This window comes from Schistocerca cancellata, chromosome 11 (assembly GCF_023864275.1).
Source record: "Schistocerca cancellata isolate TAMUIC-IGC-003103 chromosome 11, iqSchCanc2.1, whole genome shotgun sequence".
NCBI lineage: Eukaryota > Metazoa > Arthropoda > Insecta > Orthoptera > Acrididae > Schistocerca > Schistocerca cancellata.
Genome location: NC_064636.1, coordinates 103,105,810 through 103,177,898, shown reverse-complemented (window position 1 = coordinate 103,177,898; position 72,089 = coordinate 103,105,810). Strand labels below are relative to the sequence as shown.

Here is a 72,089-nt window from a genome sequence, read left to right as displayed (position 1 = left end):
GCTCAACACAACCTACCGATCACATCCCCCAATACAAAACTTAAAAACCAACACTTCCCTTACACCTACATACATCTACAACAGCTCCCGATCACATAAATTACGATCGAACACTTCCATTGACCTATATAGCTCAACAGAACCTACCGATCACATCCCCCAACACCAACCTAAAAAACCAACACTTCCCTTACACCTACATACATCTACAACAGCTTGCGATCACATAAATTACGATCGAACAATTCCGTTGACCTGACCATAAACGACACAAAGGTTTCACAAGAACAATCTGCTGACATTGATAGCAAACAAAGATAATAATAAACAAGTGGTACTCGAGGCCAGGCAGGGGGGGGCTGCGCCCCCCCCCCTGCCCCCCCCCCCCCCCCCCCGCCAAAAAAAAAAAAAAACTCCCAACCTAACCTCGTATTCAGTGCTACGCTACAGATCAATGTGTAGGTCCCTAACGTCACGGGTCAAAGCCGACGCGTGAGATCAGATATTTCTGTTGACACAAAACATACATCAAAAACAAAAAAAACGGAACTTACCTCAAAAAAGTTCCAGCCCCAGAAACTAGATTGGCCACCACAATCACACACAAATGCACCCTAACTAAACACTTTCGGCCTATACATTTTACCCACAGCCCTTAAAAACACTATTAAGGCGGTCTTTCATATCCATTCCTAAACAAAAAACCACAACCAAATACACTCAATAACAAACTCACCCGACGTACAGCAATGAGCATTAAATTAAAACAAACGAAAACCATGAACACACCACCAGAGAGCACCACAAACAAAAACAAGACATCTACAAACACGCCACAATCGCAAAACAAACTCCGCGCCGTAATGACGTCACACACCACAACACGCTTACGTCACGGGTCAAAGCCGACGAGTAAGATCGAAGGTTTCTGTTGACCCGAGTATAAATCGTCATTGACATCCAGTACAAAGATATACAGGGTGGTCCATTGATAGTGACTGGGCCAAATATCTCACGAAATAAGCATCAAACGAAAAAACTACAAGGAACGAAAGTTGTCTAGCTTGAAGGGGGAAACCAGATGGCGCTATGGTTGGCCCGCTAGATGGCGCTGCCATAGGTCAAACAGATATCAACTGCGTTTATTTAAATAGTTAACCACATTTTTATTACATATTCGTGTAGTACGTGAAGAAGTATGAATGTTTTAGTTGGACCACTGTTTTCGCTCTGTGATAGATGTCGTTGTAATAATCACAAACGTATAAGTACGTGGTATCACGTATTATTCCGCGAGTGTGGACGGTATTTGGTTCGTGATACATTATCCGTGTTAAAATGGATCGTTTACCAATTGCGGTAAAGGTCGATATCGTGTTGATGTATGGCTATTGTGATCAAAATGCCCAACGGGCGTGTGCTATGTATGCTGCTCGGTATCCTGGACGACATCATCCAAGTGTCCGGACCGTTCGCCGGATAGTTACGTTATTTAAGGAAACAGGAAATGTTAGCCACATGTGAAACGTCAACCAAGACCTGCAACAAATGATGATGCCCAAGTAGGTGATTTAGCTGCTGTCGCGGCTAATCCGCACATTAGTAGCAGACAAATTGAAAGAATCGGGAATCTCAAAAAACGTCGGTGTTGAGAATGCTGCATCAACATCGATTGGACCCATACCATATTTCTATGCACCAGGAATTGCGTGGCGACGACTTTGAACGTCGCGTACAGTTCTGCCACTGGGCACTAGAGAAATTACGGGACGATGACAGATTTTTTTGCACGCGTTCTATTTAGCGACGAAGAGTCATTCACCAACAGTGGTACCTTATACCGGCATAATATGCACTAATGGGCAACGGAAAATCCAAGATGGCTGCGACAAGTGGAATATCAGCGACTTTGGCGGGTTAATGTATGGTGCAGCATTATGGGAGGAAGGATAATTGGCCCCCATTTTAGATGGCAGTCTAAATGGTGCAATGTATGCTGATTACCTACGTAATGTTCTACCGACGTTACTACGAGATGTTTCACTGCACGGCAGAATGACGATGTACTTCGGACATGATGGATGTCCGGCACATAGCTCGCGTGCGGTTGAAGCAGTATTGAACAGCATATTTCATGACAGGTGGGTTGGTCGTCGAAGCACGTTCACCGGATCTGACGTCCCCGGATTTCTTTCTGTGGGGAAAGTTGAAGGATATTTACCATCGTGATCCACCGACAACGCTCGACAACATGTGTCAGCGTATTGTCAATGCATGTGTGAACATTACGGAAGGCGAGCTACTCGCTGTTGAGAGGAATGTCGTTACACGTAGTGCCAAATGCATTGAGGTTACGGACATCATTTTGAGCATTTATTGCATTAATGTGGTATTAACATGTAATCAGTCTTGCGTTCTCAGAAATAATGAGTTCACAAAGGTAGATGCATCACACTGGAACAACCGATATAAAATGTTCAAACGTACCTACGTTCTGTATTTTAATTTAAAAAACCTACCAGTTACCAACTGTTCGTCTAAAATTGTGAGCCATATATTTGTGACTATTACAGCGCCATCTATCACAAAGCGAAAAAAGTGGCCCAACTAAAACATTCATATTTCTTTACGTACTACACAAATACGTAATAAAAAATGGGGGTTCCTGTTTTAAAAAACGCAGTCGATATCCGTTTGACCTATAGCAGCGCCATCTAGCGGGCCAACCACAGCGACATCTGGTTTCCCCCTTCAAGCTAGACAAGTTTAGTTGTTTGTAGTTTCTTCGTTTGACACTTATTTCGTGAGATATTTGGTTCCGTCACTATCAATGGACCACCCTGTATAATGATGAATAATTCTCAATCTCGGAGTCGGATACTTTCAGATCATTCGCCTACACTAACACTTCAGACCTCTACCCTCCACCAATGCTAACTTCTCACATTTGACATCCATCACTGCTGGCTGTTCACCTCCAACTGCCCAACAGTACTTCCCTCACTGCTGGCGACTAACTTCCGACAGCCCAACACAACTGGCGATTAACTTCCAACAACGAGTCCAACCAGCCATAGAGTAAATATCTCTGGAGTGAGCATTGCGTTCTGCGCATGTTGTCAGCATTACACCGGGATTGTCACGTGTTTTCGGGACTTTGCGATGCGTTTGTGCTTTCCGCAGAGTTTTAAGTTTATAATATCAAGAGTTTTTGTTGTGTTTTCACCGTTTGTTGATAGTGTAATAGCTATGGTGAATTACTCTTGTTGCTACGGATGCAAAGAAAAATATGTGAAAGGAGCGATAGTAACTTTTCATGGGTACTATGTTTAAAAATTTCGAGACGTATTATAATTAAGGCTTCATTCTGTAGACCTATTTTTCTACGATTTTATGATTATATAATAGATATTACGGCTTGTACAAAAGCTTAGAAACAATCGCTTCCTCTCGTAAATTTGCTAGTGGAAAGTGGTTAGTTGTTTCAGCAAATACTATCCTCCATGCATTTATCAGTGACTTGTCGATTATGTAGATAGCTTTGAAAGACGGGAGACAGATAAATTCAATAGAGTGGGAGTCTGTAATTGTCTTCGTATAATACGTGTGTCCAAACCTTTTTGTTTACAATAAATTTTCAGTAGGAGACCATGTTAAGTGTGTCTAGGAGATGGAGAATGATTATGTGTGATTTATATTTTAGCTTCCCGAAGGATGAACAACGAGTAAAGATGTGGCTTCAGAACATAAGGAGGAATAATTTTGTCCCCACAAAATATTCCAAAGTGTATTCAAAACACTTTGAAGAGGAATGTTTAGACAGAGAAAAATTTGGACGTGTGTGGCTGAAGGTAGATGCTATACCAACTATTTTTAATTTTCCACAGCACCTACTACCAATTTCTGCATTCAGCTTAAATACATTTTCTGCACAAATCAAATAAAAAACACGATAGTGTAGCTAATCAAAGTACGCATCCATCTTCTTTGGTGTATTTTGCCTTCAATTTATTTTCTTCACCATTTGATTAAGAAACGCAAAATATTAGTAAACATGTCCTCAAACTCTTTCATTTGTGTCACTTACCACTTCCCTTAATGGTGTTATGTGGGTTGACTGTTACATGACCAACTGTACTTGCTTTACAGTACATTTATTCTCCGCTCGCCTTTTTCCCCCTTCTTACTCAGTCTACTATTTATTTAATAAACTAGGAGCAAGTACGTAAAATGTGTTAAATAAACACTTCAAAGTGTCACCAGGAAGAAAAATTGTGCTTTAGGTCGCAAAAACGAGAAAATAAATATGCAGAAATATCAGAAAAAAAGGACGAATTAGCACATCGCTAATGTGTGGCAAATTCTGTGTTTTTTGGACACTTGCGAAAGTACTAGCGTACTGTCAAGTCGTTTTGCAAGACTATCACTGCAAAAATGTACGTCACGCTGTGTAATACTATAAAGTGCCGTATCATACCGAAAACTACCAAAAATCGAGTGCATCTGAACTGTGACACCTATCGCAAAGAAGCAGGATGTAATATCACTTGGCTTTAAAAGTTACGTAGCTGGTTTATTCCCGGTATCAAATGGATATTGTTAAAATGTCTGCGCAACATATATAAATAATCAACGACACGTACGAAAAGAATCCGTCTGTAGTAGAGATGTAGTGACATTCTAAATGTACAGGGCGCTATACGGACAAACACACGACATCCCGAGAACACGTGACCAGGCCGGCAATGTATGTTGACAACACAAAGTCTGTTCTGCGCATGTAAATTAGTCTTGTGTAGTTCGCGAACGAACTACTTCGGAAGAGCACTCCCACAGGCGAACCACGCGAACTAGTTGACGGATAACCTCGCTACTTACAAGGGAACCTCCCCATCGCACCCCCCTCAGATTTAGTTATAAGTTGGCTCAGTGAATAGGCCTTGAAAAACTGAACACAGATCAATCGAGAAAACAGGAAGAAGTTGTGTGGAACTATGAAAAAAATAAGCAAAATATACAAACTGAGTAGTCCATGCGCAACATATGCAACATCAAGGAGAATATGAGACATGAGCGCCGTGGACCCGTGGTTAGCGTGAGCAGCTGTGGAACGAGAGGTCCTTGGTTCAAGTATTCCCTCGAATAAAAATTTTACTTTCTTTATTTTCGCAAAGTTACGATCTGTCCGTGCCTTCATTGACGTCTCTGTTCACTGTAATAAGTTTAGTGTCTGTTTTGCGACCGCACTGCAAAACCGTGCGATTAGTAGACGAAAGGACGTGCCTCTCCAATGGGAACTGAAAACATTTAATCGCAAGGCCATAGGTTAACCGATTCCTCCACAGGAAAACACGTCTGATATATTGTATACGACACTGGTGACGGCATGTGCGTCACATGACAGGAATATGTTGTCGACCCACCTAACTTGCACACTAGGCGAATGGGTAAAAAGATTCTTCTACCTTGCCCGATTTAGGTTTTCTTGTGGATGTGATAATCACTCCCAAAAAAGTGATGAAAACATAAGAGTTTGTCACATAAACGGCAACAAATGAATGCAAGTTTCACAGTCGCACAGTTTTCCCTGTGCTCTGTCAAAACATATGTTTTTAACGTTTTCCAATATTTTCGCGTGTAGACCGTCAAATCCTGCATATCTCCAAGCAAATCTGAACATGTCCTGGAATTTTGGAGAGCGAAGTTGATTATGTGTGAGTGCCTGAACTTTGATAATTGTCTGAAAATAAAAAATTAAACTTTTCAGTCGAGGGAAGACTTGAGCGAAGGACCTTTCGTTCCGCAGCTGCTCACGCTAACCACGGGACCACGGCGCCCATAACGCACTTTATCCTTTATGTTGCCTATGTTGCACATGGACTACTCAGTTTGTATATTTTGCTTATTTTTTTCATACTTCCACACAACTTCTTCCTGTTCTCTCGATTGATCTGTGCTCAGTTTTTCAAGGCCTATCCACTGTGCCAACTTATAACTAAATCTGAAGGGGGTGCGATGGGGATGTCCCCTTGTTAGTTCGTTCGCCTTTTTCCGAAGACCGACGGACAACAGCGAGACGGAACGAGAGCCCGGAGTAGGCTTTAAAAAAATCACGTGCTGCCCTTACTTAGCCCATTCTATAAAATTACGGTAGAAATAAGTGCCGAAAGAAATGTGACTTTGTCAAAAGTTATTGTGTTTTGTAACCTGCTCAACAGTTTTCTGCAGAAGCATGCTTCTAACAATAAAAAAATTGTCGCTGTGCAATCAGTGCTCAAGAAAGGCATGGCAGACAGTTTTAAGATTACGAGAATAACATTCTATACGTTGAGTGTACTATTCTGGACCCCCGATTTAGACAGACATGGCTGTTGATATACAGGGTTATTACAAATGATTGAAGCGATTTCACAGCTCTACAATAACTTTATTATTTGAGATATTTTCACATGCTTTGCACACACATACAAAAACTCAAAAAGTTTTTTTAGGCATTCACAAATGTTCGATATGTGCCCCTTTAGTGATTCGGCAGACATCAAGCCGATAATCGAGTTCCTCCCACACTCGGCGCAGCATGTCCCCATCAATGAGTTCGAAAGCATCGTTGATGCGAGCTCGCAGTTCTGGCACGTTGCTTGGTAGAGGAGGTTTAAACACTGAATCTTTCACATAACCCCACAGAAAGAAATCGCATGGGGTTAAGTCGGGAGAGCGTGGAGGCCATGACATGAATTGCTGATCATGATCTCCACCACGACCGATCCATCGGTTTTCCAATCTCATGTTTAAGAAATGCGGAACATCATGATGGAAGTGCAGTGGAGCACCATCCTGTTGAAAGATGAAGTCGGCGCTGTCGGTCTCCAGTTGTGGCATGAGCCAATTTTCCAGCATGTCCAGATACACGTGTTCAACCGGTTCTTCGCTCACTGCAGGCCGACCCGTTGATTTCCCCTTACAGAGGCATCCAGAAGCTTTAAACTGCGCATACAATCGCCGAATGGAGTTAGCAGTTGGTGGATTTTTGTTGAACTTCGTCCTGAAGCGTCGTTGCACTGTTATGACTGACTGATGTGAGTGCATTTCAAGCACGACATACGCTTTCTCGGCTCCTGTCGCCATTTGGTCTCACTGCGCTCTCGAGCGCTCTGGTGGCAGAAACCTGAAGTGCGGCTTCAGCCGAACAAAACTTTATGAGTTTTTCTACGTATCTGTAGTGTGTCGTGACAATATGTCAATGAATGGAGCTGCAGTAAATTTATGAAATCGCTTCAATCATTTGTAATAGCCCTGTACTTTCCGGGATGTGAGGTCGTGGTCCAAGAACTTTTCTGCTCCTTACGTTTCGTCCAGAACTGCGCTGGACTTCCTCAGAGGCGCTGCTCCGCTGAGTCTTGCCGACTCGGTCGACCGAGTCGGCAAGACTCAGCGGAGCAGCGCCTCTGAGGAAGTCCAGCGCAGTTCTGGACGAAACGTAAGGAGCAGAAAAGTTCTTGGACCACGACCTCACATCCCGGAAAGTGTATCAACAGCCTTCATATAGACAGAGATGATTTAGAAATCAAAAAGCTTGTGAAGTTGCAATACAACGCCTCAAAAATAAAGTTGGCAGAGTGCAGTTACCACAGAGAGAGAATCGAGATATTTTAGTGGCTGATCCTACTGCTAGCGACCCTTCGGCGCCTTGTTCTAGTAGCAGCAGTAATGAAAATAAAAAAGACTCCATACCGGACGAGTATGAGCAAGAAATAAGAAAAATCAGTAGGCCAGATAACTAACTTGCTGCTGGTATTCGCGAACTCGATAAATACCGCAATGAAGAGTATTTAGATCGAAAAAAAAAGATCCGCTTGCGTGGTGGTGCGAGCTTCGCCAGTTATATCCTCGTGTATATGCATGTGTGTTAAAGAGATTTTGCATAACAGCGACATCAGCGCCCTGCGAACGGGACAAATCATTAATGAACGAAGAACACTGTTATCAACGAACTAAGCTTCCAAATTAATGTTTTTACATAATAATATGTAAATTTTTGTAATACTTCACTCGAAAATTAAGCAGGCCTTGACAGATGTGAAAATTACCGAACTATCACTTTAATAAGTCACGGCTGCAAAATACTAACTCGAATTCTTTACAGACGAATGGAAAAACTGGTAGAAGCCAACCTTGGTGAAGATCAGTTTGGATTCCGTAGAAATATGGGAACACGTGAGGCAATACTGACCCTACGACTTATTTTAGAAGCTTGATTAAGAAAAGGCAAATCTACGTTTCTAGCATTTGTAGACTTAGAGAAAGCTTTTGACAATGTTGACTGGAATACCCTCTTTCAAATTCTGAAGGTGGCAGGGGTAAAATACAGGGAGCGAAAGCCTATTTACAATTTGTAGAGAAAGCAGATGGCAGTCATAAGAGTCGAAGGGCATGAAAGGGAAGCAGCGGCTGGGAAGGGAGTGAGACAGGGTTGTAGCCTCTCCCCGATGTTATTCAATCTGTATATTGAGCAACCAGTGAAGGAAACAAAAGAAAAATTCGGAGTAGTTATTAAAATCCATGGAGAATAAATAAAAACTTTGAGGTTCGCCGATGACATTGTAATTCTGTCAGAGACAGCAAGGGACTTGGAAGAGCAGCTGAACAGAATGGACAGTGTCTTGAAAGGAGGATATAAGATGAACATCAACAAAAGCAAAACGAGGATAATGGGATGTAGTCGAATTAAGTCGGGTGATGCTCAGGGAATTAGGTTAGGAAATGAGACACTTGAAGTAGTAAACGAGTTTTGCTATTTGGGGAGCAAAATAACTGATGATGGTCGAAGTGGAGAGGATATAAAATGTAGACTGGCAATGGCAAGGAAAGCGTTTCTGAAGAAGAGAAATTTGTTACCATCGAGTATAGATTTAAGTGTCAGGAAGTCGTTTCTGAAAGTATATGTATGGAGTGTAGCCATGTATGGAAGTGAAACATGGACGATAACTAGTTTGGACAAGAAGAGAAAAGAAGCTTTCGAAATGTGGTGCTACAGAAGAATGCTGAAGATTAGATGGGTAGATCACATAACTAATGAGGAGGTACTGAATAGGATTGCGGAGAAGAGGAGTTTGTGGCACAACTTGACTAGAAGAAGGGATCGGTTGGTAGGACATGTTCTGAGGCATCAAGGGATCACCAATTTAGTATTGGAGGGCAGCGTGGAGGGTAAAAGTCGCAGAGGGAGACCAAGAGATTCAGAGGGATGTAGGCTGCACTGGCAGATGAAGAAGCTTGCACAGGATAGAGTAGCGTGGAGAGCTGCATCAAACCGGTCTCAGGACTGAACACCACAACAACAACAACAAAATGCGAAGCACAAGAATTATGCTTTAGAATACGATCTCACTCAGGGGTCATAGTTATTTTTTCTATGTCTAATTGTTTGATAACAAATTACAAGTGTTAGTGTTTCTTCTGTTAATGATACAGGTATTATTGTTTGTGCCATATAGTACCTAACCTGTACCTGAAGCAGAAATATTTTCATTGGTTATTTCCAAACTTTAAAAAAGTCGATTATTTATGAAAGTGTATTTTTATTAAAAAAAATCGCATTTAGCATATTATGTAAGTAATATTCCTACAATGAACTCATAAATAAATAAATAAATATATTTTAAAATTAAAATACTACGAGTGCACTGTATGTATAGTAAAGTAGTCGACTACCCCATTTTACCCATTTGTGTAAATAACTGGTTTACTTGCCCTTTCGAAGTTTAATTACTCGACATAAAACTGTAATAATACAAGCATTGGTAAAACTGACCATTATTTAAAAGGCTAGCACAACGAATAAAAGAGCGTGTGCAGTAGTGGTAGCAAAGCGAGCGAACTGTCTTTCTGGAAATCGAGATGGGAGCTAACGAACTAAAAGAGCGACCTAGTTCGCGACGGAACCGCGAACTAAACTGAACGTTCCCAGTCGCCAACTATTATGCGCAAGGCTAATGTGAATGCTCACTCCAGAGATATTTACTCTATGCAACCAGCCCAGTAGACTGGCCTTGCTGTGCAGAAGCTATAGGGCTGTGTGGCTCCAACATAAACCGCATGACTGTTGGCAAAACGTGGCGGGATTTCAAATCAGCGGTCTGCCATCCTACGTTTGTATCGTACTTTCCCCACATTTCTCAACTGACTGCCAAACGCTTCCAACAAAAATTACTTTTTTACTTGCGAAAAATTATGCCAGAACTACATTTGACCAGGATTTGTTACAGAACCATTTATAAAATCTAACAAATACATCGAACGCCCCTCTGGTGGGCAGAGGGACGGAACTACTATAAACTGTCGATTGAAGTAAAATGTCGTTAAAATTCTTTTAAACAGTAAGAGTGGGCTCGTGTCAAAACTTTAAACATTGGATTCGCCGCGTTTTGAGCTCTAGTCACTTATAAAAGAAGATGGGATATGGGAATAATGTCAACTATAGGTGCCAAAATTGACGACTTTAGGAGCAGGTCCATTTTAGAGTATCAATTTTAGGTGCACTTGAAAGGTTCAGTTCCTACTATTTTTACAAAAGTTTAAACTATCAGTTTAAAAAAATGATATTTTAGATGAAAGGTGAGACTTTGAAGTTTCAGAAAATAATTTTGGAGCCTACATTTATTTAATAGTATTAGAGGGTAGAAAAAAATTCTCTCCATGTGTCGTCTATAGGTGTTCTTACCTTATTATAATCTCACCTCTACATACAAAAAGGCGCGTATGTGCAGATGGCTTAAAGATTTTCCGTTTCAAGGCCTGTATCCAAAGCTGCCTTAGGTTTTCATCCTTAGGGAACCTATGAGTAGGAACGAGAAACAGTTATACTTACTTCTGTAACCGAATTATCACAGATACTTTCCAAAATGTAATAAGAGTCTGACATTACAGGTATCACTTTCAACACTTTAATTTACGCGATACTCTATTTCAAGTGTAAAAGAACATGTAAAAGTCACTTCAGCAGATTTCAATAAACGCATCTGCACTATCGTAGAAACACACGTGAAATGTAATGCCATTTCCCCCGACAAAATGCTGAGTACAGCCATAAGCGCAACACGAAACAACCATGTTTTGCCAACATTCACGTGACTTTAGCCCAGAGATGTTGGAGCTACGAAAATGACGTCAGGGCCAGTCTATTACATTTACGGTCGGAGAACCAGCCACAGAGTCTCTTACAAAGAAAGCGCAGTCAGAGATCCAATGAAAGCGCTACGCAGCGCCGCCAACACAGAAGCAGCCCACTAACATAGCCCCCCCCCCCCCCCCCCTCCCTGCTCTCCACAGAAAATTTTACTAATTATTTTGGGCAGTGGCCAGGATCAATTTGTTAAAACTTTTTATATTAACAATATCAAATAGATCAAATGCACACAATTATTAATGCAGCCCAGGAGAGGCGCTGCAGGCGATGTGGTGCTGTTAGCGTCGGTCGCCAGCTGGCACAGACCATTAACGCCAAACTTTTTCCGCAGTGCCCTGACGGATACGTTCGTCGTACGCCCCACAGTGATTTCTGAGGTCATTTCACGCAGTGTTGCTTGTCTGTTAGCACCGACAATTCTTCACAAACACCTTCGCTCCCGATCGTTGAGTAAAGATATTCGACCACTGCGTTCTTTGTGTAAGACGTATATATTTCTATTGTCTATTGTCAAATCACAATTTATGAAAGATGTTTATATTTTATTAATAGGATTAAGTAGGCATAATTAACATTTGTCATGTTGGAAGTAATTGTGGTAGCAGGGAATGTCTGCACCAAAGTATTGTTGACAAGAGAGACCGCACATTGATATAATTTTAGAAAGGGCGGTAGAGATCGCGTATGGATAGAGTTTAAGAAAAGAGCGGAAAAGACCGCGCACTGTAATGGTAGCAGGGATTGTCTGCACCAGAAAGCAGGAGAGACCGCACTCCAGCGTTCGTAGGAAGTCAGTAGTAAGCGAGTCGGTAGCAGGTCTGAAGCGAGAAGTTGAGAGGAGCGGTGTGCCTGCCAGCCACCAGCTGTGATTTACAAGAGGTTATAAACGGATGTACAGAGACATCAGCTAACTATTATCATAAGAGGAACTAATATTATTCAATTAATTTTTGAGAAACTCAAGACTACTGAAGGTATGTTTGCGCATTGCTAGTTGTAAGATTATTGTAAAAAGTAAATCCCATTTGAACGTTTGTAAAATCATTTCATTACCAACAGTAAATATTTGAAGCGTTTTCAGAATATAATTAATTTTTGCCAGCAATCTTGCATTACTGATTATAATCCATCCCAAAAACCATCAACGTAAAACTTTGCAAAAATTTTATTGTTGTCAAGAAAAAGTGTAACTATGAATTACGAAACTTCAGTCAAATTAATTAAAGACTAACGTCAGCTTTGCTAATGAAGAATAACGTCAGCTTTGGTAATAAATGCAGCCACTTATTATGACAGCCCACCAGTAGTTAATAGAGTATAGTGAACCGGAGTAAGTATATTCATGTCACAGCTCGATGTAGCAGTCAGATGGAGATCCAGTAACAGTAAAAAAGGGTAAGGAACAGTTTTGGGTTATTGCAGATAACGACTGAGGGCCACGACGACGACACATTCTATGTTTCGTCGAAATAATCAGAAAATCACTTTTAATAAGCAGCAATTGAATTTGTATGCGAAGATTGAGTAAGATAATAAATTTGAAAGGGAAGATTTCATTTGTTATCATTAAGCAAGAGATAGAAATCCTAAGGGAAGGTTACATAGGTTATTGTATAAGGGAAGGTTATCATTAACAAAAGAGGTATAGAGGAGACGGGAAGGTTTCATTTGTGCTGAGAAGTGACGTCTGAAAGTTGATACTCTCGGCACATTCTTGACACTGTGGATCTGGCAATACTGAAGTCCCCAACGATTTCCGGAACGAAAAGTCCCATGCACGTAGTTCCAGCTACCATTCAAAGTACGTTAATTTCCGTCGTACGACCATGGTGACATCGCAGACTTTTAGCACGGGTCACCTGAGTACATAAGGCAGATCCACCAACGCGCTGCCGCCGTAAGCCTTGTGCACGCTACACTACCGCCACCGGAGTGTGTGCAGACCGCTGTCACATGACTTACGTCACCTCAGCGTTATGACGTTGTGTCACGTCGTCCGAGGAACCGCGCGATCGCTACCGTCGCAGGTTCGAATCCTGCCTCGGGCATGGATGTGTGTGATGTCCTTAGGTTACTTAGGTTTATGCAGTTCTAAGTTCTAGGGGACTGATGACCTTAGAAGTTAAGTCCCATAGTGCTCAGAGCCATCTGAACCATTTTTTTTTGACGTCGTCCGATCGTTGGGGGCTACAGTAATTTTTATTACAAACAACCGAGCGCTGATCAATTATGTACGTTGCGCCGGTGAGTGCGAGACGCCTGCGTCACACAGACGTGACGTACACTGTGCGACCAAAATTATGCGGACACCTGGCTGAAAATAACTTACAAGTTCGTGGCGCCCTCCGTCGGTAATGCTGGAACTCAATACGGTGTTGGCCCACCCTTAGCCTTGATGACAGCTTCCACTCTCGCAGGCAAGCGTTGAATCACGTTTCTTGGGAAATGGCAGCCCATTCTTCAGGGAGTGCTGCACTGAGGAGAGGTATCGATCTCTGTCGGTGAGGCCTGCCACGAAGTCGGTGTTACAAAACATCCCAAAGGTGTTCTATAGTATTCAGGTCAGTACTCTGTGCAGGCCAGTCCATTACGGGGATGTTATTGTCGTGCAACCACTCCGCCACAGGCCGTGCATTATGAACAGGTGCTCGATCATGTTTAAAGATGCAATCGGCATCCCAGAATTGCTCTTAAACAGTGGGAAGCAAGAAGGTGCTTAAAACGTCAGTGTAGGCCTGTGCTGTGATAGTGCCACTCAAAACAGCAAGGGGTGCAAGGCTTCTCCATGAAAAACACGACCACACTATAACACTACCGCCTCCGAATTTTACTGTTGGCACTATACACGCTGGTAGATGACGTTCACCGGGCATTCGCCATACCCACACCCTGCCATCGGATCGCCACATTGTGTACCCTGATTCGTCAGTCCACACAACATTTTTCCAGTGTTTACGCTCCTTACACCGAACGAGGCGTCGTATGGCATTTACCGGCGTGATGTGTGGCTTATGAGCAGCCGCTCGACCGTGAAATCCAAGTTTCCTCACCTCCCGCCTAACTTTCATAGTACTTGCAGCGGATCCTGATAAAGTTTGGAATTCCTGTGTGATGTTCTGGATAGGTGTCTGCCTATTACACATTACGACCGTCTTCAACTGTCGGCGGTCTCTGTCAGTCAACAGAGGAGATCGGCCTGTAAGCTTTTGTGCTGTACGTGTCCCTTCACGTTTCCACTACACTATGAGATCGAAAACAGTAGGCCTAGAGATGTTTAGGAGTGTGGAAATCTTGTGTACAGACGTTTAGAAAATTTCAGCGAAGTCCAGGAATATCTGCAGCGGATAGGCAATTGGTGCAGGGAGTGGCAACTGACACTTAACATAGACAAATGTGATGTATTGTGAATACATAGAAAGAAGAATCCTTTATTTTACGATTGTATGATAGCGGAACAAACACTGGTAACAGTTAGTTCTGTAAATTATCTGGGAGTATGCGTACGGAACGATTTGAAGTGGAATGATCATATAAAATTAATTGTTGGTAAGGCGGTTGCCAGGCTGAGATTCATAGGCAGAGTCCTTAGAAAATGTAGTCCATCAACAAAGGAGGTGGCTTACAAAACACTCGTTCGACCTATACTTGAGTATTGGTCATCAGTGAGGGATCCATACGAGGTCGAGTTGACAGAGGAGATAGAAAAGATCCAAAGAAGAGCGGCACGTTTCGTCACAGGGTTATTTGGTAAGCGTGACAGCGTTACGGAGATGTTTAGCAAACTCGAATGGCAGACTCTGCAAGAGAGGCGCTCTGCATCGCGGTGTAGCTTGCTGTCCAGGTTTCGAGAGGGTGCGTTTCTGCATGAGGTATCGAATATATTGCTTCCCCCTACTTATACCTCCTGAGGAGGTCATGTAAAATTAGAGAAATTTGAGCGCGCACGGAGGATTTCAGACAGTCGTTCTTCCCGCGAACCGTACGCGACTGGAACAGGAAACGGAGGTAATGACAGTGGCACTTAAAATGCCCTCCGCCAGTCACCGTTGGGTAGCTTGCGGAGTATAAATGTAGATGTAGATAGATGTAGATATTAGGCGGGTTTACCAGTTTGTTTGGCACTTCAGTGTGTATTCCGAGTTTTTCGTAATAAGGATAGTCCCTTATTACCTCACTTTCGCAGCAACGGGAATTTTCACGCTGACGTGTAAACGAAAGCGACGACTCGAAACAGAGTATGTTGACTACAGGAACAGAAGGCGACGGGAACAGGAAAGGGAGGTAATGAGAGTGGCAAGTATAGTGCCCTCCACCACACACTGTTGGTGGCTTGCGGAGTATGAATGTAGATGTAGATATAGATATATGTAGATATTAGGCGGGTGTACCAGTTTCTTTGGTTTTTCAGTGTGTATTTCGAGTTTTTCGTAATAAGGATAGTCCCTTATTACCTCACTTTCGCAACAACAGCAATTTTAGGGCTGGCGTGTAAACGAAAGCGACGACTCGAAACAGAGGAACAGAAGGCCAGAGCTGTAGCAGTATATGCATTTTTTTTTTCCTAGTCCACTGAGACCAGAAGTCGGTCGTGAGAAAGGGTCTTTACTGAGGATGAGGGGCCGTCTAGGAAGGCGGGAGTCCGAATGACACTCGGACTGCAGCGCACTGTCACAGGAAGTATCGAGTCGGCTGATTTCGCGGAAGCGAAGGTTGCGGCCTTCCCCGCCGGCCTCGCAACAGCGGCAGCGGCGGTCACGTGACGGCGGAGCTGCGGCGCCGCGTAGTTCTGGAACAGTTGCTATAGAGGCGCGGCAGCGTGCAGACCTGGAGCGAGGGTTGCGGCTTCCCATCTGGAATCCAGGGCAGGCGGGCGTGGCACGGCAGGTAGGAGGGTTTAACCAGCCAGCACTGCTACCACTGAACGCGCTCCAGTCTGGTGAGGTGAAACGTCTGATGAAATACGGGGGCCTGGCAGCGGAGGGGCGCCAACTGTCAGACCGTCTCGTTGCGTCCTAACTTCTCTGTGTAATTTATCTATACGGTGATTTTTTTCCACCGTCAGCAAACTCTAGGGATTGATCGATGAGAGGATACGGAACAAAAAAGGTCTAATGAACTTACACTACTGGCGATTAAAATTGCTACACCACGAAGATGACGTGCTACAGACGCGAAATTTAACCGACAGGAAGAAGATGCTGTGATATGCAAACGATTAGCTTTTCGGAGCATTCAGAGCGACACCTACAACGTGCTGACATGAGGAAAGTTTCCAACCGATTTCTCATACACAAACAGCAGTTGACCGGCGTTGCCTGGTGAAACGTTGTAGTGATGCCCCGTGTAAGGAGGAGAAATGCGTACCATCACGTTCCCGACTTTGATAAAGGTCGTATTGTAACCTATCGTGGTTGTGGTTTATCGTACCGCATCATTGCTGCTCGCGTTGCTCGAGATACAATGACTGTTAGCAGAATATGGAATGGGTGGGTTCAGGAAGGTAATACGGAATGGCATGCTGGATCCGAACGGCCTCGTACCACTAGCAGTACAGATGACAGGAATCTTATCTGCACGGCTGTAACGGATCGTGCAGCCAGGTCTCGATCACTGACTCAACAGATGGGGACGTTTGCAAGACAACAACCATCGGTACGAACAGTTCGACGATATTTGCAGCAACACGGACTATCAGCTCGGAGACCGTGGCTGCAGTTACTCTTGACGCTGCATCACAGACAAGAGCGCCTGCGATGGTGTACTCGGTGACGAACCTGGGTGCACAAATGGCAAGACGTAATTTTTTCGGATGAATCCAGGTTCTATTTACAGCATCATGATGGTCGCATCCCTGTTTGGCGTCATCACGGTGAACGCATATTGTAAGCGTGTATTCGTCATCGCCATACTGCCGTATCATCCGGCGTGATGGCATGGGGTGCCATAGGTTACACATCTCGGCCACCTCTTTTTTGCATTGAAGGCACTTTGAACAGTGGCCGTTACATTTCAGATGTGTTACAACCCGTGGCTCTACCCCTCATTCGATCCCTGCGAAACCCTGTATTTCAGCAGGATAATGCACGACCGCATGTTGCAGGTCCTGTATGGGCCTTTCGGATACGGAAGATGTTCGACTGCTGCGCTGGTCAGCACAGTCTCCAGATCTCTCACCATCTGAAAACGTCTTTTCAATGGTGGCCGAGCAACTGGCTCGTCGCAATATGGCAGTCACTACTCTTGATGAACTGTGGTATCGCGTTGAAGCTGCTTGGGCAGCTGTACCCGTAAACGCCATCCAAGCGCTGTTTGACTCAATGCCCAGGCGTATCAAGGCCGTTATTACAGCCAGAGGTGGTTGTTATGGGTACTGATTTCTCAGGATCTGTTGTTGTTGTTGTGGTCTTCGGTCCTGAGACTGGTTTGATGCAGCTCTCCATGCTACTCTATCCTGTGCAAGCTTCTTCATCTCCCAGTACCTACTGCAACCTACATCCTTCTGAATCTGCTTAGTGTATTCATCTCTTGGTCTCCCCCTACGATTTTTACCCTCCACGCTGCCCTCCAATACTAAATTGGTGATCCCTTGATGCCTCAGAACATCTCCTACCAACCGATCCCTTCTTCTAGTCAAGTTGTGCCACGAACTCGTCTTCTCCCCAATCCTATTTAATACTTCCTCATTAGTTACGTGATCTACCCATCTAATCTTCAGCATTCTTCTGTAGCACCACATTTCGAAAGCTTCTATTCTCTTCTTGTCCAAACTATTTACCGTCCAAGTGTCTCATTTCCTAATCTAATTCCCTCAGCATCACCCGACTTAATTCGACTACATTCCATTATCCTTGTTTTGCTTTTGTTGATGTTCATCATATATCCTCCTTTCAAGATACTGTCCATTCCATTCAACTGTTCTTCCAAGTCCTTTGCTGTCTCTGACAGAATTACAATGTCATCGGCGAACCTCAACGTTTTTATTTCTTCTCCATGGGTTTTAATACCTACTCCGAATTTTTCTTTTGTTTCCTTTACAGCTTGCTCAATATACAGATTGAATTATATCGGGGAGAGGCTACAATCCTGTCTTACTCTCTTCCCAACCACTGCTTCCCTTTCATGTCCCTCGACTCTTATAACTGCCATCTGGTTTCTGTACAAATTGTAAATAGGCTTTCGCTCCCTGTATTTTACCCCTGCCACCTTTAGAATTTGAAAGAGAGTATTCCAGTCAACATTGTCAAAATCTTTCTCTAAGTCTACAAATGCCAGAAACGTAGGTTTGTCTTTCCTTAATCTTTCTTCTAAGATAAGTCGTAAGGTCAGTATTGCCTCACGTGTTCCAGTATGTCTACGGAATCCAAACTGATCATCCCGAGATCGACTTCTACTAGTTTTTCCATTTGTCTGTAGAGAATTCGTGTTAGTATTTTGCAACTGTGGCTTATTATACTGATTGTTCTGTAATTTTCACATCTGTCAACACCTGCTTTCTTTGGGATTGGAATTATTATATTCTTCTTGAAGTCTGAGGGTATTTCGCCTGTTTCATACATCTTGCTCACCAGATGGTAGAGTTTTGTCAGGACTGGCTCTCCGAAGGCCGTCAGTAGTTCCAATGGAAAGTTGTCTACTCCGGGGGCCTTGTTTCGACTTAGGTCTTTCAGTGCTCTGTCAAACTCTTCACGCAGCAGTATCGTATCTCCCATTTCATCTTCATCTACATCCTCTTCCATTTCCATAATATTGTCCTCAAGTACATCGCCCATCCCTATCTTTCTATGTATTCACAGCACATTACACTTGTCTACATTGATATTCAATTGCCATTCCCTGCACCATAAATCAATTCGCTGCAGATCCTCCTACATTTCAGTACAATTTTCCATTGTTACAACCTCTCGATACACCACAGCATCATCTGCGAAAAGCCTCAGTGAACTTCCGATGTCATCCACAAGGTCATTTATGTACATTGTGAATAGCAAAGGTCCTACGACACTCCCCTGCGGCACATCTGAAATCACTCTTACTTCGGAAGACTTCTCTCCATTGAGAATAACATGCTGCGTTCTGTTACCTAGGAACTCTTCTATCCAATCACACAATTGGTCTGATAGTCCATATGCTCTTACTTTGTTCAAGACCATTGTATTTGTACAGCAAACACGGACGGAAGGGCTTCAACCTGGCGATACACACACTATTTTGTCAGTAATCATGATATAGCGTCATTATTTCTTTAAATACTGTCAATGTTTAATGTTCCGTCTTTTGAACGACAGCGATTTGTTTCGTTGCTATGGACTACACAATTGCCTCGCTTGTCCCAATAATACCAGCAGCTTCTGAAAGTGATTTGCTCTCTTCACCTTGGGAGACAACTATTTGCCTTTCCTCTGTAGTTGCTTCCTTCTCTTTGCGTCGCAATTTGCTGTTGCACACAAGGCGCAGCTTCTAGAGAGCAGCTACGAAGGCTGGTTTTCGCGCGTTCTGCGAAGAGAGAGAGAGAGAGAGAGAGAGAGAGAAAGAGAGAGAGAGAGAGAGAGAAAGAGGGAGGGAGGGAGAGAGAGGGGGGGGGGGAAGGAGACGTTACTTCGTCAGATCACGCACTGAGACACGTGACGGCGCGTTACATACACAGTGGCGTTTAAGAACTGCAGTGTTAGTACTGATAATCCTTGCGCGCACACACACTACCTTTCACATAGAATTACAACATTCCCAATCGTATAAAATATCGAGATAAATAATTTTTTCTTCATTAACTTCTATGTGGTTGAAGACGACGCAGTGAAAGTAAAACACCTGTAAAGAAAAACATAAACAACCAGGAAAAACGCTGCATGTGATAACAAGGTATATGTGCAAAACTTTGTGCTGTTTTCAGGTTTGTAAAAACTTTCTTAAAAACTCTACTTCATATACAGGGTGTTACAACAAGGTACGGCCAAACTTTCAGGAAACATTCCTCACACAGAAAGAAAGAAAATATGTTATGTGGACATGTGTCCGGAAACGCTTACTTTCCATGTTAGAGCTCATTTTATTACTTCTCTTCAAATCACATTAATCGTGGAATTGAAACACACAGCAACAGAACGCACCAGAGTGACTTCAAACACTTTGTTACAGGAAATGTTCAAAATGTCCTCCGTTAGCGAGGATACGTGCATCCACCCTCCATCGCACGGAATCCCTGATGCGCTGATGCGGCCCTGGAGAATGGCGTATTGTATCACAGCCGTCCACAATACCGGGGTTGCGTAGACGAGAGCATTACGTGGGATGAGGTTCCAGGACAACGATGACGTGAGAATGTTTTTGGGAAATTGGTTCAAACATCAAGATAAAGAGTTCTTTGCAGGCGGAATAGAAAAGCTTGAAGCCTGTGCATTAATGTTCAAGGGGATTATGATGAAAAGCAGAAAAAAGTATTGTTTTGTAAATATATACGCTTTTATCTCCAGACCAATTTGTCTCTTTCTTTATTGAATGACCCTCGTATCTGTCTGGTAAAAGAATCTTACACTCGCCATCGAGCTCTAGAGATGTTAGAGATGTTTTATATCCGTATCTTGTATTTACGCTGCTGGCGTTTATACTTTTGTATGGACGTCCTTCTTCTAACTCGCTAAGCCTTTTATGACACACTGGCGCGTTCACGTTATTGAGGTTCGTCTTCAACTGATTTCGTTACACTTTTACTATATATATACAGGGTGTTACAAAAAGGTGCGGCCAAACTTTCAGGAAACATTCCTCACACACAAAGAAAGAAAAATGTTATGTGGACATGTGTCCGGAAACGCTTACTTTCCATGTTAGAGCTCATTTTATTACTTCTCTTCAAATCACATTAATCATGGAATGGAAACACACACCAACAGAACGTACCAGCGTGACTTCAAACACGAAGAGTCTCTACATTTGGTACCGGGGTTGCGTAGATGAGAGCTTTCAAATGTCACCACAAATGAAAGTCGAGAGGGTTGAGGTCAGGAGAGCGTGGAGGCCACGGAATTGGTCCGCCTCTACCAATCCGTCGGTCACCGAATCTGTTGTTGAGAAGCGTACGAACACTTCGACTGAAATGTGCAGGAGCTCCATCGTGCACGACCACATGTTGTGTCGTACTTGTAAAGGCACGTGTTCTAGCAGCACAGGTAGAGTAGCCCGTATGAAATCGTGATAACATGCTCTATTGAGCGTAGGTGGAAGAACATGGGGCCCAATCGAGACATCACCGACAATGCCTGCCCAAACGTTCACAGAAAATCTGTGTCGGTGACGTGATTGCACAATTGTGTGCGGATTCTCGTCAGCCCACACATGTTGATTGTGAAAATTTACAATTTGAATCGAGGAAGTACAGTACGTACTGACGAAACTAAAATGAGCTCTAAGATGGAAATTAAGCGTTTCCGGACACATGTCCACATAACATCTTTTCTTTATTTGTGTGTGAGGAATGTTTCCTGAAAGTTTGGCCGTACCTTTTTGTAACACCCTGTATATAACCTATTAATGTGTGTGTCGTTGAATTGAATGAGAATGTGGGATTTTATTATTTTATTTTATCTAATTTATATTGTATTTTTATTTTTAATTTGATTTTGGTTTCACTGCAAAGATATGCGAAGGCACAGATCGTTCTTAGATTTCACTGTCACAAAAATTCGTGGGATCCTGCGTAACTATTGAAGTTAGTTAGGCTAGACTGTTCTCAAAAACAGTTAATCATTATAGGCAATAAACACACACACACACACAAAGGAATTTAACTATTTTCAATACGTGAGGACTTACGTGTGATTTAATTTCGCCTTGGCGCAGGCCAGGTCTGTATCCTATTGCACGTAATATAAATCGTCTGAATATATCACTAAGTACTTTGAAAATACCAGTTTGCTATAAATCATAAATGAAATAATATAGCCGATCTCCAGCTTCGCGTGTGGAAAGAACGATATAATAATTACGATAATTTTAAATTGTCGCTTAATGGCTGCCAATTGTCGCCATCCAGCGACGTTCAGCTTGCTGCCGGCGCGGCGTCTGAAATTCTTTTAAAAATGATTGAAAAAGCAAACGGGGTATGTTGGGCAGGTTACGGTTAAAATTAACAACAGCAATACTTTTGACTTATATTGGAGCTCACTGCTCAAATAATAAAACATGTACACACCTTATTATGTAGACTGCGCACAATGGCGTCTTATCAGAACAAGACAGTCTGGCTCTTTTTGTTTCACGCCGATGCCAAAAAGGACAAAGATAATAGTAATACTTACATTACAGATAATAGTTTTTCTTTATAATCGCATTATTCCTTGACTTTCAGTTTCTTTTACATGTGACAAATATAATTGCTTAATATCGTGGAAAAATGTTAAATAATTTATATTTCTCATAACCTGGACCATGGGACATCAACCTTCGTGGTTCGACCACGGTGTTAATAAACTCCTAGGAAGGAAAAGAATGCTTCGCAGCAAATTTAAACGTCATCGAGGCCTCAGAGAGAGACGAGAACTGAACGAAGCCTAAACTGGCGGATGGAGGGCCGTGTGTGAACCGTTCGACGAATTCGAAAGTTTTGTAGTTCTTGCAGTGAAACTGTCGTCAACGCTTCTCGCCTCGCACTTTTCAGCTCACACACGGCCTCAAATTCCGTTCCATTGCGATAAACACCCTTGTAAGTACTTCCCAAAAGTCTTCCACGGGATTCAAATCCAGGCTAGGTGCAGGCCAGGGCAAACCATCGTTATCTTTTTCTTAAAACCAACTTTTTGTCGTGCAGAAACACACACAGACGCTTTGTTTTGTTGAAATGTTAGGCTTTGGTCCCCTAGCCCCTTACACAGTCTAATCCATTCCGTCTCTAGCAAGCTGTGCGGGATATCCACGCGGTCCGAGGGGCCTTGCCACGGTTCGCGCGGCTCCCCCCCCCCCTCCCTCCCCCTCAGATGATCCAGTCGTCCCTCGGGCATTCGTGTGTTATCCTTAGCGTTAGTTTAAGTTAGGTTAAGTAGTGTGTAAGCCTAGGGACCGATGACCTCAGCAGTTTGGTCCCGTAGGAACTTGGCACAACAATGTCTCTAGCATCCTAATGTACATAGTAGAGCTCTTCGTAGTGTCGATCCACGCAATGTGTGAATTACCTTCAGTGCAGAAGGCTCGCAAATCTTCCACCGCGAACATTTCCACTCTTTTCTTACATGCTGCTTTCCTCTTATATCACTGTCCATATCTTGCGCGAATCTAACGAAGTTATAAATCTCTGCCCTTGAACTAATCAACTTCTTGGCGGTAGGTGGTTAGGGAGTCCCATTTCCTCCCTCGAACCTATTTCTGCTTTTTCATCGCGTGATAACTGTTTTCCGCGTGGCTCTGTCATATGAACTGTATGCAACTGTTCCGACCAGCAATGTTTATTTTCGTACTGTTTTCCACTGTTAGAGATGTGGATGCAGGCTACCGCTTTGTCACAGACACTGCAGTAAGTATCCTCACTGCAAGCCTGCTAGCTGTGACGAACTACACTACTGGCCAATAAAACTGCTACACCAAGAAGAAATGCCGATGATAGCCGGGTATTCATTGGACTAATATATTATACTAAAACTGACATGTGATTACATTTTCACGCAATTTCGGTGCATAGATCCTGAGAAATTACTACCCAGAACAACCACCTCTGGCCGTAATAACGGCCTCGATACGCCTGAGCAATCAGTCAAACAGAGCTCGGATGGCGTGTACAGGTACAGCTGCCCATGCATGTACAACACGATACCACAGTTCATGAACAGTAGTGACTGGTGTATTGTGACGGGCCAGTTGCTCGACCACCATTGACAAGACGTTTTCAATTGGTGAGAGATCTGGAGAATGTGCTGGCCAGGGCAGCAATCGAACATTTTCTGTATCCAGAAAGGCCCGTGCAGGACCTACACACGCTGTCGTGCATTAACGTGCTGAAATGTAGGGTTTCGCAGGGATCGAATGAAGGGTAGAGCCACGGGTCGTAAGACATATGAAATGTAACGTCCACTGTTCAAAGTGCCGTCAATGCGAACAAGAGGTGACCGAGACGTGTAACCAATGGCATCCCATACCATCACGCCAGGTGATAAGCCAGTATGGCGATGACGAATACACGCTTCCAATGTGCCTTCACCGCTATGTCGCCAAACACGGATGCGACCATCGTGATGCTGTAAACAGAACCTGGATACATCCGAAAAAAATGACGTTTTGCCATTCGTGCACCCAGGTTCGTCGCTGAGTACACGATCACAGGCGCTCCTGTCTGTGATGCAGCGTCAAGGGTAACCGCAGCCACGGTCTCCGAGCTGATAGTCCGTGCTGCTGCAAACGTCGTCGAACTGTTCGTGCAGATGGTTGTTGTCTTGCAAACGTCCCCATCTGTGGACTCAGGGATCGAGGCGTGGCTGCACGATCCGTTACAGCCGTGCTGATAAGATGCCTGTCATCTCGACTGCTAGTGATACGAGACCGTTGGGGTCCAGCACGGCGTTCCGTATTACCCTCCTGAACCCGCCGATTCCATATTCTGCTAACAGTCATTGGATCTCGACCGACGCGAGCAGCAATGTCGCGTACCGATAAACCGCAATCGCGATAGGCTCCAATCTGACCTTTATCAAAGTCGGAAACACGATGGTACGCATTTCTCCTCCTTACACGAGGCATCACAACAACGTTTCACCATGCAACGCCGGTCAACTGTGTATGAGAAATCGGTTGGAAACATTCCTCAATTGAGCACGTTGTAGGTGTGGCCACCGGCGCCAACCTTGTGTGAACGCTCTGAAAAGCTGATCATTTGCATATCACAGCATCTTCTTCCTGTCACTTAAATTCCGCGTCTGTAGCACGTCATCTACGTGGTGTAGCAATTTCAATGGCCAGTAGTGTATAAATAAGTTGAATGAGTCAGCTTCTGCCACGCACCAATTTTTGCTTTTTCATCGCGTGATGACAGTTCTCCACGTGGCTGTGTATAAGCGTGGTTTACGTACACAACGCGCACTGCCGCTAATGATGTCTGCTTCCCTTCTGCCCTACGAGTTTCACCCTGTATTCTGTACTGCTGACGTCAAATGCGATTCTGCTTGGCTGCATTTATCATTATATTGAATATCACACTATCGGATATACACTACATGGAACTATTCCGACCGACAATGTTAATTTTCGTACTGTTTTCCACTATTATACACGTAGCTGTAGGCTAGCTCTCTGTGGCAGTCTCTGCAGTAAATAGCCTCGCTGCAAGCCTGCTAGTTGTGTGGTAATATAAGAGCAGTTTGCGTGCAGGAAGCGGGCGTCGTGCAGTGGGAGATAATGCGTGACTGCAGAGCGAGGTCAGCACACGCCGCGGAGCTGACGTCATGGGTGGAGGGAGGGAGGGAGGGAGGTGACATCGACAGCAGCGCGTATTGACGCATTTGCGGAGCGCAGGATGGCCTCGGTGGGTCAAGTACCCTCCGCCACGCACCGTGCAACGGTCCGATCGTGAGCAGCGGAGATCTAGCTGGTTCTTTATTTATGTCTGCAATACTCTCCGTCACAATATTCGTTCTGCGGTACTACGTTTTAGGTCTGATTTCTATCCTTTATGACCAAGGTCAAGTATAACGAATTACGATTGTATAGATGAGAGTATACAATTATATTTATAACAGTACACTGCCATACATTTCACATCGTTTGAAAGAGGTGTTTCACACTCTTGCGGAAAGTATTGCAGCATAAGAAATAAGCTTTCACACCACATAAATTTTTCGTCTACAAGAACTATTGGGATAATCTGACATTAAAAACTGTACGTTTTTTCTTTCCGGTAATTTTAGTAAAATCTGTTTGACTACTGGAAACCTGCATCCTCTTCCTGTTATACACTTCCTGATCACGTCTCTCTCGCTATTACGTTTGCGACATATCCGTAAATACCCACCTGGTTGTGCAGTAAGTACATTTTTCATGTACAAGAGTGCTTCCTATACCTTTGACAAATGATAAACACTGAAGAGCCAAACAAACTGGTACACCTTTTTGGGACGACGTTCAGTAAAAAAAAAAATAGCAAATAGATATTGCTATACATTATGGTGACAGTACTCAATGGTTTCAAATGATTCAAATGGCTCTGTGCACTATGGGACTTAACATCTATGGTCATCAGTCCCCTAGAACTTAGAACTACTTAAACCTAACTAACCTAAGGACATCGCACAACACCCAGTTATCACGAGGCAGAGAAAATCCCTGTATTTTAATTCCACTCCTGAACCTTCCTTTTATTTCCATCATTGCTTCCTCGATGTACAGATTGAAGAATAGGGGCGAAAGGCTACAGCCTTGTCTGTTCATATTTTCCAAGTGAGTAATTTGGCTTTGATACGTCTTGTACTCACCATATTTTCTGATTGATGGTAAGACATCATGTGAGCCACTTTTTAAACTGCTTAGCCTCTTCTTTCTTGGATGAGAAGATCAGTGAATACAGTCGTGCTTCATTGATAAATATTGATGATTTTCCGTTGCCCCTTAACCCCCATAAATCTCGGGGGTTAAAAATTCTTTCACATCTCACTTTGCCATTAACTTCTACGTGTTCACGTATTTACATCGCCAGTATTTTTATACTAAAAAATTTCAGACACATCTTTGACCTTGAACCATGGACTGTTCTCATTGTCCTGGATAGTTTGCACTTCCTTGTTGTTGAATGTAAGTTGCATGTTGCTGATATCTATAACTGATTCTATTTTGTTATACGATCCGGATGGCCCAAAACCATACAGGCCGACCTCGTCTGTTGACTGACAGAGACCGCCGACGGTTGAAATCATAAGCCACACATCATGCCGGTGAATGCCAAACAATGCAACGCTTGGTGTAAGGAGCGTAAAATGGTTCAAATGGCTCTGAGCACTATGGGACTTAACATCTGAGGTCATCAGTCCCCTACAACTTAAAACTACTTAAACCTAACTAACCTAAGGACATCACACATATCCAAGCTCGAGGCAGAATTCGAACCTGCGACCGTAGCGGTCGCGCGGCTCCAGACTAGGAGCGTAAACATTGGACGACTGAATTGTGGAAAAACGTGATGTGGAGAGACGAATCACGATACACAGTGTGGCGGTCCGATTGCAGGATGTGAACGTCATCTGCCAGCGTGTATAGTGCCAACAGTAAAATTAGGAGGCGGTGGTGTTATGGTGTGGTCGTGTTTTCCATGGATGGGCTTGCACCCCTTGTTATGTTATGCGGCACTATCACAGCACAGGCCTACATTGATGTTTTAAGTACTGTCTTGCTTCCCACTGTTGAAGAGCAATTCGGGGGTGGCGATTGCATCTTTCAATGCGATCGAGCACCTGTCCGTAATGCACGGCCTGTGGCGGAGTGGTTACACGACAATAACGTCCCTGTAATGGACTGCCCTGCAGAGTCCTGACCTGAATCCTACAGAACACCTTTGGGATGTTTTGGAACGCCGACTTCGTGCCAGGCGTCACCGACCGATATCGATACCTCTCCTCAGTGCAGCACTCCCTGAAGAATTGGCTGCCATTCCCCAAGAAACCTTCCAGCACCTGACTGCGAGATTGGAAACTGTCATCAAGGCTAAGAGTGGGCCAACACCATGTTGGATTCGAACATTACCGATGCCACGAACTTGCAAGTCATTTTCAGCCAGGTGTCCAGATGCTTTTGAACACATACTCTATATATTTGTATGCAGACATCCATGAAAATTGACTTGAATAAAAAATAACAATAAAAAATTTTCCATGAACAGAATAATTGTAGTTTCAATATTTTTAATCTTATTAATATCTGCTCTAGATGAAGCAGCAATAAAGTACTTGCACAAATTTGGTTGTTTGGCTGCCCAAGAAGATCAGCTTTCTAAATTGAGTGAAGAAGCGTTCAAAGAAGCACTTACGTTATTTCGACAGATATATAATCTAGTAGCTAATGGCGAGCTGACTGACGAAACTTCGCAGTTAAAGAACTGGAATCACTCAACAGAGGAAAGTCCACTGGACTTGACGGGATACCAATTCGATTCTACACAGAGTACGCGAAAGAACTTGCCCCCCTTCTAACAGCCGTGTACCGCAAGTCTCTAGAGGAACAGAAGGTTCCAAATGATTGGAAAAGAGCGCAGGTAGTCCCAGTCTTCAAGAAGGGTCGTCGAGCAGATGCGCAAAACTATAGACCTATATCTCTGACGTCGATCTGTTGTAGAATTTTAGAACATGTGTTTTGCTCGAGTATCATGTCGTTTTTGGAAACTCAGAATCTACTATGTAGAAATCAACATGGATTCCGGAAACAGCGATCGTGTGAGACCCAACTCGCTTTATTTGTTCATGAGACCCAGAAAATATTAGATACAGGCTCCCAGGTAGATGCTATTTTTCTTGACTTCCGGAAGGCGTTCGATACAGTTCCGCACTGTCGCCTGATAAACAAAGTAAGAGCCTACGGAATATCAGACCAGCTGTGTGGCTGGATTGAAGAGTTTTTAGCAAACGGAACACAGCATGTTGTTATCAATGGAGAGACGTCTACAGACGTTAAAGTAACCTCTGGTGTGCCATAGGGGAGTGTTATGGGACCATTGCTTTTCACAATATATATAAATGATCTAGTAGATAGTGTCGGAAGTTCCATGCGGCTTTTCGCAGATGATGCTGTAGTATACAGAGAAGTTGCAGCATTAGAAAATTGTAGCGAAATGCAGGAAGATCTGCAGCGGATAGGCACTTGGTGCAGGGAGTCGCAACTGACCCTTAACATAGACAAATGTAATGTATTGCGAATACATAGAAAGAAGGATCCTTTATTGTATGATTATATGATAGCGGAACAAACACTGGTAGCAGTTACTTCTGTAAAATATCTGGGAGTATGCGTGCGGAACGATTTGAAGTGGAATGATCATATAAAATTAATTGTTGGTAAGGCGGGTACCAGGTTGAGATTCATTGGGAGAGTCCTTAGAAAATGTAGTCCATCAACAAAGGAGGTGGCTTACAAAACACTCGTTCGACCTATACTTGAGTATTGCTCATCAGTGTGGGATCCGTACCAGATCGGGTTGACAGAGGAGATAGAGAAGATCCAAAGAAGAGCGGCGCGTTTCGTCACAGGGTTATTTGGTAACCGTGATAGCGTTACGGAGATGTTTAACAAACTCAAGCGGCAGACTCTGCAAGAGAGGCGCTCTGCATCGCGGTGTAGCTTGCTCGCCAGGTTTCGAGAGGGTGCGTTTCTGGATGAGGTATCGAATATATTGCTTCCCCCTACTTATACCTCCCGAGGAGATCACGAATGTAAAATTAGAGAGATTAGAGCGCGCACAGAGGCTTTCAGACAGTCGTTCTTCCCGCGAACCATACGCGACTGGAACAGGAAAGGGAGGTAATGACAGTGGCACGTAAAGTGCCCTCCGCCACACACCGTTGGGTGGCTTGCGGAGTATAAATGTAAATGTAGTCGTAGATGTAGATGTAAAGGAGAAACCAAGATGTGGCGCGGAAGATAACGTTTTGAGCTTTACTACACACATCTACAAATGGAACATGAAGAATGTAAAATGGCATTACTGTCTCGCCACAAGAAAAATGTTGCAAGCAGCTGAAGCAGCTTTTAAAATGTGGCAGCACCACACAGAGCTTACTTTTGAGTACAGCAACCGAAATCCTGATACTGTCATTTAGAACAAGAGAGGAGCTCGCGGAAGGCAAAATTCAGTACTGCAATTCTGCCAACGAAGTTTTGACGAGAGAGGTCGCATACTGGCTCTTGCAGATTACCCTAATTTGTACAACGACCCTATTGAAAGTCATGGTGGTCAGGATGAATACTAGCACATGGAAGTGGACAATAATACGCCTTCTTGGCAAACAAACTTGATCGCTGTCTTGGTTCACGAAAATGGCCACACGCTAGGTTTTGCCCATTCCGACGTCGCTGAGTCAATGAAGTACGCGCTCTACAACAACACCGTCATGTAGCTATCTGAAGACGATACACGCGGCATTCAAAGTTTATACGCGAAACTTGCTGCTCTTGCTGATTGTGAGCCTACACAGCCGCCGACGCCAGCAGCGCCTGAAAAAGAACCAAAATCAAGCAGTTTGGAAGTTGTGTTGTTGTTGTTGTCGTCTTCAGTCCTGAGACTGGTTTGATGCAGCTCTCCATGCTACTCTATCCTGTGCAAGCTCCTTCATCTCCCAATACCTACTGCAGCCTACATCCTTCTGAATCTGTTTAGTGTATTCATCTCTTGGTCTCCCTCTAAGATTTTTACCCTCCACGCTGCCCTCCAATACTAAATTGGTGGTCCCTTGATGCCTCAGAACATGTCCTACCAACCGATCCCTTCTTCTAGTCAAGTTGTGCCACAAACTTCTCCCCAACCCTATTGAATACCTCCTCATTAGTTACGTGATCTACCCACCTAATCTTCAACATTCTTCTGTAGCACCACATTTCGAAAGCTTCTATTCTCTTCTTTTCCAAACTATTTATCGTCCATGTTTCACTTCCATACATGGCTACACTCCATACAAATACTTTCAGAAACGACTTCCTGACACTTAAATCTATATTCGATGTCAACAAATTTCTCTTCTTCACAAACGCTTTCTTTGCCATTGCCAGTCTATATTTTATATCCTCTCTACTTCGACCATCATCAGTTATTTTGCTCCCCAAATAGCAAAACTCCTTTACTACTATAAGTGTCTCATTTCCTAATCTAATTCCCTCAGCATCACCCGACTTAATTCGACTACTTTCCATTATCCTCGTTTTGCTTTTGTTGATGTTCATCTTATATCCTCGTTTCAAGACACTGTCCATTCCGTTCAACTGCTCTTCCAAGTCCTTTGCCGTCTCTTACAGAATTACATAGTTTTTATTTCTTCTCTCTCGATTTTAATACCTACTCCAAATTTTTCTTTTGTTTCCTTTACTGCTTGCTCAATATACAGATTGAATAACATCGGGGAAAGGCTACAACCCTGTCTCACTCCCTTCTCAAGTTGTGTTATTGTGGACGAATTCTTGTACATTTTCCACGGAAGAAGGATTTGGGTGAACGCTCTTATTAATAATGACGAGCAGGCTGCTACTAAACCTCTGCTACTCATAGTCTGGTTAAGATTTCTACTGCAGAATTTCAAAAATATATCAGCTGTTTATCAGAGGCCTTCAGGTCAAGTCGTGTTGATTGTTAATAGCATGACACTCGTGATTCAAGTTTAGCGCTAGAAGCTGGCTACCCTAAAAAAGTGTCTGATATAGGCCTGCGGCAAAACTCTGTCGTCTACGCAGCGTTACACAGTTATTCAGACAGAAAGTTTTTATTTTTCATTTTTTATTTTTATTTGACGATGTATACTGTGCAGAAATAGACGAATGCAGCTTTAGAGTAAAGGTCTATAGCGTTATCAGTAAATGTTTTCCTGGCATACCGTCGGCCTTAGACTATATTTAGATACATAAATGGCACGTTGTGCTTCTGCAGGCACGGCGTATTCTACGAACACAATGAATTCTCGAACATTCTAGTGAGAGCAGGTAAATCTGAACTGTCATAATTTGGTATAAATTGCCCAAAACCATTTTTTCATTCAAGACAATAATGAAGACTTTTAAAGAATACTGTCGTGTAACTAGAACCGATAAATCCATATAGAGGGTGTTCCAAAAAGGTACGGCCAAACTTTCAGGAAACATTCCTCACACACAAATAATGAAAAGATGTTATGTGGACATTTGTCCGGAAATGCTTAATTTCCATGTTAGAGTTCATTTTAGTTTCGTCAGTATGTACTGTACTTTCTCGATGACCGCCATGATTTCATACTGTGCTGCTAGAACATGTGCCTTTACAAGTACGACAAAACATGTGGTTCATGCACGATGGAGCTCCTGCACATTTCAGTCGAAGTGTTCGTACGCTTCTCAACAACAGATTCGGCGACCGACGGATTGATAGAGGCGGACCAATTCCGTGGCCTCCACGCTCTCCTGACCTCAACCCTCTCGACTTTCATTTATGGGGGCATTTGAAAGCTCTTGTCTACGCAACCCCGGTACCAAATGTAGAGACTCTTCGTGCTCGTATTGTGGACGGCTGTGATACAGTACGCCATTCTCCAGGGCCGCATCAGCGCATCAGGGATTCCGTGCGACAGAGGGTGGGTGCACGTATCCTCGCTAACGGAGGACATTTTGAACATTTCCTGTAACAAAGTGTTTGAAGTCACGCTGGTACGTTCTGTTGGTGTGTGTTTCCAGTCCATGATTAATGTGATTTGAAGAGAAGTAATAAAATGAGCTCTAACATGGAAAGTAAGCGTTTTCGGACACATGTCCACATAACATATTTTCTTTCTTTGCGTGTGAGGAATGTTTCCTGAATGTTTGGCCGTACCTTTTTGTAACACCCTGTATATATATATAGTAAAAATGGAACGAAATCAGTTGAAGACGAACCTCAATAACGTGAACGCGCCAGTGTGTCATAAGAGGCTTAGCGAGTTAGAAGAAGGACGTTCATACAAAAGTATAAACGCCAGCATCGTAAATACAAGATACGGATATAAAACATCTCTAACATCTCTAGAGCTCGATGGCGAGTGTAAGATTCTCTTACCAGACAGATACGAGGGTCATTCGAGACAAATTGGTCTGGAGATAGAAGCGTTTATATTTACAAAACAATACTTTTTTTCTGCTTTTCATCATAATCCCCTTGAACATTAATGCACTTGTTCCAACGAGCTTCAAGCTTTTTTATTCCGCCTGCAAAGAACTCTTTATCTTGATGTTTGAACCAATTTCCCAAAAACATTTTCACGTCATCGTTGTCCTGGAACCTCATCCCACGTAATGCCTCCTTCAGTGCACCAAACAAATTGCAATCACTAGCTGCCAACTCAGGAATGTAAAGGGGATGAGGCAGTACTTCCCAGCCCATTTTGTCGATTTTTTTCACGGGTTAGTTGAGCAATATGAGGACGTGCGTTGTCTTGTTGGAGAATCACACCTCTCCTCTGAGATCCACGACGTCTCTCCACCTTGTTTGAAAGCAAATCGAGATAATCACAAAAAGCTGGACCTTCAGCATCCCAAACCACCGTCAGCATTACTTTTCCTGCTGATGCTTGGTGTGCTTCCACTCCATGCTTCGTCTTTTTGATTCTGGCTCACACTAGCGAACCCAAGTTTCATCACAATAAAAACTTTGTCGAGGAAGTGCTCACCTTCTCTTTCATAACGTTCCTTTAGTTCTGTGCACACTCTCAACCTTGTTTCCTTTGGGACCCATCTTGCACATGTTTTGCAGTACTTCAGCTTGTTACAGATAATGTTATGAACTGTACCAGTACTAACTTGAACCTCATCAATTATCATTTCCACAGTCACACGGCTGTCGGCACGAATAATGTCATCAATTCGACTTTCAAGTGAGGGAGTTGAAACTGCAACTGGTCGGCCAGAACGGTGTTCGTCAGAGCCGCGACCATTTCTGAACTGCTCTACCCATTTGTAAAAATTTGCACGCTTCATACAACCTTCAAAATACCCCTTAGACATTCTACAGTATATATTCACCGGTTTCTCGCCTTCAGCAAGTAAAAAACGAATAACAGAATGTTGTTCAGCTAATGTGGACGTTTCAAGCGGACTTGCCGTCTTGAAATGCATTTTTGAGGCTGTAAACAAAACAATGTTCATACATGAGCTCATCAGGGTTCATCCCAGTTGTGCCAACTTAAAGCCAAAAAAGTACCAAATTTGCCCTACTAACAGTTTTTTCCCCAGACCAATTTCTCTCTTTAATTACTAAATGATCCTCGTGTAACAGAATGCTGAATTTATCAGCAGTAAAAATTACAGTAAACATGAAACGTAGTGAGTGCTATCCATCCGTCGAAACGACGGAAAGAGGGACACACGCGTCATACTAAATTGCAAACGCATTGCACCATCCACACGTCGTTTCGACGGAAAGAGGGACACGTTGCAATAACATTAATGTGTCGTCCACGTGTGTGCCTGCATTTTTGTGATGGGCGTGTAACGTAACCTATTAAAGGCTTTATTATAACCAAGTATGCGATACCCTCCTAATTCAACAAGTTTAACTAGCAATTATGATAATAGAAAAGTAATTGTGTATGTTAGCAATGATTGCATAACATGCCTACATAAACAGTCAATCCATTAAAATATAATTAATAACTGACCCACACAAAAGTAACATCACTTGAACACTGATACAGCAGATGTCATTATGTAAAAGCACTATATTCAACTGAAATAATTAATATGAAATACGAATAATATTTGTCAACTTACGTATTTTGGATCTCCTTAAATAAAAATTATCCAGTGAAACCTATTTATTCACTAGGACTATTTTCACTCACTATTCATGTAAACACATTTATTTTAAACGAGAACCACTGTAATTTTTAATAATTCACGTTATTTACTTATGTATGCAAATGAGAGAAGTCAATAGATGTACCTTCGAAAAACGGCCTTTTTGCAACAAAGAATTGTTCTGACAGGTTGACAAATCTGTCTGTCATTTTAATGACCTATTAAATTATGTCACTCGATGTAAATTAATAACTCTTTTGCACAACTTACGATAGCAGATGGATGCCTGACTTATAAACCACATCTCTTCTTAGTCGTTCTTTGACGAGGTTATAAATACAAGCAGCTAGAAGCCTCGTCAGCTCAGTCTTGACAGAACTTTTGTAAAGTGTGTATGTTATTATCTTATGTGGAAAAACAGTCCAAAGATGTTGTAAAAGAAGTGTTACTCTGCACTGTGACAACGTCTTTGGGTGGTCGGCGGAGTTAAGATGGCTACCATGCCAATAAATAGTTGAAGTTCACTTATTCTGTCGTTCATTATTTATCAACAAGCACATCAACAACACGGGACCTCATCTTTTTACCCCTAGACGAATACATATAGAGCCAACATGAACATCAAGATACAGCAGTGAACCAGCCAGTAGCAGCAGCAACAACTACAATACAATTTAATGGCGCCAACCCAATTCTCTACATCAACTGCTAACATGCTTCGTATATTGGAGTGATATAGTGTGAATATAGGAACATCAACGATTGGGCCACTATTATAGTCGAGACCCGCAAAATAGTGAGACGTGAGACGTAAACGTAAAACGTGAGGCGTAAACGCGCATCTTTTAAATTTTCTCCTTAAATAAAGATGTTTGCAAAGCACAATCAAACGCTTGTTAAAGAAGCAAAGAAGAACAGGAAGAAGTTCCAACAGCTGAAAAGTCAGTTCAAAGAGTGGAAGATGAAACCGACAACAGAATACGAGAAGTATAAGAAAGAAGAGCCAGTTATCCACAAACTGGATGCTTTAGGGAAAGAAGTTTTCGGTGCTGTAGCGAAAAATCGAGAGGTTGATAAACAGCTACATCCATACGAAGGGAATTATGACGATATGTTTCCTATACCGCCTACACCTAAGGAATTATTTTTTGAAAGAAGATTTGTCGGTGATGAACCGATCACGTCAGAGACGCGTAAGAGACTTGATCCTATGCTTCAGCAAATTGAGGAAGAAGAACGGGAGAAGACGAAGGCTGTTACAGACTACTCGACAACATATCTCGGACTGAAAGTATCAAAATACTTGCCGTTCTCCGTGATACAGTATTTGGCTTAAGATTTGACCATGGAAAGCAATACATAGGCGATTCGGAAGTAACGTGTTTCACAATGACACTGTTTCTGACAAAGATAACGCTTTCAATGCCAGCGATGGATTGATGAAACTGCTGACTCGGAAGAACGTATCATTCGAATACGTGCCTGATGACCTTGAAGCATACACAACTATGTTGAAAGAAACGAAGGCAGTATTTCACCACAATGGTCCAAGTCGGCTACAAAAAGTACAACAGCATCATTAACCCAATATGGCAGTCATTAAGAAGAGTACGTAGCAATTCGACGTCAAAGTCACCAGGCAGCAGCTAAGGAGAAATGGGTTTTGTAAAAAGATATAGAGCAAAACCTGTAGAGTATGTTTGGATGAATGACGTCAGAGATTTAATTGACCGGCTGATGGTGATTTGCGGTGAAGAGAATGCAGGAAATAATAGTTATCATAAAGAAAATGTAGATATCACGAAAATGCTCACAAGTAAATTTAACGACGTCATAGTGAAAAATTCGAAGGGAATTTCGTACTTGATTAGTTTTCTGAATCATCTCCGTCACACGTTCTGGGAGTCAGAAAAGCATGGTAAAGGCCTAGTCAATAAATCTTGAATAATCTACCAATGCCTTGCACCTACCAGGCATGAAATTTTGCGGGCCTTTTACTAAACTAGATGAAAGATTAGCACTTGGAGTTGTAGGAATTAATCCTTTGGATGAAGCTTGCAAGAGACATGACACTGCGTACAGAGACCATGAAGATCTGGAAAATAGGCATCAAGTAGATATAGAATTGCAGAAGGCAGCAAAAAAGAGAATTTTCAGCAATGTTGCATCGCTAGGCTAAAGATTAGCTTCTACTGCTGTTGATTAGATTAGATTAGTACTTGTTCCATATAGATCATGAATACGACACTTCGTAATGACGTGGAACGTGTCAGGTTAATAGAAGGTGTCTACACAAGATATTACATTACACAAAATATTACATGACACTTAATATTTTCTATTTCTTTTTTTCTTGTGGGGGTTGGGGAAATTACCCACTTACTATGTCCAAAAATTCATCTAATGAGTAGAAGGAGTTGCCATTGAGAAATTCTTTTAATTTCCTTTTTAATGCTATATGGCTATATGTCAGACTTTCGATGCTATTAGGTAAGTGACCAAAGCTTTTGTGGCAGCATAATTTACCCCCTTCTGAGCCAAAGTTAGATTTAACCTTGAGTAGTGAAGATCATCCTTTCTCCTAGTGTTGTAGCCATGTACACTGCTATTACTTTTGAATTCGTTCGGATTGTTAATAACAAATTTCCTAAGTGAATATATATATATATATATATATATATATATATATATATATATATATATATATATATTGTGAGGCTACAGTGAAGATACCTAGCTCTTTAAATAAGTGTCTGCAGGATGATCTTGGATGATCTCCAGCAATTATTCTGATTACACGCTTTTGTGAAATGAACACTCTTTTACTCAATGATGAGTTACCCCTGAATATGATGCCATACGAAAGCAGAGATTGAAAATAGACGTGGTAAGCTAATTTAATGAGATGTTAAAAAATGGTTCAAATGGCTCTGAGCACTATGGGACTAAACATCTATGGTCATCAGTCCCCTAGAACTTAGAACTACTTAAACCTAACTAACCTAAGGACAGCACACAACACCCAGTCATCACGAGGCAGAGAAAATCCCTAACCCCGCCGGGAATCGAACCCTGGAACCCGGGCGTGGGAAGCGAGAACGTACTGAGATGTATATCGCCAAAATTTGCAATGACCCTAATAACATAAGTAGCTGAACTCAAACGTTTCAGCAGATCCTCAGTGTGTTTTTTTTCAGTTCGACTCCTCATCAATGCATACACCTAGAAATTTTGACTATTCTACCTTAGCTACCGATTTCTGATGTGGCGACAATGTAGGAAATAGAGAATTAGACATGGGTTAGCAGACGATAATCGTTGGACATTATAATTTTTTCTCCTGTTAATAACTGAAAGAATGTAGTATTGATTTTAATGGGTCATCTAGCGGCAAGCCAAAAGCCAAAGCTATTTAAGCTAAGGCTTTCCAACGGCGAACTGAAAAGTCACGGCTTTCTTGGTAATTTTCTCACTGCAACACAGGTGAAACAGAAAGTCAAGTTAAAAAAAGGCGGAAGTTTGCTCATAACTTTATCTATTCCTGCTGTGAAAAAACTACTTGAATATCTTACAGCAAAAGAAGAAGTTAAACACTAAGGCGGATTCTTGTCACCGATTCTGGCTGCATTAGGCGGAATTGGATCGTTGGCCGTTGGTGCGCGGCAATTACGAGCGCTGTCCATAAAAAACGGAAGGAAGATGCTGAGTTCGCAGAACAGGGGAGACACAACCTAGGAATGGAGAAAAGAAAAGCAGGGTCAAGTTTGCCTATGAAATCATGCCTAAAAAAAAAAAAGGAAGTCAAAGAAATGGTGCAAAAGTATAGACATCTACTAACCAATTTTGATATAGAAAAATTAGTAAAGCAACTGAAAATTGCAAATTGTAGAGGCGTCAATGAACTACAGCAAAAATCAGCAAAAGTTGAAGCAGGAATTGTTAACCTAGACACGTCTTATCACGTAGGCACTCACTGGATTGTTACTTCAAAAATGTCAGTGAAAAATTTGTGTTTGACTCGAACGGTGGCGATATTCCACAAGCGCTAGTGAGGTCGAGATCACTTGTTTTACAACGCAGAGAGGATTCAAAATTTTGATCAGTTTACATGTGGCCACCTGTTTTCTGGTTCTGAAGCTGTTTACAGACGGCTGGTCGTTTGATAGAATTCTCGATATAAGAAACGGATATATCAGGGAACAGAATAAAGCAAGGAGAAGATGACTTGGCTAAGCAACTACAATCGACTGCTAGTAAAGCTGACTCGGGGGAATTAGCTTCAAAAATCAATCAACTTTATAAGCAGCTAAGATCGACTGCTAGTGAAGCTGACTTGGGAGATTTAACTTCAAAAATCGAAGGTGAGGCTGTACAATTTCGAAAAGATTACACATCGTTTTTAAAATAACGAAAGGTTATATTGACTTCAAAAGCAAGAGATTAGTAAATGTAAAAGACCCTATAGATGGCCATGATGTAGTTACCGAAAGATATCTAGAAAAGCAATTAAGTAATCTCGTTGCCAAACCTGAATACACAAGTATTCTCACACTACTTAATAACAATGTGAGCAAAGCTGACCTCAGCGAATACTACAAAAAAACCGACTTGAAGAAATTTTATGGTGATTATGTGAGTAAAGCTGAATATACAAGTATTCTCTCACTATTGAATAACTATGCAAGTACAGCTGGCCTTAGCGTATACTACTACAAAAACGAGTTAGAGAGAAATAAAATGAAAACAGCAGTTAATCACTTGTTAGGCAGTATTGATGGGTGCGAGAGGAAAATGCAAAGTTATTTATAAATTTGGTGTTTAAGGTGCAAAATACTTACAGCTACAGTTCACCCTCAAACAATTACGATGAAAAATGTTCGAGAAGAATGCAGATAGTCGTTGTGTTGCAAACGTCCCCATCTTTCGACTCAGGGATCGAGACGTGGCTGCACGATCCGTTACAGCCATGTGGATAAGACGCCTGTCATCCCGACTGCTAGTGACGCGAGGCCTTTGGGATCCAGCACGGCTTTCCGTATTACTCTCCTGAACCCACCGATTCCATATTCTACTAACAGTCATTGGATCTCGACCAACGCGAGCAGCAATGTCGCGATACGATAAATCGCAATCGCGATAGGCTACAATCCGACCTTTATCAAAGTCGGAGACGTGATGGTACGCATTCCTCCTCCTTACACGAGGCATCACAACAACGTTTCACCAGGCAACGCCGGTCAACAGCTGTTGAGAAATCAGTTGGAAACTTTCCTCATGTCAGCACGTTGTAGGTGTGGCCACCCGCCAACCTTGTGTGAATGCTCTGAAAAGCTAATCATTTGCACATCACAGCATCCTGTTCCTGCCGGTTAAATTTCGCGTCTGTAGCACGGCACCTTCGTGATGCAGCAATTTTAATGGCCAGTAGTGTATGTTTCGCAAAGCAAGGGCTCTGAAATAATTCGGGAAATTTGGAAAATTGTGTTGTTGATGCTTTCACCTGAGGCACCATTGTGACACTACGAGGACACATGGTGTCGTAACTGACTTGTGGTGAACAACTTTTCCTGACTGATGCTTGCCACAGATCTGCCTGTGACCCCTAAATGTACCAGGTGTGGTGTTTAAGGGCAAAGGGCTGCTCAGTTGGCGATGTCACGTTTCAGGATCATCTCCGATGGCACAAGCTCCGAAGATGGAGGACGCGGCAGCTGAGGCAGCGCGTGCGCAGACCGACTCCACAGCCAGTGTCACGGGAGGCGAGACTGCGCCTGCGCAGACCGACTCCACAGCCAGCGTCGTGGCAGCTGAGGCAGTGCCTGTGCAGACTCACTCCGTCCCCGGTCTACAAGCAGCCGAGGCCGTGCGTGCGCTGACTGGCTCCGTGCCCGGCCTCACAGACGCTGGCGCCATTAACCTCTTGAAGGGTCACTTACAGCTGATGGCTATACAGCAGACTCACCCGACACCGAGTGGTACGGGAGACCAGGCAGCGCCTGCGCAGACTCACTCCGTCCCCAGTCTCGAGGCAGCCCGGGCTGTGCGTGCGCTGACTGGCTCCTTCCCCGGTCTCACGGATGCTGGCGCTATTAACCTGTTAAAGGGTCACTTACAGCTGATGGTTATACAGCAGAGCTTGGCACTCACGGAGGACAAGGCAAGGTAAGCATGAGCTTAGGCACTCACTTGTGTTCCCCAGTTCTACACACACCAAAAAAGTTTTGCATCACTCGAGTTTCCAGAACTCCTGAAGATAGATGTTGACTGGTGATGTTGTATCTCAGACACGGTCCCTTTGAATGTTCAGAGATGTCACTAAACCCGACCAAACCGTGCACGAGCAGCGGCTATTAGACGGAGGGGGTCCAACAGCCGATCAGTTCCAGTCATTCCACCAGGAATGAGTTACACGGCTCGTGTTATCTGTTGTTCGACCGTGCCTAGACGGTCAATACCGCGGTTCGATCGCGTCCGCATTGTTACTTTGTGCCAGGAAGGGCTCTCAACAAGGGAAGTGTCCAGGTGTCTAGGAGTGAACCGAAGCGATGTTCTTCAGACACGTAGGAGATGCAGAGATATCGGAACTGTCGATGACACGCCTCGGTGACGCCGCCCGAGGGCTACTAATGCAGTGAATGACCGCTACCTACGGATTATGGGTCGGAGGAACCCTGAAAGCAACGCATCCGTGTTGAATAATGCTTTTCGTGCAGCCACAGGAGGTCGTTTTACGACTCAAGCTGTATCCAATAAGCTGCATTATGCGCAGCTTCAATCCCGACTTCCGTGGCGAGGTCCATCTTTGCTACGAAGACAACATGCAGCGCGGTACAGATGCCGAATGGACCACTCAGGATGGGCATCACGGTTTCTTCGCCGATGAGTGCCGCAGATGCCTTCAACCAGACAATCGTCAGAGACGTGTTAGGATGCTAATCGGTGAGGCTGAACGCCTTAGACACACTGCCCAGCGAGTGCTGCAAGGTGAAGGTTCGCTGCTGTTTTGGGGTGGCATTGTTTGGGGCTGACGCACGCCGCTGGTGCTCACGGAAGGCGCCGTAAAGGCTGTGCGATACGTGAATGCCGTCCTACGACCGATAGTGCAACCATATTGGCAGCATATTGGCGAGGCATTCGTGTTCATGGACGACAATTCGCGCCCCCATCGTGCACATCTTGTGGATGACTTCCGTCAGGAGAACGACATCGCTCGACTAGAGTGGCCAGCATGTTCTCCAGACATGAACCCTATTGAACATGCCTGGGATAGATTGAAAAGGGCTATTTATGGACGACGTGGTGTCGTGTCCCACCAACCACTCTGAGAGACCTACGCCGTTGAGAAGTGGGGCAATTTGGACCGACAGTGCCTTCATGAACTTGTTGATAGTATACTACGACGAATACAGGCATGCACCAATGGAGAGGACATAGTACTGGCCACTGTGCACAGCAATCTGGACCACCACCTCTGAAGGTCTCGCTGTATGGTGGTACAACATGCAAAGTGTGGTTTTCATGAGGAATAAAAAGGGCGGAAATGATGTTTATGTTGATCTCTATTCCAATTTTCTATACAGGTTCGGAAACTCTCGGAATCGAGGTGATGCAAAACTTTATTGGCTCTGAGCACTATGGGACTCAACTGCTATGGTCATAAGTCCCCTAGAACTTAGAACTACTTAAACCTAACTAACCTAAGGACAGCACACAACACCCAGCCATCACGAGACAGAGAAAATCCCTGACCCCGCCGGGAATCGAACCCGGGAACCCGGGCGTGGGAAGCGAGAACGCTACCGCACGACCACGAGATGCGGGCTCAAAACTTTATTCGATGTGTGTATACACGTATGTGTCTCACTACCTATAGTGTCTGCCACTGTGTTCCTTAGTGGTATTTTGACTTGATTGACAACTACAAAAGGCATTTGCAGGTAGCACATAATGCATTCACTAGCTTCGCATAAATGGGTCACTGTATCTCTGAACCGAACTTTATTTATTAGCAGGTAAGTTAGCTAGCAAAAGTCACGGAAGAGGCAAGTTTTTTTCAGCTTTAAAAATTTTTATGCTCTTTAAGCCATGTATCCTTACTTAGAGTGATTAATTATCTCAAATGCCATGTAGACAACCACTTTTTATCTGTGTTTTGTGATGAAGCCTCTGGACGGAGCGAACATTGGATAATTTCGTCACTGCCCAGCACAGAATCAGACACAGTGGCTGTTTGTAATCAGGCAGATTAGAGCTGAGGACTCGTTCTCCAACATGCACAGATCACTGTACACCTGTTTACACAAAATACACATTAAAGTTGTTTGTTGTCACTGCTACTGCTGACAGTGAGAAACCTTCAAAAGCCATCATGCTTGATAAAGAGAAGATGAACATAAGTATTGGGTGTGTCGCTTATAACCTGCACCAGGAACACTGCAGCACAGATCACAGAGGGCAGCAGCGTGTTTACAATTTTTCATTTCTGGTGTCTCAGGCTCCAAGTACTGGCCCGGTGAAACTTTTAGCTGTAGGGAAGAATACTGCGTAAGCCTTGAGTGCGCAAGACGACACCCTAGAGATGACTTGTTACCGTCTCCACATAGCTGCAAGCTTTCACAAACACCCCATCAGGTGCTGACTCACGAGGGCAATCTTGTAATAGTTCTATCGATCGCAGTGGAGGACATTAAACCTCAACATCTCGTAAGCATAAGGCACCAAATAGGAGCGCGAATATCAGCCTCTGTAGACGAACTCTTGCGTCCAGCACGCCCTGCCCCCACCATGTGTTTGCCAGTGTTCAGGACAGAATTACAGACCCGTGTGTTGGAGTCATCACTCGTCTGAATGATTTTGTGCGGCCCACCACGAAATTCTCTCCTGTGCCAAACCCTTCATCTCAGAATAGCACATAGAAGTTGTCCTCAATAATTTGCTGGATGTATTCTAGACTCTGTCTTCCAGTACAGGAAAGCGTTTCTGAACAACAGCAATTTGTTAACATCGAGTACAGATTTAAGTGTCAGGAAGTCCTTTCTGAAAGTATTTGGAGTGTAGCCATGTACGGAAGTGACACATGGACGATAAACAGTTTAGACAAAAAGAGAATAGGAGCTTTCTAAATGTGGTGCTACAGAAGAATGCTGAAGATTAGATGGGTATTGACATAACTAATGAGGAGGTATTTAATAGAATTGAGGATTCGAACTTGTGACCATACTGTAGGCGCGGTTCCAGACTGAAGCGTCTAGAACCGCTCGGCCACAGCCGCCAGCCACAGGTGGACAACCTTTGGAATCGTATGAGCAGCTATAGTGGAGATTTGTCCGAGGGAGGCTGAAAGTTCTTGCTGTGGGGCTCCCAGCCAATCGTGCCTTACGAATTTACTTTACATTACTGCTAGACTATGGAATGACAACATTACTCAAGGCGGATTACAAAATTTTAGAGCGCATAGTAAACAGTAGTCTAACACCAGGGGCAGTTTGAGGCCCAATGGCCGCTCGGGGCCCGAGAGGGGCGCCGAGGGAAACCAGGAGCAACATTCCAGGGGAAGCCAGCAACTGTCGGAGGGAGAAGGACTGGCGTCAAGCGACGTGTCGCTGCCGTGGAGAAATGTTCTCGAACCTCCCCTGGCTAAAAACGCAGCTGAGAAAGATTCTAGCCCCCTGCCACACACCATGGCTACAGGTAGGAGCACCTCAGAGCCGTTCACAGAATGTACAGGCACGTGTATTCTCCATGTCACGTCAGTCTGAAAATCACAGTTAGCCGTACGCCTAATGTTTATTACCAGTACAAAGTGCGTAACTGAATTAAACACAGTTTTTAATTATGTGTGTGAGCAAAATGGCATTTAACGAATGGGCATCCTCTGTTATATTCTAATGGATGAGGACACCAGAATCAATGTCTGTGGAAAACTTACACTATTATTGAGGAGTCCAAGTCAACAGGGATTTCTTCTTCCACAACATTACATGCAACTTACATGGAGACAATTCCCGAAACATTTCGAGAACTCTGGCTTCTCGACATGAAGATGGTATGTGACGAATATGCAGATGAAGTCATCTTGGTGATCAGCAAGGAGGAAGTTTAGTAGAAATCCGAAAAAGATACACTATGTGATCAAAAGTATCCGGACACCTGGCTGAAAATGACTTACAACTTCGTGGCACCCTCCACCGGTAATGCTGGAATTCAGTATGGTGTTGGCCCACCCTTAGCCTTGATGACAGCTTCCACTCTCGCAAGCGTACGTTCTATAAGGTGCTGGAAGAATTCTCGGGGAATGGCAGCCCATTCTTCACGGAATGCTGCACTGAGGAGAGGTATCGACGCCGGCGGATGACGTTGACCGGGTATTCGCCACACCCTGCCGTCGGATCGCCACATTGTGTACCGTGATTCGTCACTCCAAACAACGTTTTTCCACTGTTTAATCGTCCAATGTTTACGCTTCTTACACCAAGCAAGGCGTCGTTTGGCATTTACCGGCGTGATGTGTGGCTTATGAGCAGCCACTCCACCATGAAATCCACGTTTTCTCCCCTCGCGTCTGTCACAGTACTTGCAGTGGATCCTGATGCAGTTTGGAATTCCTGTGTGATGGTCTGGATAGATGTCTGCCTATTACACGTTACGACCTTCTTCACCTGTCAGCGGTATGTCAGTCAATAGACGAGGTCGGCCTGTACGCTTTTGTGTTGTGTATGTCCCTTCACGTTTCCACTTCACTTTCACATCGGAAACAGTGGACCTAGGGATGTTTAGGAGTGTGGAAATCTCGCGTACAGACGTATGACACAAGTGACACCCAATCACCTGACCACGTTCGAAGTCCGTGAGTTCAGCGGAGCGCCCAATTCTTTGTTGTTTTTTTTTTTTTTTTTGGTGTCCGGATACTTTTGATCACATAGTGTGTGTCAAAGTGTCAGAAGTGAACATTTCCTGTAAGAAAATCATAGTTCAGGAATAACTGGATTGTTACGACCGAGGAAAGGACGTTGTCGAGTAGAGACATGATAAAAGCCAGCCCATATCTTTTGGCAATAAGGATCCCACAGCAAATGCGCCAAGGAAATCAAATACCCTCTTGGCAGTGGTAGGCCCTGAGGATGGCGGTAACGTGCCGCCGAAACTAGTCGGGTGACACAATAGAGACATTCTCTAGATACAGCTGAGGCGTTATTTTTCTCAGAATGTTCTTGCTTTTCTTTTGTATGGGTGTTGCTGAGTTTTGCTTCTCCCCACAAGTAACACAGTTTGCAGTACATCAATATACTTTGTGTGCTAGCTTCATTGTGGTGAACCAATGAAAACAGAATTGTTTGTTTCTCAGTGCACACATCAGTAGTGTTACGTATACGGCGTATTGGAAAAGCCAAGGTTTACTTACAAGAAGTTTTGTTATTGTAACCTACATGAGACATTACTTTAGTCTGTAAGTCCACAGGTTTTGAAGTCGCCTTCAGATACATGGCAGGCACAAGAATTTACTTGCAAGTGGATTGTGTGTGTCTGTGTGTGTGTGTGTGTGTGTGTGTGTGTGTGTGTGAATGCATGTGTGTATGTGGTTGAGTGTGTTATGCAGACGTATCTGTGCATCATGTCAAACAATAAGTTCCTGTATTTGGTGTGGTTGAGTTGCGAAATTAACTATGAAGATGTCAGGGAACTGTTTTAAATACTCAGCTGTATATGTTTAGTGTCTTTGCTAGTTTCAGAAACGTTTGCTGCACACAAAGGACCAGTAATAGAGGTATTAAGAACCTGTTTCAGTGCAGGTCAGTTCTTAGATCTGAAGGTGAAAGGAAGTGAATGTCAAGTATGACTCTGAGAAAACGTGTCAACAGAATTTCTTGAGTGATTGAGAACACGGATTTTTAATGGGAAATGCGTGTGCGTTTTCATACAGGGATGCAATGATATATGTGTACTTCAAGCGACACAGAATTCTATAAGATAAAAGGCAGAATGTTTTATATTGGTAATTTAGAACTGGACAGTTGCGTTTCATGAATTCTTGTCTGTTTCGCATCTGATAGTTTTCTTGATAATGTATGTGTGTGTTTATAGTAAAGTATGAGAATGTGTCTGTTTTGTGCAGGGAGCTTTCTCAAATGAACAGCTGGATGATCAAGATGGCAGATGACGGGATAGTGGAAGAGGTGGAGAGGCTGCTGAAGTTGGGGGCGAACGTGGAGGCGAAGGAAGAGAAGTATGGCTGGACAGCCCTTCACCCTGCATCAATCGACGGATACTTGGACGTGGTGCAGTGTCTGCTGAGGTACGGAGCGGATGTGGGGGCGAGAGACAAGGAAGGGCGGACGCCACTGCACTGGGCGGCGAGGTACGGACACTTGGAGGTGGTGAAGTATCTGCTGGAGAACGGGGCGGATGTGCAGGCGAAGGACCACGAAGGCCAGACGCCAGTACACTGGGCAGCAAAGAATGGGAGTTTGGGGGCGTTGAAGGTTCTGCTGGAGAGTGTGGTAGACGCCAAGGACGAGAATGACGACACCCCTCTCCACTTGGCCGCAACCTGGGGCTACACAAAAACGGCACTGCTACTGGTGAGGTTCGGTGCTGACCTGAGTGCCATCGGTCAGGAGGGGCTGACACCGCAGGAGAGGGCCGAACGCTGGAACCACGACGTCACGGCAGCTGCACTGCAAGAAGCAGCGAAACTGTTTGAGGCCAGTGGGAACAAGGACACAGCCTCCCAGACTGGAGTCCAGCAAATGTCTGTGGAGTAGAATTCAAATAGTTTCACTACACATTTTTTCTTTTCTTCAATAAAGGATACAAAAAATTAATCCTACAGTCACTCATTTGCACCCTCTTTGCATTATATAACAACTGAAGTAAAACTGCAGCTAAAGTAAGATGAAGGTAGGTATGTCAAAGTATTATCAAGTAAACACTGTTCAGTAACAAGAGACAACCTTTCTTTCGAATGAAACACCTGAAATACATTCCTAGGAACAACATTCGAAACTTCAACGAGAACTGAAAAATACACGCTTCATCATTTGATAAGCGTAAGTAGCCAACAAGTTTTTACTTGCTGTAAAGTATTTCATACTGATTTGCTATGTGCTCTGTGCAACGAGTATAAACTGCACAGTAGCAACGTTAGAGCCATATAAGGTGTACGGTTAGAATGAATCTTCGAGTCAGATCTGTTCTAGAATTTAATTTATGTCTCTCTCTGCAGCGCAGATGATCTCATTCTTTGATTAATTACAAAATGAAATAAGTGGCAATATTCACACTACATCATGCACTTATCGTGTGAAATCTTACGATCAGTTCACTTGTAGCTCAGGAGAATCGAAGAACAATCTCCAATCGTATGTTCCCCGAATAGCTGTAACGCTGCAGTTACAGTCTGCTAAGTAACACGAGTCGTCACTCTCAAATAACAGGAGCCTACAACAGATTTTCCGGCTTTCACGACATTCCTTACCACCGCCTACAGCCAACTGATTGTGAGACCGCTCCACTCAGACGGGGACTGTACGAAGTACCCCTAATTGTTAACAGCGAAGGAGCCCGCAACCGCCATACTGCCCGGACATAAGTCCTGGTCACTTTGATTTGATTCCGAAGATGAAGGAACCACTTCGTGGCATTCGCTTCGCAACTATTCCAGAGATTCGACCGGCAGTAGACCACTCCATTCGCACCATCAACAGAGCAGGCTCTGCTAACGGTATACTACACCTTTCACATCGCTGGCAACGGGTTCTACACAACGCTGGTGACTAATTTGAAGGACAGTAACAGGTGCAAAACATGTAACTCTTTTGCATCGGTTGTGCATAAATACACTCATGGAAATGGAAAAAAGAACACATTGACACCGGTGTGTCAGACCCACCATACTTGCTCCGGACACTGCGAGAGGGCTGTACAAGCAATGATCACACGCACGGCACAGCGGACACACCAGGAACCGCGGTGTTGGCCGTCGAATGGCGCTAGCTGCGCAGCATTTGTGCACCGCCGCCGTCAGTGTCAGCCAGTTTGCCGTGGCATATGGAGCTCCATCGCAGTCTTTAACACTGGTAGCATGCCGCGACAGCGTGGACGTGAACCGTATGTGCAGTTGACGGACTTTGAGTGAGGGCGTATAGTGGGCATGCGGGAGGCCGGGTGGACGTACCGCCGAATTGCTCAACACGTGGGGCGTGAGGTCTCCACAGTACATCGATGTTGTCGCCAGTGGTCGGCGGAAGGTGCACGTGCCCGTCGACCTGGGACCGGACCGCAGCGACACACGGATGCACGCCAAGACCGTTGGATCCTACGCAGTGCCGTAGGGGACCGCACCGCCACTTCCCAGCAAATTAGGGACACTGTTGCTCCTGGGGTATCGGCGAGGACCATTCGCAACCGTCTCCATGAAGCTGGGCTACGGTCCCGCACACCGTTAGGCCGTCTTCCGCTCACGCCCCAACATCGTGCAGCCCGCCTCCAGTGGTGTCGCGACAGGCGTGAATGGAGGGACGAATGGAGACGTGTCGTCTTCAGCGATGAGAGTCGCTTCTGCCTTGGTGCCAATGATGGTCGTATGCGTGTTTGGCGCCGTGCAGGTGAGCGCCACAATCAGGACTGCATACGACCGAGGCACACAGGGCCAACAGCCGGCAGCATGGTGTGGGGAGCGATCTCCTACACTGGCCGTACACCACTGGTGATCGTCGAGGGGACACTGAATAGTGCACGGTACATCCAAACCGTCATCGAACCCATCGTTCTACCATTCCTAGACCGGCAAGGGAACTTGCTGTTCTAACAGGACAATGCACGTCCGCATGTATCCCGTGCCACCCAACGTGCTCTAGAAGGTGTAAGTCAACTACCCTGGCCAGCAAGATCTCCGGATCTGTCCCCCATTGAGCATGTTTGGGACTGGATGAAGCGTCGTCTCACGCGGTCTGCACGTCCAGCACGAACGCTGGTCCAACTGAGGCGCCAGGTGGAAATGGCATGGCAAGCCGTTCCACAGGACTACATCCAGCATCTCTACGATCATCTCCATGGGAGAATAGCAGCCTTCATTGCTGCGAAAGGTGGATATACACTGTACTAGTGCCGACATCGTGCATGCTCTGTTGCCTGTGTCTATGTGCCTGTGGTTCTGTCAGTGTGATCATGTGATGTATCTGACCCCAGGAATGTGTCAATAAAGTTTCCCCTTCCTGGGACAATGAATTCACGGTGTTCTTATTTCAATTTCCGGGAGTGTAGTTGCTACTACTTACATTCCAACCCTTGTATAAATGAAATGACTGTATTCATTTGACTGAAAGTTCTTCTGTAGCCTTTCTTAATTTCGAACCTCCTTAAGAAAAATATTGCTGCTCCTTTTTTCACGCTGACTACACTGAAGAGCCAGAGAAATTGGAACACCTGCCTAGTATCGTGTAGGGCCCGTGCGAGCACACACTACTGCCACAGTATGATGTGGCGTGGACTCAACGAATGTGTGAAGCACTGCTGGAGGGAACCGACGCTATGAGTCCTGGTGGGCTGTCCATAGATCCGTGAGAGTATGAGAGGGTGCAGACCTCTTCTGAACAAACGCTGCAAGTCATCCCAGAAATGCCCAATAGTGTTCGTCTGTCAGGGTTTAGTGGCCAGCAGAAGTGTTTAAACTCAGAAGTGTGTTCCTGGAGTCACTCTGTAGTAATTCTGGACGTGTGGGGTGTCAGATTGTCCTGCTGGAATTGGCCAAGTCAGTCGGAAAGCACAATGGACATGAATGCATGCATGAAATTAGAATTATATTAATACTGTCAGCTGCTCACGGGCGTTGCTTCGTATCGACGGGGACAGGTGAAGATGTGTGCCCCGACCGGGACTCCAACCCGGGATCTCCTGCTTACATGGCAGACGCTCCATCCATCTGAGCCACCGAGGGCACAGAAGATAGTATGACTGAAGGGAGTATCTCGCGCATGCCTCCCGCGACGCTCACATTCTCACTTTGTACATCCACACACTACGTCCGTAGTGTCCCGCCCCAACACACTCATTACTTGTCGAAGACATTCTTTCCAAGTCCCGTAAGAGTTCGGGGAATGTGTGTGCATCCGCACAGAAGAAGAAGGTCATGGCCGGTATTTCCAGAGCTATATATTTATATGGATATGGTGTCTGTTCTTTCGGACTGTAATGATAAAGGGCCCGCTTAAATCAGGCATGTTGTATACAGAAGTGGAAGAGAGAGCACCACTAAGTTCTACAATCTGTATAAATTGCATACACACAGAAATTACTGTTATAGTGTATTATTGGAACCCAATGGGTTAACTGCGTATTTTCCGGTGAGAAAGAGCACTGGCAAACAGTCTTCGCTGCATTAGGTTACTTAAACTGGTGTCACTCTGAGCTAGAATTTATGGTCGGCGACTAAGTGTAAGGTCAATGGGTCGGATGCGGGTTTTCCAACTGTGAAATTCTTTCTCACATTACAGAAGCGAATATTAAATTTGAACTAATATTGCGAAAATTTTGAACTTGTATAGCTTAGAATGAAACTCTTTCTGTTTATTGAAAAGGAAATCAATTGATTTTCTAAAACATTCTCTGTCATACACAACCTGAAACAGTTCACGTCGACCAAATCGTATGGAAGAACTGACAGTGGCGAATATCGGAAGGCAGTAAGATCCCTTGGCGTTTGGTTTGGCAGTATTCGACAGCCATTTCTAGGCGCAAGTAAATGAAGAAAGACAGCGCGTTTTTGTTATCAAGTGACGTCTTCATCAATTACTTCAGTTTTAATGTTATCTACGAGTAATTGCTGATGTTTGATATTAACATGAAAAGAATTCCGTAGACAGGGAAAGAACCTGTTCTTAGGCAACCACTTCTATAATGACCAAAAGGCATTAAATGATGTTCAAGTACATGTGTTCCAGCAGCGGTATGAAGAAAATGATAGCAATAATGACGGTAATAACCGAATTATCCGGTAACTTCACACTTCACAGTGGATTTTCTCAAACTAAGAAATTTGCTGAAACAGTGAAAATTTCAAAATGGCTTTACATCGAGGCTGTTATGCCTAGAAGAGTCTTTACATCCTTCTGACATGACAATAGCATAATCTCCGCGTCAGAAGCTTGCTCCTACTTAACCATGTAATAGACTCGCATTTTTTCCACTGTGACTAATTTTGTAAGCTAAGCATATCATCCGTTACAGCACACTCCTGGGGCTGGGAAATGTGGCCACAATGGTCTGGTGGTACGAACTATCACAGGTGCAAGTCGTGGGTTCAGGCATTTACTTTAAGAGGCACAAACAGATTTACTTTACCTCTGGCAACCTCAAGAGAAAGACATTATAATTCAGAATCCGCATTAAACATCACGTTCCTTCATTACCAACTGGGCAGAGCCAGTTTACGTTGGGAAATGACATAGGCGGAAGTAATGGTAAACAGAAATACTGTCGCCGGTAATCTTACTTACATTAGAAAATTTTATTTTATTTGATGTATCGATAGCCATTTAAAGGAACAGGGCTCTTGTTTTGCTTGTACTTGATTGAACTAAGGACTTTGAAAAATTTGGTGCTGGACTGTGATTTGAATTCGTATCTCCTCTTTCGAGGATCTGAATCTCTCGGAACAGTGTAGTTCGGTCATTTCGTTCCTTTTCTCAAGACTGCAATCTTCTCTAGGTCTCCTCCCAAGTAAGTATGTGGGTCCGAATACTGATCCAGTACAAAAATATCCATAATTTCATTTCAAGCCCTATCACGTGCACACCGGCCTGGTAGTGAAAATTAACATGCATTTTTGATGTCTGTTCATGTGTTACCAACATTCGCAATAGGTGTCATTATTTCTCCTCAAACACGCACACATATTACTGTTGGTGAGCAACCAATTGATAGTTAAGCTATATTCGTGGATGATAAAGAAGGACGGTAGGTGTGCGGTTCGATTGTCGCTCAGGCACAAAAATTTGTATCCTTATTTTAGATTCAAAAACCTAGCAGCTGGTAAGGAAAACCGATACACAACATTTGATTTTACTTAGTTAACAATCCAATTACGTGTTGGGTTCGTATCTCCGTCACAGAACTTCACATCATGCGCTTCATCTTTAAATGCATGCACACTTTGTTACTTCTGAATGGAGGTATATCAGACATCTATCGTGGTTAGTTAACAGGGACGAAAGGGTCTTGATAGGAGTACCGGTTTATTACAAAAAGCTGTCGTCTTTTATTTTCAAGTTAGGATTTCGTTACTGATACTGGCGACAACTTCGGTAATTCATGACTCTTCACGGTAGTCTGCAATATGATATGATTAGATTAGATTACATTTGATTAGATTAATACTTGTTCTATAGATCAGGAAATCAGTAAAAGAAAGGCGTTTTTCGTTGCGACAGAATCTTCTCACGAAATTCCAATCACCAGCTTTCTCCTCCGAATGTGATAATATTTTGTTGACACCGACCTACATAGGGTGGAACGATCGCCACCATAAAATAAGGGAAATCAGAGCTCGTACGGAAGGGTGTTCATTCTTACCGCGCACTATACGAGATTGGAATAATAGAGAATTGTAAAGGTGATTGGGTGAACCCTCCGCCAAGCACTTAAATGTGATTTGCAGAGTATCCATGTGGATGTAGATGTAGAAAACTAAGAAACTCATCCATGGACGTTTTCGTGCTTGGCCGATAGTCGATCACAACAAACAAATAAAAATATAAATTAATGTTTGTCTGTGTGTGTGTGTGTGTGTGTGTGTGTGTGTGTGTGAAGGGAGAGAGAGATAAAAATAAAAAATAATGAGAGAGATAGTAAAAAATGGTTGTAAAGAAATTGAATCATGGTATGTAAAGAAATCTTTCATAAAACTGACACATTCCACATCATTACGTCCCCTCCTCACAGCCTTACTTCTGCCAGTAACTCGTCTGCTGCGAGGACGGGGCGTGAGTCGTGCTTGGGTAGCTCAGTTGGTAGAGCGCTTGCCCGCGAAAGGCAAAGGTCCCGAGTTCGAGTCTCTGCCAGGAAGCTTCATATCAGCGCAGAGTGAAAATCTCATCCTGGAAACATCCCCCAGGCTGTGGCTAAGCCATGTCTCCGCAATATCCTTTGTTTCAGGAGTGCCAGTTCTGCAAGGTTCGCAGGAGAGCTCCTGCAAAGTTTGGAAGGTAGGAGACGAGGTACTGGCAGAAGTAAAGCTGTGACGACCGGGCGTGAGATGTGCTTGGGTAGTTCAGTTGGTAGAGCACTTGCCCGCGAAAGGCAGAGGTCCCGAGTTCGAGTATCGGTCTGGCACACAGTTTTAATCTGTCAGGAAGTTTCATATCAGCGCACACTCCACTGTAGAGTGAAAATCTCATTCTGGAAACTTTCAATGTAATTGTAGTTATACTTCAGGCAGAGGACAGACTGTCTCTATTCTGAACACAGATTCCTCAGTGCGGTTCACTAAACTCGACAGTTATCAGACAGAATGGTGCAGCTGAGGCAGTAATGAAAGAACAGGTAATATCAATACATTAACTTTAGGTCACAAATGAAGAAAATGAGTGTAATGAAAAGTGTGCATGTAATACGTTAATTAGAGTTACGTTATTTAATTCGCTGTTGGCAATTGCGCGGTTTCTCTGACGTTAAGCAGATCGTGAGTTGATGTATTTATCTTCCATTTTTATTGAAGGGCATGTATTCCATATCAACACAAGTACGGCAGCGTCAGTGCACCTTTTTATGCTTCAACACCTGCGCACGACCATTCCACTAACGTACTTAACGTTGTCAGTCATCAGACATACATTCAAACAATGATTTGTACATTTCATTTTAAAATCATTTCAAACTAATTTTTTAGCTAGTTGTTCATACTTTGTACGCTCAGTTTAGTTGATATGTCATTTCAACAACAAACATAACACACTCAATGGAAGTTCAGGAACACACGTGAGCAATGCACAGCAAATGTCAGACAATACTCCATACCAATACTGATTGATTACTTTCGTGATACGGCCGCAGATAAAAGATAGTCTGTATTGTCTGCGAAGTAGAATTAACAGAAGAGATCGAGAAGATACAAAAATCAGGGGCACATCTGGTAACGCGATTGGTAAGTCAGGTAGAGAGCATTATGGAGATGGTGAAAAATCTCCAGTGGCAGACATCCCGAGAGGAAAGTCACCCATCCGGAGGAGAGGTGCTGTTGACGGTCCGAGAGCGCTTTCGGAGAAGAGTCAGCAACAAAATACTTCCTCCCACAAACTTTTACAGTTCGCAAAGCGAGCGTCACCGGAAAATCAGAGAATTTAGAACTCTTACTGAAGCTTATAGACATTGTAAGGAGTGTGTCAGAACCCTTCATTGCATAAAACGATGTGACCAGCTTAACGCTATTCTCAGCATTGTGTAAGCACTCAGATATCGATAGTGACAATGTGAGGGCGAAACATGGGAGCGCCATTCTAAGCATTGTCGTGAGACGAGGTCTGTCTGCAGTGTCGGTCGGTCGAGAGCTCGCAGACAGAAGACGCGCCACGCTGCCCTCACGGCTGTGACGGCGGCTCTCACCACACTCCAGGCCTCATTTCATTTATACAGCCAGAAGAGATTTCAATGGCTTAGCTACGCTCGGAGATGGAATTCAAGGTGAAATTCGCGAGCATAGCGCAAAAGTAATTGAAGGGCTAGGCTCGTGATTCTTAATCAGAGTTTGCAATAATCCCATGTTTTGCTTGTCAGTGAAGGATACGTTCTTATCCTCCAAATAATAATAATCATTCTCCACACCTAAAAACACTACTGGCCATTAAAATTGCTACACCAAGAATAAATGTAGATGATAAACGGGTATTAGTTGGACAAACATATTATACTAGAACTGACATGTGATTATATTTTCACGCACTTTGGGTGCATAGATCCTGAAAAATCAGTACCCTGAACAACCACCTCTGGCCGTAGTAACGGCCTTGATACGCCTGGGAATTGAGTCAAACAAACCTTGTACAGAGCGTGTACAGGTACAGCTGCCCATGCAGCTGTACCTGTATCACAGTTCATCAAGAGTAGTGACTGGCGTATTGTGTCGAGCCAGTTGCTCGGCCACCATTGACCACATGTTTTCAATTGGTGAGAGACCTGGAGAATGTCTGGCCACGGCAGCAGTCGAACATTTTCTGTATCGAGAAAGGCCCGTACAGGACCTGCTGAAATGTAGGGTTTCGCAGGGATCGAATGAAGGGTAGAGCCACGGGTCGTAACACATCTGAAGTGTAACGTCCACTGTTCAAAGTTCCGTCAATGCGAATAAGGCGTGACCGAGACGTGTAACCAATGGCACTCCATACCATCACACCGGGTGATATGCCAGATGGCGATGACGAATACACGCTTCCAATGTGTGTTCACCGCGATGTCGCCAAACACGGATGCGACCATCATGATGCTGTAAACAGAACCTGGACCCATCCGAAAAAAATGATGTTTTGCCATTCGTGCACCCAGGTTCGTCGTTGAGTACACCATTGCAGGCGCTCCTGTCTGTAATGCAGCGTCAAGGGTAACCGCAGCCATGGTCTCCGAGCTGATAGTCCGTGCTGCTGCAAACGTCGTCGAACTGTTCGTGCAGATGGTTGTTGTCTTGCAAACGTCCCCATATGTTGACTCAGGGATCGAGACGTGGCTGCACGATCCGTTACAGCCGTGCGGATAAGATGCCTGTCATCTCGACTGCTAGTGATGCGAGGCCGTTGGGATCCAGCACGGCGTTCCGTGTTACCCTCCTGAACCCACCGATTCCATATTCTGCTAACAGTCATTGGATATCGACCAGCGCGAGCAGCAATGTCGCGATACGATAAACCGCAATAGCGATAGGGTACAATCCGACCTTTATCAAAGTCGGAAGCGCGATGGTACGCATTTGTCCTCCTTACACGAGGCATCACAACAACGTTTCACCCGGCAACGCCGGTCAACTGCTGTTTGTGTATGAGAAATCGGTTGACGTTGTAGGTGTGGCCACCGGCGCCAACCTTGTGTGAATGCTCTGAAAAGCTAATCATTTGCTTATCACTATCTTCTATATGTCGGTTGAATTTCGCGTCTGTAGCACATCTTCGTGGTGTAGCAATTTTAATTGCCCGTAGGGTGATATGCTGTGGTTAGTAAATGTTAATGTAGCTTTGAAATTGAAATGATTTGCTAATCTGGCACTCAGCCTTTATTGTCACATTTGTCATTTGTCATTGTCATTACTAATGCTTGTTCATGACAATTCTGAAGTTTTAAACAGACTTAATTAATGAAATCCCTTCTCAAAAGTTATTTAGTACTTAAGAGACCCAAAGAAACTCCTTTTAATTAAAATCATTCTTAGTAACAATAAACTTTAGCCGCTGCTGCTGCATGTTGCCGCTCGTAGCTGTAAACCACATGGAAAAACGAAGTCATCTAAAGAGGTGAGTTGAAAACTTAGGGCCAAAACAGAGACACTGGCACACTACAACTTGTTTTAATTCCGTTGCACAAGTCAGAGACTGTATCACTTGTAAATTCCTGTTCAAAAACGCAGTCAGATAGCTTATCCAGTCGTTAGTCTTAAGTTTTTCATGTAACGATCTGTTGAGGGCTAAAATGACAGTGAAACTGACACTCATACAACACACACACAGTGTTATGCAGGTTGGATTCAGTTTACTGATAACTCACGTTGCTTATCGAGCCGAACACAGGCAATATCGGCTGTAGCTACGTTACAGGTACTGGTTGTATATACGTTACAGCATTCGTTCTTGACGCACACCGTTGCCGGATGGAACAGAGAAGGGGAGTGTGAAGACTGCAGAGGCGCAACTCGCTAAGACTGACAGAAAGTTGTGACCAGCAACTTCATGAGAATCTTAAAAATATACAATGTGGCAAAAAGCCAAGTATATGCTTGAAAATATAATGAGGTTAAGATGTGACGTATTTATAGGGCCGTATTTCTCGAAATACAAGTTGCTACGTTAGTGTGTGTTGTTCCCTTATTTTTATTTGAGTGCCAGCATCAAATGTGAACCAAAGGGGCAACGGCTACATACATTCACCCAGGGATCCATCTCGTTATAAGCTTTTTTAATTCTGTTTTTAATAGCATTAAAAGTAAAAGTTTTATCAAACAACTGTGGGGATGTTGTCAAGCCAGGAACAGCTGAAGGTGCTATGGAGCTTGTTGAACACTAAACACTGACATTTAGCACATTAGGAGGTCACCCTTGGCTGCGGTTTGCGATAGACTTGTAGTTACACTCTAATCTGTGTGCTACCTGCGACTGAGAATGGCTACTTTGAAATTGAGTCATATCTGAAGTGGTTTTTGTGTAATATAAGAGCACTCCGTCTTCAGACCACAAGTGGCCCATCGGGACCATCCGACCGCCGTGTCATCCTCAGCTGAGGATGCAGAGAGGAGGGGCGTGTGGTCAGCACACCGCTCTCGCGGTCGTAATGATGGTTTTCTATGACCGGAGCCGCTACTATTCGGTCGAGTAGCTCCTCAATTGGCATCACGAGGCTGAGTGCACCCCGAAAAATGGCAACAGCACACGGCGGCCAGGATGGTCACCTATCCAAGTGCCGGCCACGCCCCACAGCGCTTAACTTCGGTGATCTGACGGGAACCGGCGTATCCACTGTGGCAAGGCCGTTGCCTGGTGCTTATAAAAGCGAGGAATTAAATGACAAGTTTTTACAAGTTTTTCTTTTCAGGAGAAACGTACACTTGCTCCCTTCGGATAAATGGAGATTAATGGTATCGTTTTTTACTATTCGAGACGACTATGCCACAACCCCGCAGACAGGCAGTGAGTCACGTACAAAGGACATAGCTTTCAGCCAAAAGGTGCCACAACTGCAGGGACAAGGAGTAACTGAAGTTTGTGGTGCGTCTGCCGCCGAGACCAGAGCAGAGTCTGGGGTTTGACAGTAGTGACAGTGCAGCTTACGGGTAAACTGGTGGAGCACATTTATGACTGATCGTTGTTGCAACGAAAAAAGCATGTCAAATTTAAAACAACGCAAAATCGCCAAGATTGCCAAAGTTTTACCGAAGATCGAAATATGGAGCGTACTTCAATGCGAGATGCTTTTAGTAATTTCCACAACGAAATTCTGTCTCGACATCTGGCAGAAAACCCAAAGAGATTCTGGTCATACATAAAGCACACCAGTAGCAAGACGCTATCAATACCTTCACTGCGTGATAACAACGGTGAAGCCACTGATGACAGTGCCACTGAAGCAGAGTTATTATGCACGGTTTTCCGAAACTCCTTCACAAATGAAGACGAAGTAAATATTCCTGAATTCCAATCAAGAACAATTGCCAAAATGAGAAACATAGAAGCAGATATCCTCGCAGTAACGAACCAGCTTAAATCAGTTAATAAGGCAAGGCCTCTAGTCCAGATTGTGTACCAGTCAGGTTCCTCTCAGAGTATGCTGATAAAATAGCTCCATATTTAGCAATTACATACAACCACTCGCACACAGAAAGATCCGTACCTAAAGACTGGAAAATAGCTCAACTCGCACCAATACCCAAAAAGGGAAGTAGGAGAAATCCACTGAATTACAGGCCAATATCACTAAAGTCAATTTGCAGTAGGGTTATGGAACATATACTGGATTCGAACATTATCAAGTACCTCGAAGAAAACGATTTGTTGACACACAGTCAGCACAGTTTCAGAAAATATCGTTCTTGTGAAACAACTAGTTCTTTTACTCATGAAGTAATAAGTGCTATTGGCAGGGGATGTCAAATTGATTGCATATTTTTAGACGTCCAGAAGGCTTTCGACACTGTTCCTCACAAGCGTCTTCTAACCAAACTGCGTGCCTACGGAGTATCGCCTCAGTTGTGCCACTGGATTCGTGATTTCGTGTCAGAAAGGTCACAGTTCGTAGTAATAGACGGAAAGTCATCGAGTAAAACAGAAGTAATATCCGGCTTTCCCCAAGGAAGTGTTATAGACCCTCTATCGTTCATGATCTATGTTAACGACATACGAGACAATCTGAGTAGCCGTCTTAGTTTGCAGATGATGCTGTCATTTGCCGTCTTGTAAAGTCATCAGATGACCAAAACGAATTGCAAAATGATTTAGATAAGGCATCTGTATGGTGTTAAAAGTGGCAATTGACCCTGAATAAGGGAAAGTGTGAAGTTATTGACATGAGTACTAAAAGAAATCAGCTGAATTTCCATTACGCGATAAGTCACACAAATGTGAAGGCTGTAAATTCAACTAAATACTTAGGGATTACAATTACAAATAACTTAAAATGGAACAATCACATAGATAATATTGTGGGTAGAGCAAACGAAAGACTGCGATCCGTTGGCAGAACAGTTTAGAAGGTGCAACAGGTCTACTAAAGAGACTGCTTACACCACGCTCGTCCGCCCTATTCTGGAGTATTGCTGTGCAGTGTGGGATCCACATCAGGTGGGACTGACGGATGACATCGGAAAAGTACAAATAAGGGCAGCTCGTTTTGTACTATCGCGAAATTGGGGAGATAGTGTCACAGACATGATGCGTGAACTGGAGCGGCAATCATTAAAACAAACGCGTTTTTCGTTGCGACGGGATCTTCTCACGAAATTTCAATCACCAGTTTACTCCCCCGATTGCGAAAACATTCTGTTGGCACCCACCTACATAGGGAGAAATGATCATCACGATAAAATAAGAGAAATCAGGGCTCGCACGGAAAAATTTAAGTGCTCGTTTTTCCCGCGTGCCGTTCGAGAGTGGAACGGTAGAGACACAGTATGAAGGTGGTTCATTGAACCCTCTGCCAGGCACTTTATTGTGAATAGCAGAGTAATCACGTAGATGTAGGTGACTCAGATTACTACTGACACAGTGAAGTGAACCATTTATAAGCAATTAGGGTCGCCAGCTTCATTTACTGTCTCGCTTTCTTGCCCTTACGTTAGTATAAAGATACATTTCTCGTCACCAGTAACGATATACGACAGGAATGGTCGGCGTTGTTCACAGGCCAGTTGATGACGAGCAAGCAGGGACCCACATACGGCCACCCGCTGGTTTCTTTGACTTTGGCTTATAGCATATGGTACCTGGAACACCCAATTTTTCAACCTTCATCATTGCATGCAAATGTCACGCAATGATGGAACGATGACAGTTCATGACATTTGCCAGTTCTCCAGTCCACTGATGTGGATCATTGTGGGTTAATGCGTTTAAACGAGCTTTATCAAGCCCATCCTGAATGTGGAGAGTCACTAATGTCAAAGCGACCCTTCTTAAACCGAGAAAACCATTTTACTGTCGTGCTCTGTCCCGTGACGTTATCCCCACACACGGCGAAAGTGTTTGTGGCTGCCTCGGCAGCACACGTGAGCCGGGAGCCGGCGGTCTAGGAGTGTCGGCCACGTCCGGGCTGTCCAGGGGTCCACTCGCAGCCCAGCCTGCAGGCCGGGACCGCTCCGCCTGCAGCTGGTCACTGGGTGTCCCCACCGCCCCGCCTGTCGCGCAGTCTGTGGACCCGGTCGCTGACCGCCGGCTACCTGCGACGTATCCAGCCGTTAAGTTTTGCCAGACTCAGTTAAAACTTCGTACTGACTGAGTGGCCAACTATACTGCCCAACAGAATTAAGACTACTGAGACAGTGTCGTCAACAATAATAATATCAAGGGTGTAACTTCCAGTAATGTGACTACGCACTAATGCCTGAAACCAAATTCAAAAGGAGTATTTGCTTATGGTTAGTTTTTTTCTTTTTTTTTTTTTTTGGCGAGGAGGAAATTAAAGGTTATTGATTGTTTTTCCTGGAAAACTAGTGTTTTCTCACAGGATGAAACTGGTAAAAATGAAAATGTGAGGGTAGAAATGTAGTATAATTGGCTTTTTACACTAACAGACATGCCAAAATTCTTAAAGTTCCTACAAATGTGAAGGCGTTGCGACAAAATTACAAACTCACAATACAGCCTGCAAAGAGTTTTTTTTCACCCTTCGCTGTTGTATATGGTATGGTGGATGAATCGTGAAGGGTTGCCAGAAAAAAAAGTCATCTAGATATAAGCGTTAGCAGTAATCTTTGCAAATTAGATAGAGATGTACAGTGAGAGTTGCTTTCGACAGTTCCAGTTCAGTAGGTCACGCACAGTGAGGAACCGCTGGTTTCACACTCGCTGATTGCGAATTGGTGATGGTGGTAAGTTCATATGGGACCAAATTGCTCAGGTCATCGGTCCGTAGGCTTACACTACTTAATCTTTCTTTTTTTTTTTTTTGTCATCAGTCTACTGACTGGTTTGATGCGGCCCGCCACGAAATCCTTTCCTGTGCTAACCTCTTCATCTCAGAGTAGCACTTGCAACCTACGTCCTCAATTATTTGCTTGACGTATTCCAACCTCTGTCTTCCTCTACAGTTTTTGCCCTCTGCAGCTCCCTCTAGTACCGTGGAAGTCATTCCCTCATGTCTTAACACATGTCCTATCATCCCGTCCCTTCTCCTTATCAGTGTTTTCCACATATTCCTTTCCTCTCCGATTCTGCGTACAACCTCCTCATTCCTTACCTTATCAGTCCACCTAATTTTCGTCTATAGCACCAAATCTCAAATGTTTCGATTCTCTTCTATTCCGGTTTTTCCACAGTCCGTGTTTCACTACCATACAATGCTGTACTCCAGACGTACATCCTCAAAAATTTCTTCCTCAAATTAAGGCCGGTATTTGATATTAGTAGACTTCTTTTGGCCAGAAATGCCTTTTTTGCCATAGCGAGTCTGCTTTTGATGTCCTCCTTGCTCCGTCCGTCATTGGTTATTTTACTACCTAGGTAGCAGAATTCCTTAACTTCATTGTCTTCGTGACCATCAATCCTGATGTTAAGTTTCTCGCTGTTCTCATTTCTACTACTTCTCATTACCTTCGTCTTTCTCCGAATTACTCTCAAATCATACTGTGTATTCATTACACTGTTCATTCCGTTCAGCAGATCATTTGATTCTTCTTCACTTTGACTCAGGATAGGAATGTCATCAGCGAATCGTATCATTGATATCCTTTCACCTTGTATTTTAATTCCACCCCTGAACCTTTCTTTTATTTCCATCATTGCTTCCTTGATGTACAGATTGAAGAATAGGGGCGAAAGGCTACAGCCTTGTCTTACACCCTTCTTAATACGAGCACTTCGTTCTTGATCGTCCACTCTTTATTATTCCCTCTTGGTTGTTGTACATATTGTATATGACCCGTCTCTCCCTATAGCTTACCCCTACTTTTTTCAGAATTTCGAACAGCTTGCACTTAATCTATGTTAAACTAACTTACGCTAAGAACAACACACACACCTCTGAAGGGGGAGCCGCTGCGAATTGGAGGTAAAAGGTTTTGCAGTCACTTACCCTCTATAAGCAAACAGGCCACAACGCCGTACATAGAGGCTCTCGCAAGGGAATGGTCAGACTTGTCATGCCGAAACATGTATTGCTTTTTTTAGCACTGTTATTTAACTGTGCAAAAGGTCCGTATGCAAAATCACGAACATGGCTGTGTTTCCTGCATGGCGCTTGCAGTGACGGCTGGCGACCCCTGGAAATGGCGAGTCGCGAGCGTTGTGCGCGTGGTCGGCAAGTGCGGCCGTCTTATCGCGGCGTTCACTACAGAGGAGTATCGCTGCACCGTTTTGGTAGAAAGGGGAAACGAATATTCGTTTCTGTGGCATGCACGTCCTTTTAATTTCTGGTACGTATTGCGAAACATACCGTCCTGAAACTGGTTACAGATGTGAAAGAGGTTCTGTACATGTTCATCTATACTCCGCAAGCCACTTTACGGTGAACATTCAATCTCCCCTCACAGGTGATGGCGAACCCTGTAAATGTTTTGCTGCTTGCCATGGGGATATACCACAGACGCCAAACGAAGCAATCGACAGAAAACACGTGTGAAGACTGTGTGTTGTGCGACATGGTTGTTAAACTTCTAGACGAGCATGTAAATGGCGCAGACATGTGGCTAGAAACAACTGAAACGCTCGATGTTGCAGATTGTGAATCTACAGACGGCGAAGACACCGACGAAAGTTGCACTCGTGAAGAGTCTTCGAGTGATTGTGCCGCGTACCATCATCAGTTATCCCCGAAAGTAACACCAGCAACTACAATTACCTTATCAGACGAAGAAAAAGCGGTGACGTATTGATCGAACGAAAGTGGTAAGAAACGCCTACGTGTCAGTGCTGTTCAAAATAATTGTCGCTTTGTCCGTTCTGAACGTGAATTGTATAGATGGAAAAAGCAAGTCGCTGGACGACGTAAGAGTCGACTGGGAATTGCGACGGAGACAAATGCGCGACTTTTTGAGCTATTTACCGATGCCAGACAACAGTCATTTAGTGTCAGCGATACAAATTTGCGTGATTGGGCGTTAGAGATTGCCAAAGCGATAGGCGCTAAAGAATTTACAGTTTCTCAAAGTTGGATTAGTCGCTCTAGAAGATCACAAAAAATTGTGGCAAGAAAAATAACAAAATTTGTATCGAGAAACAGGTCGGAAAATGAAGTGACACAAATCGAAATGATAGAAGCTTTTCTAGCGAAAGCAAAAAATAAGATCGCTAGTTTTAGTGAATCGTAGGTGTACAGTGCAGATCTGTCAGGTTTTCAAAAAGAAATGCGTGCGAAAAGGACACTGTCATTCAGAGGGGAAGAACATATTGAGTCGATTGCGCAGTCCACGACTGCACTCACCCATTCATACACTATAATGCCCGTAATTAGTCTGGATGGTTCATTGCTGCCTAATGTATTTGTGTGTCTTCAAGAACCAACTGGACGTTTTGGACCACGTGTCAAAAGAACAATGTTCTACGCAAACAGTCTTGTGGTAGACGCATCGAAGTCTGGAAAAATGGGAAATGAAAACGTTACACTTCTCGTGCGTCATGCTTTTCTTCCGTTCTGCGGGAACAAATCTCTTCTGCTTCTAGATTCGTTGTCAGGTCGTAAAAGGTCATTAAAAGCTGTACTTCGAGCCCACCCTGACAAAGAAGTAGAGATACTTCAGATTCCACCCGGCACGACGAACGTAATTCAACCTTTAGACAGAGAATTTTTCCGCCAGTGGAAGGCATTTTACAGAAAACTAACAGAGAATATATTGTGTGCAGATCACTGCAATTTCCTGTCTATCGCCGTGACAATATTCTCAAGCTGCAATCAGTAGTACATTATCAATTTTCCTCCCCACGGTTTCAGAATTTGATTAAATATGCGTGCCACTCCTCGATATAGACTGATACATCCCTAACACCAGCCCAGTTTTGTCTACGGACATCTGACAACGTCTGTGATTCGCAGGGCTGTCATATGTCGTCTTTGCTTGTATGTTCTTGGTGCACAAAAAAACCTATGTTTTGAACATTGTATCAATATTTCGCATTTTTGCGGTAATTACAAGAAATAAAATTTGGTCGTGTTCTAAACCGTACATTTATTTGTGTCTATTTCATAGCTATTTGGAAAGAATGTTGTAGATAACATATGGGCCATATTTGTCAACGAACCTTTAATTATCATACGATCGCATTCACTGGGGGAATCAGCTCTCTCACCGCTGTGGCAAGAGAGCGGCGCGTAGCTGACGCCACCTTGACCCTAGGTGGCGTCGGTATAACGTAGCCAGGGAGGTCGGGGTTGTACAAGAGGCTGTTATAAGCGCGGAAACCATGCGACAATAATGTCTTACTTCATAAAATTGTTTACAGACTTGCAGGTCATGTCAGCAGCTAAAATTCTGCATACATACTTCTCGCAATATTAACTCACAGTGGTTAAAAAGCAACACAGGTTTCGACATGACAAGTCTGACCATTCCCTTGTCAGACATCAAGGCAGAGATCCAGGCAGAGAAGAGTTCCAGACAGCGAAGATCTCCAGACAGAAAAGACACCCAGACAGCAGCCTCTGATGGACAGCGTCCTACAGCAGATACTATGTGAGTGAGCGCTATACTCAATTAAGCTTGTACACGACGAAGAACTTGGAAAGCTCGCCTGTATGTATCTGTGGGCTAATCTTACAGGTTTCCATCGTACATTGGTCTACATGTACTTGTGTCTGTATGTCACTTTGATTGTGACAAGCACTCGAAGCTAAGAGTTTGACTTCTTACAAGGGAACCTCCCCATCGCACCCCCCTCAGATTTAGTTATAAGTTGGCACAGTGGATAGGCCTTGAAAAACTGAACACAGATCAATCGAGAAAACAGGAAGAAGTTGTGTGGAACTACGAAAAAAATAAGCAAAATATACAAACTGAGTAGTCCATGCGCAACATATGCAACATCAAGGAGAATATGAGACATGAACGTCGTGGACCCGTGGTTAGCGTGAGCAGCTGTGGAACGAGAGGTCCTTGGTTCAAGTATTCCCTCGAATAAAAATTTTACTTTCTTTATTTTCGCAAAGTTATGATCTGTCCGTGCCTTCATTGACGTCTCTGTTCACTGTAATAAGTTTAGTGTCTGTTTTGCGACCGCACTGCAAAACCGTGCGATTAGTAGACGAAAGCACATGCCTCTCCAATGGGAACTGAAAACATTTAATCGCAAGGTCATAGGTGAACCGATTCCTCCACAGGAAAACACGTCTGATATATTCTATACGACACTGGTGACGGCATGTGCGTCACATGACAGGAATATGTTGTCGACCCACCTAACTTGTACACTTGGCGAATGGGTAAAAAGATTCTTCTACCTTGCCCGATTTAGGTTTTCTTGTGGATGTGATAATCACTCCCAAAAAAGTGATTACAACATAAAAATTTGTCACATAAACTGCAACAAATGAATGCAACTGTTTCACAGTCGCACAGTTTTCCCTGCGCTCTGTCAAAACGTATGTTTTTAACGTTTTCCAATTTTTCCGCGTGTAGACCGTCAAATCCTGCATATGTCCAAGCAAATCTGAACATGTCCTGGAATTTTGGAGAGCGAAGTTGATTATGTGTGAGTGCCTGAACTTTGATAATTGTCTGAAAATAAAAAACTAAACTTTTCATTCGAGGGAAGACTTGAACGAAGGACCTTTCGTTCCGCAGCTGCTCACGCTAACCACGGGACAACGGCGCCCACAACGCACTTTATCCTTTATGTTGCCTATGTTGCACATGGACTGCTCAGTTTGTATATTTTGCTTATTTTTTTCATACTTCCACACAACTTCTTCCTGTTTTCTCGATTGATCTGTGCTCAGTTTTTCAAGGCCTATCCACTGTGCCAACTTATAACTAAATCTGAAGGGGGTGCGATGGGGATGTTCCCTTGTCAGACTATTACTGCTGAGTGCAATAAGTCACTAGCTTGTACCTCCCCCCCCTCCCCACTCCCACTTGCTGTTTGTTGCAAACCTCTCCCACTAAACTGTACAATGAACCACTTTTCTTTGAGCACTTTTATTTTTATGATAATGAAAGATGAATGATATTTAGCTTGAGTGTGTGTGTGTTTCGCTGTGTGTCGCAAGTGCTACCCACAACTGCTTCTCAGATAAGAAAGCGAACTATCCACAGTGAGGGTAAGACAGTTGCTACAAAACATATTTCCCCTGCATTACTCCTCTCCATTGCGGCACTTGCTTCACCTGCAACCCTGTTTAAAAACATCCTAGTTAAAATGTGTTTACTTCACTTACTGTTCATAAAGTACTTGATTGCTGCACCCTTTACCTCTGAACTGGCACAAACTGGAAAATTTCACGATTTTAATGCTTTGTGTCTGACCACAGCCCCTAACTATTATTATTACACAGTGTACAGTACTATAGTAGACCCTACATAGCTATTCTTGTATTGTGCTGTCAATTAACTCATTTATCTGTTTCGAAGCGAGTAATGGAGGAATTTCTGGACTACTGCAGCTACTATCGAAAACTTGGAGAAGACATTTTCTTGAGATGTTTAGCATTTGTTGCGCAGATGTCTCACTTTTATCAGCAGCGATGTACAGGACAAAGCCACGGATTTGTCATCACTATAATGACCGTACGAAAGTAATTTAGTTTCGTGATTCAAACAGAATCGAATCGTTCAGTTGTCACCCCCGTCTTCGGAACCACCGGGTTAGAGCAGTACACTCTAGCACTCCCATGGTTTGAGGTCTGTTGTAGCACACGTTGATTTGTATACCCAATCGAATCGTTTAGTTTTTACCCCTCAGGGGTAACTACCACCCAGGCTAGAAACCAATGGATGAGATGAGTGGTTCCCAACAGGTGGTCCGCGGACCCCCAGGTGTCCGTGAGGGGTCCGCCAGATGCTATTAGAATAAAAAATATATCAAATATATTTCGTATGATAACAGATTTGTTTTAGCCGCTTCCTGCATGAGCAGAGCTTTAGCGAACGCTAACTTCTGCGTCTAACTGCATACTGATGGAGTATATTGTAACTGCATTTTTTTTCAAATAAATAATACGTTGTATGAAATTAGTGTTTTTTTATTTTTCAGACATGTTTACTCAATGCAATCCGAAGTGTAGTACACTTGAAACACCAATACAGTCAGTTTTAATTTTTTCCTGTAATTTTCAGTTCATACTCAATTTTTATGTTTATAAGGAGTTTCTTATATTAAACACCTAGATTTGAAGACAAAGCTATTGAGCAATAATCAAATATTTAACAATAACAATGGTGGCTAAACTGAAAAAGTTTTTAAGCTCAATATTTTTTCCATAATGAATATGTCAATGTTTTTTCTAAGTACCACAAATAGAAAACGTATAAAAAGACTCTTAATTTGGCTTTTGTAGGTACTTAATACTGTGATATGACAAGGTACCAGTCATGTTCGATGAGGGAGTCCTCGAGAAAATTTTGTTGGGACCCCTGGATTAGAGCATTACACTCTGGGACTCCAATGGCTGGAGGTCTGTAGTACCACATGTCGCTTTGTACAACCAGTCAAATCGTTCAGTTTTTACCCCTCAGGGGGAGGGGGTAATTGCCCGCAGGGTGTGAACCACTGGATTAGAGTAATACACTCTGGCACTCCCACGATTCGAGGTCTACACAGTTTTATGGAAATGAAAAAATTAACAGGCTGTTTCAGAAAGGACTTTATAACTTTAAAAATTCAGATAAATTTATTGAAAGAAAATATAGACCTGGGCTTAGTGTTATTTTGTAGGAAAAAATAAAGTTTTTTTTTACCTTGGACTAAAGATGTTTGTGGTTTCCGCTGGTTATCCCATCGGAAGTCAATTTTTTTCCCAAACTCGCTGTGTTATTGCAGGTGTAACTTGCTCAGTGGCGGCGTACATTCTTGCTCTAACTTCAGGTAGACAAGCGGGCACAGGAGGTACAAACAAGACAGCCTTGACGAATCTCCATTTAAAAAAAAAATCGAGCGGTGGCAGGCCTGTGGAACGTGGAGGTCATGTAATTGGCGCATTACGCCAATCCATTTTCTTGGAAAGCTGTCGCTGAGAAAATCCCGGACATCAGCCAGGTAGTGGCTGCGTGAAGTAATCATTTCGTTCTTGGTCGTCCTCATCGATCTGCGGTATCAAAGTTTGTTGTATCACATCCAGGTACACTATCCCGTTGATGGTTCTCTCATGTAAGAAAAGGGGACGTACACATTGCTTTCGCGCAATGCACAAAAAACGTTCAATTTATTGCTATCACGAACATGTTGCCATGTTTTATGTGGATTTTCACTGCCTCAAGTCCTACAGTAACGTATGTTAACCTTGTCACGTAAGTGAAAAGTAGACTCGTCAGAAAATATGATTTCGTCCAAGAAATGTTCATCCTCATGTAATCGATTTAACATATCCGCACAGAAGATCTCGCGAGCAATTTCATCAGTGTCTTCATTGCTCGCACGACCGTCAGTCAGTACGGTTTCAGATGCAAACGGTTTCTCAACTCACGCCAGTCATATGTGGGATCTGCAGTTTGCGAGAGGCACGCCGCGGAGAATTCGTAAGCTCAGTCGATCGACGACTTGGTCAGATGTGCTTGGACGACGAGATGATTTCCCGCGTCTTAGCGAGCACCCTGTTTCTACAAAAGACTTATGCCACTCCTAAACTGCAGGCCTACTAGGAGGATCTTTAGTGTACTTGATACAGAAATTAGGCTGAAGTGTTGTCGCCGATTTCGATTCTTCAAACCAAATCACACAACAAACACGCTCAGGGCCAGTGAAGGTAGCCATCTGTAACGCAACTGCCTCTATCGCTTCTTACGGGGCTATTCGGCACTAGCGAACTACGCGAGACAAAACTTGATATATTTTCCTACAAATTACACTACAATGAACTCTGTAGGTTCTATGAATTAATTTATATGAATTTTCAAAGTTGTTAAGTCCTTTTTACAAAATTTTCAGTCTCTAATGGTTGGTTTAGGATAGAAAGTGGTTCTAAATTCACTCATTCATGGAAAGAATCATGTTACACTACTGGCCATTAAAATTGCTACACCAAGAAGAAATGCAGATGATAAACAGCTATTCATCGAACAAATATATTATACTAGAACTGACATGTGATTACATTTTCACGCAATTTGCGTGCATAGAACCTGAGAAATCAGTACCCAGAACAACCACCTCTGGCCGTAATAACGGCCTTCATACGCCTGGGCATTGAGTCAAACAGAGCTTCTACAGAGCGTGTACAGGTACAGCTGACCGTGCAGCTTCAACACGATACCACAGTTCATCAAGAGTAGTGACTGGTGTATTGTAACGAGCCAGTTGCTCGACCACCATTGACCAGACGTTTTCAATTGGTGAGAGACCTGGAGAATGTGCTGGCCAGGGCAGCAGTCGAACATTTTCTGTATTCAGAAAGGCCCGTACAGGACCTACAAAATGCTGTCGTGCATTATCCTTCTGAAATGCACGGTTTCGAAGGGATCGAACGAAGGGTAGAGCTACGGGTCGTAACACATCTGAAATGTAACGTCCACTGTTCAAAGTGCCGTCAATGCGAACAAGAGGTGACCGAGACGTGTAACCAGTGGCACCCCATACCATCACGCCGGGTGATACGCCAGTATGGCGACGACGAATACACGCTTCCAATGTGCGTTTACCGCGATGTCGCCAAACACGAATGCGACCATCGTGATGCTGTAAACAGAACCTGGATCCATCCGGAAAAATGACGTTCTGCCATTCTTGCACCCAGGTTCGTCGTCGAGTGCACAATCGCAGGCGCTCCTGTCTGTGATGCAGCGTCGAGGGTAACCGCAGCCACGGTCTCCCAGCTGATAGTCCATGCTGTTGCAAACGTCGTCGAACTGTTCGTGCAGATGGTTGTTGTCTTGCAAACGTCCCCATCTGTTGACTCAGGGATCGAGACGTGGCTGCACGATCCGTTACAGCTATGCGGATAAGTTGCCTGTCATCTCAACTGCTAGTGATTCGAGGCCTTTGAGATCCAGTACGGCGTTCCGTATTACCCTCCTGAACCCACCGATTCCGTATTCTCCTAACGGTCATTGGATCTTGACCAACGCGAGCAGGCTACAATCCGACCTTTATCAAAGTCGGAAACGTGATGGTACGCATTTCTCCTCCTTACACGAGGCATCACAACAACGTTTCAGCAGGCAACTCCGTTCAACTGCTGTTTCTGTATGAGAAATCGGTTGGAAACTTTCCTCATGTCAGCACGTTTGTAGGTGTAGCCACCGGCGGCAACCTTGTGTGAATGCTGTGGAAAGCTAATCATTTGCATATCACAGCATCTTCTTCCTGTTGGTTAAAATTTCGCCTCTGTAGCACGTCATCTTCGTGGTGTAGCAATTGTAATGGCCAGCAGTGTATTTTCATGGACAATAATTTTAAATCGTATGATCTGTTCAAGAACCTAAAGTGCAATTCCAGAATGAGACTTTCACTCTGCAGCGGAGTGTGCGCTGATATGAAACTTCTTGGCAGATTAAAACTGTGTGCCGGACCGAGACTCGTACTCGGGACCTTTGCCTTTCGGGGGCAAGTGCTCTACCAACTGAACTACCCAAGCACGACTCACGCCCCGTCGTCACAGTTGCCGCTGCAGAGTGAAAATCTCATTCTGGAAACATCCCGCAGGCTGCGGTTAAGCCATGTCTCCGCAATATCCTCTCTTTCAGGAGCGCTAGTTCTGCAAGGTAGGAGACGAGGTACTGGCAGAAGTAAAGCTGTGAGGACGGGGCGTGTGTCGTGCTTGGGTAGCTCAGTGGTGAAAAAAAAAAAAGAAAAAAGAAAAAAAAAAGTTGTAGAGCACTTGCCCGCGAAAGGCAAAGGTCCCGAGTTCGAGTCTCGGTCCGGCACACAGTTTTAATCTGCCAGGAAGTTTCTTAAAGTGCAGTTGTCTGAAC

General features: G+C 43.8%; 1 protein-coding gene and 1 pseudogene across 1 annotated transcript; one reads left to right on the top strand and one right to left on the bottom strand.

Moving 5' to 3' along the window:
- The first annotated feature begins 15,982 nt into the window (after positions 1–15,982).
- Positions 15,983–47,452, top strand: LOC126108793 (poly [ADP-ribose] polymerase tankyrase-1-like). Its single transcript, XM_049914152.1, has 3 exons — positions 15,983–16,069; positions 40,309–40,804; positions 46,755–47,452. The coding sequence occupies exons 2-3, from the start codon at positions 40,320–40,322 to the stop codon at positions 47,401–47,403; spliced, it is 1,134 nt and encodes a 377-aa protein (XP_049770109.1). The 5' UTR covers positions 15,983–16,069; positions 40,309–40,319; the 3' UTR covers positions 47,404–47,452.
- A 10,793-nt stretch (positions 47,453–58,245) lies between these two features.
- LOC126109109 (5S ribosomal RNA) lies at positions 58,246–58,363 on the bottom strand (annotated as a pseudogene).
- Positions 58,364–72,089: the final 13,726 nt, after the last annotated feature.

Bases quoted from the DNA above. Each gene is read 5' to 3' on its own strand.
- LOC126108793 (XM_049914152.1), top strand. From the start codon at position 40,320: ATGGCACAAGCTCCGAAGATGGAGGACGCGGCAGCTGAGGCAGCGCGT. The intron at 40,805-46,754 runs GTAAGCATGAGC...TGTTTTGTGCAG, and splicing joins CTCACGGAGGACAAGGCAAG to GGAGCTTTCTCAAATGAACA.